The following is a 53,355-nucleotide window of genomic DNA, read 5'->3' on the forward strand; positions in this document are numbered from 1 at the left end:
AAGGACGGGCTCGGGCATTCTTGAAAGTAGGAAAATGGAGAGATTTGGAAGAATGGGGAGAGAGGAAGAGACGAGGTTGGATCAGATCAGAACTGGAACCGAGCAGCATGGGGTTGAGAGGCCCAGTGATAATGCATGGCCCAGAATGCTTTGGACTTCTGGGGCGGTGACAGGGACGAACAGAAGAGTGAGACACGGTGGGTTAGTGCAGCTGACGAGAGAGGATCTTCGACGTCTGACATCTGAGAGGACTGCTCAGCCTCAGCCACTTTGCCCCCTCCTCCAGCTCACAACGATGTTGATCAAATCACCACTGCACCCTGAAATGACAATGACAAAACCAAATGAGCCATTGTCTTATTATTATTTTTTAAGATTTTAAGACATCTCTATACCCAACAGAAGGCTCGAACTCACAACCCCGAGATCAAGGGCCACATGCCCCATTAACTGAGCCAGCCAAACCCCTCTGTACTGTTGTTTTCTTTCTTTCTTTCTTTTTTAAAAAGACTTTATTTATTTATTTGACAGAGATCACAGGTAGGCAGAGAGGCAGGCAGAGAGGGAGAGGGAGAAGCAGGTTCCCCGCTGAGCAAAGAGCCCGATGTGGGGCTCGATCCCAGGACCTCGGGATCACAACCTGAGCCGAAGGCAGCAGCTTAACCCACTGAGCCACCCAGGCACCTGTCCTGTTGTTTTCGATTTAAAAGTGAGATGAGCCTTTACTAGGCATGTCCACGAGCTTTGGATGATACTGAGGTTTCACTGGTAAACCCAGGATGGCCTTCAGGATGGCAGGAATGCTGGCTCTGTGCGTGTGAAGGCGGGAGAGAGGGGCCCTTGAACAAATTCACAGCGGGACATGCACGGAGCCTTCTCCTATGACTTCACTGACATTCTCCCTCAGCTGTACAGGCCAATAGCAAACTCTGGAAGCTCCCCCTGCCCCTAACTCCTTTAGCAGTTTCTGCTACTACTCCTGAGTAACTAGCCATCTCAAAACTTGGTGGCATGAAACCGATTTTTGTTTCCTCCCAGGGTCTGTGGCTCATGACAGCTTATCTCTGCTCCAGGCTGTCTGGGACTGCAGGCTGGGAAGAAGAGCCAGGGCGGGGGATGGGGGGGACTTGAGGGCTGGGGGCTAGACTCATTTAGAGGCTCCTTCACTCACCCGTCTGGTGGTGGACGGTGGCTGTCAGCCAGAACACCTACACCAGTCTGTGTACTTGCGGGGTTCAAAAAGTGAGCATCCCAAGGGCACAATACGGAAGCTGCATGGTGTTTTATGATCTCGTTCCGGAAGTCACATAGTGTCACTTCTGTGAGACTCATTTAGTCAAAGCAATCACAAAGGCCCTTCCAGGTTTATCGAAAGGGCTATTTTGTCACAATGCCGTGGAAACCTGTGAGTGACCTTACTGCCTCTGAAGTCCACTCCATTACCTCCCATCTACAGCACCTTGACCTTCAATCCCACACGCACGGTCTCAGCTGTAGGTCCTCTACTGGGAAGAGTTCTGTTCTAGTCCATCTTCCCACTTTTCCATTGAGTCAAGCTCAGAAAGGGGAGGGCATCCCCCAGACTGAAGTAGTAGGAATGGCCCAGGGTGCTGGTATGTTTAATAAAATTGCCTTTGAGGCTGGTGATTCCTAGGAAAGACTCTGTTTCTATTATTTATTACGGCATCACAGACCACTCCCAAACTTAAAGGCTGAAAAAACCCAACAATTCATTATTTATCACGCTCCTTCTGGTTACCTGGGCCCTTCTTCTGCCATGGGTGTTAAGTGGGGGCCTAGGGATGGCAGCAAACTTCAGTGTTGAGCCTGAGGCCTTCCGTTCCACTTGCTCGTTTTTGGAGCATCTGTCATGCATCCCAAGAGAAGGTTGGGTCCTGCCAGCGTCCTTCAGTAGAGTCTGTTTGTCACAGACCATCTACATGGGTATTCGCCTGATGCCCTTGCAAGTCCTGCCAGTCTCCACTGTAGCCGGGTCCCATCTGGGGTTGGAGTGCCAAGACCCGATTACCAATCCCAGGGAAAGGCACTCCCCATGTAAGCAGACAGTTCTGACCTAGACACACCGTGAAGGGGACAGTAGTCCCCAAGGGCACTAGACCACTCTTTGGCGCCAAGGCTGAGCCCATCTGGTCTGCACTGTGCAGGCTTGGCCTTTCTCTGACAATCTGAGAAAGTCAGTCCTTTGATTCAACAAATGGCAACCACCACCATCACCAAGGCCATCACCCTAATAACAGCCACTTACTGAGCACTTACTGTGTGCTGGGTACTGTGCTGAGTACTCACAACCACCTTCATGCAAGCATGGTCACTCCCCCTTCCCATTACACAGATGAGGCTACTGAGGCTCTGAGAAGCTAAGTTCCCACTGCCCTACAGTGTGCAGGTGGCAGCGCTGGGGTTCTTCCTAGGGCAGTGACACTCTGAAGTGGGTGCCCTGCTGTCAAGGAAGAACCCCCCAAACAGACACGTGATATCATCGTGAGGTCTACATTGGTATAGCATCTAATCTATCATCCAAACTGGGGCAGTTTTTTTTTTTAAGATTTTATTTATTTATTTGAGAGAGAGAGAGAGCTAACATGTGCATGAGTGCGGGGAGGGGAAAAGGGACCAGGAGAGGCACACTCCATGGAGCACGGAGCACGGAGCCTGATGCAAGGCTCGATCCCAGGACTCCGGGATCATGACTTGAGCTGAAGTCCAAAGCTTAAGCAACGGAGCCACCTAAGCACCCCTCAGACTGGGACAGTTTTGTGAGTGGAAAGGGGCACAGTAATACTTACCTTGGACAGCAGGTGTAAGCTGGGACTATTCTTTGCAGAAGGAACGTAAGATCATCCTAGTAAACACACACCAACTGGATACCAGGTTCTGAGCCAGGTGTAGAGAAGATGTTCATTTAACCTATAGCTTGTCACTCCCCAACATGACCAGAATCCCCCATCAGCCAGCCACCTCCTTCCACCCCATCACGAGTCTTGACTTAGGGGAAAAGCGTGTCAACATTGGTTCTAGGTCACTGATCAGGTGTATAATGGGAAGAATTATTCTGAGTTATAAGGACCTTTTGTTAATTGAACATGATTTCTGTATGATCTGCCAAAATTAGAGATGTTGGACACCCCGAGGCAAGATGATATTTGGATTTTATCACAATCAGATGAATTTACAGATCCCTGGGAGACAGAAACCAACCAGGGATATTTATGGACTTTATTCCCCTTTAAATATGGTGCCAGGAACTCAGGTGTTAGTTACAAGACTGCTGCCTTTTGCCTAAAGCCAGCATCCTCAGATTTTGAGATGTCCAGGCCCCAGAACCGACTCAGTTCACCTGGTACTGGGAGATGAGAGCTGCTATCGGCCATTGCACTTGGCCTCAGCCAGCTGGACGGAGCGAGGAGGTGCTCTGATCCCATCAGCGGAGCTCCTCAGAGCAGAGCCCGTGGCCTATGGTGATAGCCCATCCACCTCTCTGAACTCATTTGGACCTGAGAGGCACAGTGAGGTTCCTGGTCTTCGTTAGAGATGTTGAAACCTGGCAAGCAAAACTCCCGGACAAATAAACATGTTCTGTTGGGCACGTGTGCAGGTCCCACATTCTCGTTCCTTGTCTTGGACACAGAGAGGTGTTTATCACACGGGGGCGGCGTGTCCTAGAGCAAGGCTGCCTGGTCTAATGCTGCCATCCCCCACTGCAGGACCCAGGCATGTGCCTTAAACTCTCCACGGCACGGTAAGGGTTAAGTGAGTGACTGCCGAGAATGCTAAGTGTCACATGAGTTTTGCTGATTTATTATTATCGGGGAGAGGGGTGCCTGGACGATTGCAGGAGTGCCTTAAGGACAGGAGGCAATCCCCTGCTCCCACGGCTTCCCGGTGCTTCCAGCTGTTGGTGTGTGGATGGGAGACACCTGGGGTAGCCGTGGTGGTGGTGGTCTTATGAGGGGTGACAAGCAGTTGGCACAGCAACAAAAAGGCTCAAAGGGACCGGGGAGGGAGATTGAGAGAGAGACCTCGTGCATGCTTTTCTGTGTGTTGGCTTTGCCTGGAGGTGGTGGTCATCTCTGTTGTCCCACAGTCCATTTGGTGGGACACCCACGTTGGGTCCCCTGGAAGGGCTGCTCGCAAGACGATGACATCATCTGAAAACCAACAAACCGTGTGGTGAGCCATATTCCCTGGCCAGTGGCCCATGGCTCCCATACTCCCCACTGCAGGTGCCTTTGTGCTCTCAGCGTGACCCTTCCCTGTGCCAGCACCATCCCCGCTGAGAGAGCCTCTTCCCTTTTTTTTTTTTAAGATTTTATTTATTTATTTGATAGAGAAATAGAGCACAAGTAGGCAGATCGAGAGGCGGAGGGAGAGGGAGAAGCAGGCTCTCCGCTGAGCAGGGAGCCCGATATGGGGCTGGATCACAGGACCCTAGGATCATGACCTGAGCCAAAGGCAACCACTTAACCGACTGAGCCACCCAGGTGCCCCGAGAGCTTCTTCTTTGGATACAAACTCCCAAGACCCCATCTGCCCTGTCTATCCCCACACTTCCGGTCCTGGTCTTCTCAAAGCCATTGGGGAATCTTCGAGAAAGCAGCCCCCAGAGCCCACATTGTTCCTTCTGGTGTTATTGGGTTGGTCTTTGGGTCAGTCAAAGCACGGGGGTGTAAGTTTACACCCAGTAAGACAGGTCAAGTTTAACAAAGAGAGAAGGATGGAATGGAAAGGAGCCACCACTTATTAAATGTCTAGCAAGTTCCAGGAGCAGGGGCAGGCATTTCCTACCCACTATCTTGTAAAAATCCTTGAAACCATTCTCGGAGGGGAAGGGTATTATCTTCACTTCACAGGTAAGAATGTGATACTCAGAGAGGTTAAGTGACTTGCCCAAGTTCACAGAGCAAATGAGCAGAGGAACAGGAAATGGCCCAGGTTTGACTTCAGAACCTGCTCTCTTTCACTTCACCAAAGAGAGGAGAGGCACAGAAGGAGGAAAGCCCAGAGGATGTGGGGAATAGAGAAAAGACTGGTTCAATCAAAGCAGATGGGGATGGGGCTGGTGAGTGGGCACCAGATTGCAGAGGCCTCGAAGTTTTGCTGAAGAGTTCAGATTTCCTCCTGTGTGTGGAAGGGAGCTATGGAAGGTTCTTGAGGAGGAGAGGAACCTGATATTGATGTTGACTAAGCTGAGGTGGACAAGATAGACCATAGCAGGAAAGTCTGGAGTCTCAGTGAGGGCGTTGGAGGAAAACAGGAGACCACTGGCATAGGTCTGGTTAACTGGACATTGGTACTTCATTTTCCTTGGACCTCCCTGTGTGAAAAAGATGCCCACCCAGTCTGAGGTCTGGATCCCTGAGGCGTCCCTACTGCCAAGCCCTGAGGTCTGAACTTAGGCACAATGGCTGTCCCATGCCCCCAGCTACAGCTGCCACGCTGAGGCTCTCTGCCTGGACACCGGACTCCCACCAATGTCACTAAAGCTTGCTCTCAAATGATTCATCCTTTCACTTTGCACACAATCCTGGGATAGAGACAATGTCTGCAATTCAGTGGCAGGTCAGCCTAAAAGCCCCAGCGTGGGTTTCTGGGCACCTGGCAGGTGCTTGAGAAATGCAAGCCCCCCACCCTTTTACAGATCATTAAGTGTAGCCTTTTTTATTTTGGAGATGGGGAAACTGAGGCCCAGAGAGGCAAAGAGCCACCTGCTGGTCGTATGGCAGGGTCAGCACCAAGTCTCCTGAGTTCACATCAAAGGTCCTCCCATTTCATCACTGTGAAAAATCACTGTCTCAGACCCTGGCGAATGTGGGATCCCCACGGCAGCATGGGAAAGTGTGGGTCCCTGAGCCCCCCACTCCTCGGCGCTGCTGACTCAGCAGCTTCAAGATGGGGAACTAGAGTCTGAGTTTAATAAGCTTCACGGGAGGATTGGGGGGAAAGGCCTGGAGAAACACTGTTTTAGTCGGTTCTCTCAATTGTGCAATCAGGGAAACTGAGGCTGGGAGCGAGCAAGGGGCACATAGCAAGCAGGTGACAGGGTTGATTTCAGGCCCCAGGTATTCATGCCCAGCCCTGAACCCAGCTGGGCCTGACTTATTGGAGGGCGTTTCGAGCCATCTCCCAAACCCCATGAGTCTGCCCCTCTGCGCTGCGCGGAGGTGACTGTGACCAAGAGTCTGCTCAGCTGTCAGCTCCTGGCCCCAGTCGCTTTCCAGGCAAGAGGTAACTCGGTAAAGGGCAAATGCAGAAACTGGCATGGCCTGGGCTTGATTTTACAAGTCAACTTGTTTTTACAAGTCAGGCTGTTGCCCTTGGGGCCGCAGGGCTCAGCTCTAAGGAGCCCTTGTTCTCAGAGCTTAGGTGACCTTCCCAGGCCCTGCCACCCATGCCCCATCTCCCCTGTGGGCCAGCGCCATTCACCACCCCCATGGGGAATTCTGCATCTCCCCCACCCAGTCTGGCAGGCTGCACCCTCAGAGCACCCTCTGTCCTCTCTCTACGCACCCTCCTCACTCCTCCCAGACTTGCCACTGTCCCCCTCTCCAAGTTGCCCAGATCATTCAAATAGCTCGTTGTCCCTGTCCTGGTTCAGGACCTCTTTTCCTGGTTTCTGTGCCAGAAAAGTCTCCTGGCTCCGGTCCCTGCCCAGATCTGCCTTAGCGTGGGCCACACATTTGATTCTTCATCTAACGATCATTCATTGAACGACTACTATGTTCTGGGACGCAGGGTGAATAAGACAGCCTCCCTTCCCTACTGTGCTTTGAATTTCTGTACTGTTTGGGGGGCCATGTTTGAACTTGGAAAGTTTTGCCAGGGCTGTGAGTGCTGGGACATTGGCCCCTACACAGCCTCCAACTGCCGGGGTCCTATTGTCTCTCCACTACACCACCAAGAGCCGGGTGCCGGCCCCAGTGTCCCTTCCCAGACTTGAGCACACCCTCTCCGACTGGAGGGTTACAAAGCGGGCTGTCATTGTGGTTTTATTTGACCCTCATCTGGGCGCTATAAGGCAAAGCAGGGGTTAGGATTCCCATTTCACAGATGGGGGACTGAGGCACAGGAATGGTGGGATTTACCAAGGCCCCCTGGAGAGGAAAAGACAGGGCTCAGCGACAGCCCAGTTCTCTTGATGTCACCTACAAGGCTCCTGCTCACCCTCAACCTCCCAGCAGCCATGGCTCAGACTCACTTGGTGCCTGGTGTCACGAGGAGCTCTTGGCGGGCGATTCGCCCAGCCATCACAATAGCCCTTCACAGCAGGGACACACCGTGACTCCCCCTGATAAGGACATGGGGACTCAGTGATGTAGCTGGAGGTTACCCCATGCGTGAAGAGCAAAGTGAAGATTCAACCGCAGCTTCTCCTGATTTCGGAGCACGTGCTTCTAACCTAAGCCACAGAGATTATGGGGTGACATTTAAACCCAGCCAAACACGGGGTCATGCAGAGTGCCCAGAGGAGGGGGCTGTGAGGCTGGGAGTCAGCAGCTCACATCTTACCAGAGGGTTTAGACTGAGCTCTTTGACCAAATGAGAATTTCCCAGCAGCTTTTGGGGTGAGGGGATGTTCGGTTGGGCTTCGGAGGCCCTGCCCCTCCAGCCCCTCTCCCTTCCGAGATGGCCTCTAACGGATGAGGACACAGCATTAACAATAGTGGGCAAGAACTACTATTCCCACGAAAGCAGTGAAGATTCTATGAGCACCCGCCCTGTGTGGCCTGCCCTTTGCCCAAACCATTCATTACTTCTTTATTCTCATTCCATTTGCAGACGAGGAAAGTGAGGCTAAGCTGAGTCAGTTGACCCAGTGTGAGAACACACTGATCATTGAAGGTAAGATTCGAGATTTAAGCCCAGAGCCCACAGATGCACTTCCACACCGAGTCCGGTGGGACGGAGCAGGGACACAACAGAACTTTCCATGGGTTCATCTGTAGGACTCTTTATGGAACTCCTTCTCCTCATTTCCTGATTCCCAGTGTTTGTGTGTTCTCTATCCCAAGAACCGTCCTCTCGAGTGGCTTCTCTCACAAAGCCTCCCACCTTCCCTTTCCAAATACTCCTTCTCCCTTTATGATAGTTCCCTCTTTGTCCCCAGTCCCTACTCAAAGGCATCGGCTGGCCACGCGAGCCTCGAGCCTCGCCACCAGGGCTCTGAACAAAGAGGAACACAGAGGCTGTGATGGCCCACCAATGTCTGGGAAGCCAGCCAGGTGGTTTTCAGCTGGCTTGCAACAGAAGAGTGTTATTGCTGCTACCAGACTTAATCTACTTAGAGTTATTGAGAAACAATCTTTGATCACATACCGTCTCATGATTTTTGGCATAAATGTTGGAAGCAGTTCCAAGAATTGAGCAACACTGCCTTAATAAAAACTCCCATGTCCACCCATTTCCCAAACAAATAAACAGCGATTTTTTTGTAGTGCTTAGTTCTCAAAAATTGAAAATTAGGGCTCTGCTGGGTTGCTGAATCCTGCCTCCTTCACAGTGACTAAATTAATTCACAGATGAAAAAACAAATGGAGAAAAAGCTCTGTTTATTGCTTTAAAACATCCATGTCCAAATCAATATTACTTTGTGTGGAATTATTATTAGTTTAAAAGACTATACATGGATAGTAGTTAGAATGATAACAAATGTAAAAGATTATTTTAAATACTTAGTGCTTTATGGTAAAAAAAATCTGAAAAACTTTTAATCAAGATACATATTTTTGATGCAGAGAAGTGCACTTCCTTCTTTTCCTAAAACCCCATCCCCTATTCTTTTCCCATTTGCTAGCTTCACAACAGCTTTGCTGACCTCCTAACTATTTGTCCAACACACTAGTACCCCAGGGCCTTTGCACATTTTGTCCCCTCTGCCCAGATTGCTCATCCCCTAGGTATAATTTCGGCCTCCTTTCTCACCTCCTGCAGTCTTTGCTCTCAGTCACCCTCTCAGTGAGGCCTTTTCTGACCTCTGTATCAAAAGTATCTCCCCCTTTCTCTCAACCCTTTATCTTGCCTTCCCCTTTCCCCTCTCAGTACCAATCTCCTTATAATGACACCAGTCATATTGATTAGGGCTGACCCTCATGACCCCATTTTAACTAAGTTACCTCTTTAAAAGTTGTCTCTCCAAATGCAGTCCTGGGAGTTGGGACTTGAACATATCGATTTGGGAGGTAGACACAAGTCAGCCCACAACACATGGGAAGTTTCCCTTTATACTAATTCCTCTGGCTCTAGGCTTATGATTTGTGTGTTTTATGTTTTTATGTTCTGCTTCAATTAGGAAGATATGAGAGCCTCATTGTTTTTAAAAAAATTCTGTTCGTACATACAAAATGATTTGGAGTCTGCTCGGGGAGGTTGCTCTGACTAAAAATCATAGTGAGTCTTCCAAGGTTCTAGGGTGACACCCCACATAAATCCCCAGAGAAAGGGACAGCCCACCAGGTTCCACATCCGGACTCTGGAGAAGGCCCACCTGCAGGGATAGGGGGAGACTGGTCCTGCTGGTCTGCCCCATCTTCAGCAGATAAATCCCCTCCCAACCCTCCCAGATGGAGGTCTCCAGGGCCCTTATATGCCCATTTTACAGATGGTACAAACTGCAGCTTCAAAACAAAGGACTTTCCCAAGGGCCACCCTGGCCCTTTGGCTCTGAGAGCCCTCAGCCCTGATTGAGCCTGGCCATGCTGTGCTGTCCCTCAGGCCTGGCATTGTCCCACTATTATCTTCCTCCTGCTGAGCGAGCTGTGAAATGGGCAAAGAGCCTGCAGGCAGGGAAGGAGGCCAGCCAGCTCTTGCCCGGCATCCTACCCAACCCAGGCGTCCTTTGGCCTGGCTACCTTGTGACTGACTCCAGATTCCCACACCAGTGGCACCCTAAGGACACCGGGGCCAGCCTGGGTGCCTCAGAGGGATGAGGAAGTGGGATTAGGAGAGGCCTGTGAGGATCGGGGGACCTGGGTCCCTTCTTGTGCAACACTGACTTACTGTGTGTCCTTGCTGAGCTCCTTAGCCTCTCTGGGCCGCGGCTTCCTCTCCTCTGACATTCCTCTCACCCCAGGAGGGGCCCAGGAGAAATACACCAAGGAGGAGGGAATGGCAAGAGCAAGACCCACGCGTCCTCATGGCCCAAACAGCCCTTCAATGGCACCACCGTTGTCCAAGTGTCCAAGTCCCCCTTCCTGACTGTCTGGGAAGCACAGCTAAGGCCAGTGCCTAGGGGGACTCTGAGACCCAGGGATGCCCCAGCTTTCACAACCGGCCAATGGCAGAGCTGGGACTCGCCCCTAAAGCCTCTGTGGGGACTCCGGGTCCAGCCTGGGGGCTTCAACGCTCCTTTGGTGACCCTTGGGAGAAGGGAGAATTCTGGCATGAGTCTTGGCATTTCCAGAGAAACTGTTTTACTTCCCTCCGTCAGAAACGGAATTCTCCCAGGAATATCGAGATACTTAGGAATGTTGACGATTCCTTGGAATTCCCACAGGATTAGCGCAGCTTTTGCAGAGACATCATATCCTGAGAGAGCACTCGTGGTTCTGAGGAAATGCTGAACTGTCATTAGAATTCTCTTACAAATAAACAGGGGTGTCTGGGTGGCTCAGTCGGCTAAGCGTGTGACTCTCGGTTTTGGCTCGGGTCATGATCTCGGGGTCCTGAGATTGAGCCCCACGTTGGGCTCTGTGTTCAGCACATAGTCTGCTTATCTTTCTCCCTTGGCTCCTCCCCACACGTGTTCTCTCTCTAGAATAAATAAATAAAAATCTTTACCCCCAAAATAAAAAAAAGAATTTTTTAGAAACCAAGTATCTCAGAAATAGGGAGATTTCATAAGGAAAGGTTAGCATTCCCCAAGAATTCAAGTGTCTTCTCAGAAATGCGAGTTTCCTTGTGAATTCTGAGATTTGTGACACCCCCAGGTGGGCTGACAGTCTTCCCCAAGGCAGGGATTCTCCTCCAGCAAACTAAGACTCCACAGGAAGTTGCCTTAAAATAGGAGCTAACTTCTGGAGCGCTTAGGATACCTCAGGGCATCAGGCGATCAGCTGTGGCCTCCTCCCAGAACGTTGCAGATACACACAGGTCATGGACGCGCGCAGAGAGCACCTCCAGACACGCATGCACACACACAGATACGTACACACTCAGATACACACGCCAGGATTCACAGTGGTTTCAGGAAGTGACAACTCCCTGCCCAGGTGGCCGGCCCAGAGGGCCTCATGGCCTCATCCTCCTCAGGCCACCTGGGCTGAGAGCCTTTGCCCTGCTCTCCAACAACTTCCCAACCCCCTGCTCCCACCACCCCTGTTCTGGTATCAGCCAGAGCCCTGCTCAGGCCCCCAGGGCATCCCCGGCTCCCTTCACCCGCCTGCTACTTAAGCTCCTCTCCACCACAGGCTCTCACTCCAGGGGCCGGTGGCGGAGACCCAAAGGTCCTAGGTGACAGGAGCCATACCCAGGGAAGGGCCCCACATTTCCCTGTTCTCAGAGGCCTGGAGAGCAGCCAGGTAGTGGTGAGAAGGAGCTGGAGCCCTGGGTTCTGGTTCTAGCTCTGACACTGACCTGCAAGGTGACCCTGAGGCCTCAGTTCCAGATCTGCCAAATGGGAGCCCTCTACCTTTGGTATATGATGTCTGTCAGATAGCCAACATCACACCTATGGGGAATCCAAAGCCCACTTGTCCAAAGACCAAAAGCGTGTCGGCTTATGGACACACTGTGTTGACTTTACTCATTGATGGTAAATATTAAGGATTCCGAACACTCCCCACCCAGGGAGGGGGGGACACAGAAATGATGCGAGATGAGTGCTGAGTGCAGGGCCTGGCATCCTGAAGCTGCTGGCACATGGCAGTTGCTGTCATTGTCATTGTTCTGGGGGCCCACGTTTAGCCCAAAGAGAAAAGGTCTCCACATTGGGGACTGTTTTGGCTGCCTCCCCACGGGCCCAGGTGAGAAGGGGGCACAGGCTGGCGTCACAGGACTGAGCTCCTGCAGGGCTCCGAGGGCAGGGTGAGGACTGTTCTCTGGACGTTTGCAAAGATCATAGCTGTAGTTGTTCCATGTCTCTGTCCAATGTATATATTGGGACATAATTCCCACCTCCGCCATCTGCAGAGTGCTCAGAGGGGGATTCCAGAGCCCCACTGACTGCGGGACACCACCCCTTTGTATGTACCAAGAAAGGAGACACACTGTGAATTAAGCCCATTGATTGCAAGATGCCTCTTGATTTCAGAGACAGTCGTGGGAAAAAACTGAAACGTGGCAGTAAAAACTGTGAAGGCATAATAGGACAAGCTTCTCAGCCCTGGAGGGGCAAGGCACTTGCCTCCCACCTGCCCACTGTCCTATGTCTTTCTTTCTGTCCCAGGTTTTAAGTTGAGGCTTAGGTCACATGCAGTAAAGCCTACAGCTTGATGACTGGGCTTGGACACCCATGTGATCAGCGCCCCCATCCAGAGACACAGCATTTCTGTTACCCAAAAGGCTTCCTTAGGCTCCATCCTGGTTAGACCTGTCCCCAGAGGGGACTCCTCTGATCTCTGTCACCATGTGTGAATCTTGTCTTGGCTGTTTATGAGTTTCGTGTAAGCGGAATCACACTGGCTTCCTCTGTTCGAAGAAGGCCTGTGGGGCCCACTCGCTCGTCTTGCTCTGTCTGGCAGCTTCTCAAGCAAACAAAATCTAATTCAGGAACCCTGGCTCCTCCTTTCTCCTGCCCTACCCTCCCTCGGGTGCACTTGGGCCCCAAACTAGTCCTCCCTGTCAAGGTTGGCTGGGCCCGCTGCCCCTCGCCCAGGCTGCAGAGTGGCCCTGGAAGGTCCTGCTGGTGACTTGAACTCTTAGCCTCCTGGTCAGCCTGAGGCCTGGAGGAATGCCACAGGCCATTCTTTCCAGCATTTCTCACTCGTGTGTCAGGCCTTCATGAGAATCCCTCAGGTGAGAGCCCTGACTCAATATTCTGTATCTACCACCACGTCCCCAGGGCAAGTGATGTCTGCCCTACCCCGGTGACCTCCAGTCTCAAGCTCCTTGGGTCTGTTTTCCCTCCATTCAGCTCAGTTAGCTGTACTTTTGGGCTTGAGTTCTCAAACAAGCATTCTCGGGGATGGATCCACAGGGGTACGTGTGTGTGTGTGTGTGTGTGTGTGTGTGTGCGCGCGCGCACGCGCTCATGCGCATGTGTGTGTTCGTTCCACAAAGTATATTTGCATAATTTTAGAAATCTGACTTAGTTACCAGTATCTTAACCTTGAGAGCTTCAATTCACCCTCTTGACAAATTGTTTGGTGTGTCTCTCATGAGCCAGGCCCTACTGTGAAAGCTGGGAATACAGCAGCGAACAAAACCAGGACCTCGTCAAAAAGGACCTGACATTTTACAGGCAGTTGCCTACGAATTAAAAAAAAAAAAAAAAAAAAAAAAAAAGTCCAATCCCTGCTTTTCTTGAAAATTCTAGGTTCTAGCCAGAAGGGGTCTACATTTCCCATGTGGCATACTAGTTGGCTGGTGTCTTGTAAGAGCGGCACATTTTAAAAGGCAATTGCCCTCCAGTGTGTGGCAGCCTCCTTCCTGCATTAGTGAGCTCACCTGGCTCCTGGAGGCATTTGAATTCTTTACCTCCTGGTCTAGACCTCTGGAAGTCAACTACTGCCAATCCTCATCTACAAGAAATGCTGTTAAGGACCCTTCCCCGGGGCACCTGGGTGGCTCAGTCATTAAGCGTCTGCCTTCGGCTCAGGTCATGATCCCAGAGTCCTGGGATCCAGCCCCGCATCAGGCTCTCTGCTCAGCGGGGAGCCTGCTTCTCCCTCTCCCACTCCACCTGCTTGTGTTCCCTATCTCACTGTGTCTCTCTCTGTCAAGTAAATAAGTAAAATCTTTAAAAAATAAAAAGAGGACCCTTTCCTGCCTTCTCCCCTCCCCACTTTGCTCACACTGTCTCCTCCCCACCCCCAACATGCACAGAAAAAGCCCAGGCCTAGGGTTAGGGGGAGAGAATATTCCTTTCCTGTTTCCACAGTATGAAAAATAAATTCCATGTGATTCTCAAGAGGCCACCAGCTCCACTGGATTATTAGGAAATGACTTTTCCATGGTCATTGCCATCCACTGAGGGTTTCTCATGGGCCCAGTGCCATGCCAGGGGCTTTGTGCACCTTATTTCACTCTCTTCCAACCTCGCTCTAATGAAGGACCTGCTCTAAGCCCCATTTTACAGCTGGGGAGGCTAAAGTTCAAAGAGGCAAAGTGACCTCAGCCAAAGCCACCCAGCAATTAGAAGGTGGAGCTGGAATTGGGAGGCAGATCTTCTTGTCCCCCATAACCACCTATAAGCCCGTACTCTGATTAACTCATATCCTTGCCCAAGGGGAGTCCTTGCTGCTTTTCTCTGGAGCTGGGGAGGATAGCACAGCTCACCACCCCTCCTGCCACGGTCTCACTGCCCACCCCCCACGATGGGACTGAGCTGAAGGAAACTGGTAGAGAAGAATATTCCCACTATTAATGCCTACTGCATATACATAGGTCCTGCGCTGAGATCTGGAGATAGCAGATCAAAGCCTTCCTTTAGGAGGTGACACCCAAGGGGCAGTAGGTTGCTGTAATGACTGCGATCAGGGATGTCATTGGGCTTAGCTCTTGTTACCATTTCCTTTGCATCTGACCTGGTTATACATTGCTGCACAGCAAACTGCTCCCAACACTTCGTGATCTCTATCAGGAATTCAGGAGCAGTTCAGCTGGACAGCTCCAGCCTGGTGTCTCATAAGGTTGGAATTAGGTATTGGCTGGGCTTGTAGTCACCTGAAGACATGCTCACTTACATGTCTGGTGGATGATGTTGGCAGTTAGCCGGGTCCTTACCTGGGCTCTGCGCTGGAGTGCCTACCTGTGAACAGTGTGTGGCCTGGACTGCCTCCCAAAACAGTGACTGAAGTCCAGTCTAGAAGCTGTGTTCTTTTAATGACCTAGCTTCAGAAGTCACATAGCATCACTACGGTCATGCTGCATTCTTTGGAGCAATCACCAGCTTCCCCCCAACTTGAAGAGAAGGAATACAGACCCCCCCCTCCATGGGGGAAATATCAGTGATACTGTATAAAGAACATGTGGGACAGGATAAACATACAGTCGTGGTCATCTTTGGAAAATGCAGTCTAGCATAATGTCCTCATCCACTAGCCCAAATATTAGAGTGAATTCAAACAATAACCATCTCTCATACTTCTGGCTCTGTCATTACCACCGAGTGACCTTGGGCAAAATCATTTACTTCCATTTCTTAGTCTGTAACTTGGAGTTAATAGTGCGTGCCTCTCAGGGCTGTTAAGAAGTTTGGACGAAGTGAAATGGTAAATGGAGAGCCCTTGGCAGGGGGACTGGCACAGCGTAGGCCCTCAGTAAATGGTGACTCCCACTTCAAGCACGTCTACCAACGGAAGCACCATACCATAGGGTACGCTCCGAGGCCAGTCTGCCTGGCTCTGAGTTCTAACTGCCACTTTCCAGCTGTCCTCCTTTCTCTACCCATAAAACAGGCAGGATAAAAGCACTTGTTTCATAAGGTTCTTAGGAAGATGGAATGGGGTAATGCAGACAAAGTGCTGTGAAAGCACAATGTCAGGCACATAACACGCTTACTAAGTGCTGGCCACCATGAGGACTCCAGGCGCAGGGGAACCTGCCGCACGTTTCTGAAATGCTTCTGTGCTGTTGTGTTTTCCTATCAAGAGGTGGGGCAAGGAAAGATGGGCAGGTTTTACAGATAAAGAAACTGAGCCTCCGAGAAACAGAGTGGCTTAGATTAAGCCACATAGAAAGTGAGGGTGAAGATTGGATAAGACGCCAGGGCTCCTGGGCCCCAGAACAGTGTTTCCCTGTTGATTGATTCTTGTCTCTGCAGGTACTTGGAGTCAACATGGGGTTGTTTTTGTGGGCTCTCCTCCTCCCCTGGTACCTGCTTAGCACAAGCCGTGCTCAGCTCGGAGGTTCCAGCTCCCAAACAGGTGAGTTGTTCCATCCTTCCTGGAAGCCCCAAGAAGATTCCAGAAACAAACTCCTTTCTGCTGGAGAAGCTGACACCTGTCACCAAGGCTAACTCATTATTAGTGCTTAGATATGCAGAGGAAATAGAAGGCACTTTGCCTTTCCCAGAAGTTCCTAATACTTTTCAGATCCCACTTGGTATCTAGATCACATGTTTAATACAAACCCCTTGTCGCCTCTCTGCCCTCTGATTGTGGTCTTCCCTGCTTACACTGAGTTCCCAAGGCAAATCTTTCCAGCCTTAGTCTCTGATGACCTAAGTCCAATGAAATGGCAGGTGAGTACTTAACCAGCTTCTTTGGAACCACATATTGCAGACTTATAGTTTGCAATCTTTTGATAAAAGACTTTGGAAACCACTCATATGCCTTAAGTCCAAAGTTTGGACCATATTTTTTTCTGAAGTTTTCTTATCTGGAACCCCACTCCTGATACCAATTTCTGTCTTAGATATTGTTTGTTTGCAAGGAACAGAAACTTTCCCTACAAAGTAGTTGAGTAAAAAAATCAATTTATAAAAAGAGGAGAGGTGTTATCCCAGTGATTTTGAAGTTCAGAATTCCCTGGGCCTCCCAGGGCACTAACACCAAGATCTGGGAAGCTGTCAACAACTAAGTGGTTACCCACTACCTCCCATGAAGCCACAGTGCTTATTTCTCAGAGCATAACTGTATCATCATTCTCTCTGTTCCACCACAGATGGTCCCAATGTGACCTTCTATATGACTTGTCATTGCCCCCTGGGTCAAATGCTGAAAAAAAAAATGTAGTAAGAAATTGAGTCTCAGTTCTAAATCTCTAAGGGTAATCCTTATCTTGGTTCATGGCCATGGTCACAGAGCTGGTGTGGAGCTGAGCTCCTCATTCTTGTGGATCTAGTGGGAGGGTGTGGCCTAGGACTCACCTATGTGCCTTTGTCCCAGCAGGTAGTAGGAGTGGAGGTCTCCTGGGCAGTGGCGGTCTGTTGGGCACAGGCCTTCTCAAGACTGGCCAGGTGCTTGGCAATGGTGGTGTGCTTGGCACAGGCCTTCTCAGTGGGAGCAACCAGCAGGTTTGGACCACCAGCAGTTCTTCAAGTAGCAGAGGAAATGCCCAATTCTTTGAACAGAACTCCCCGAAGAATGACCAGTACATTTCCCTGAAGGACCCTGATACCGAAGAAGTCACTGAGTACAGTGTCCAGCCTAAGAAATCCAGTGTGCTCCCAGACCTCCCCCTGAAAAAAAATCTGGTGACCACATCTCCAGAAAAAAAGGCTGGGCCCAGTCTTATTCCACCCATGAGAATCTATGTGGCCAATCAGGTCACCATGGGTTACCCTGGTCAAAGTGAGATGAAGGGTCAAGGTTCCGCTGACAAAAGTGATGTGATTAGCCAAGGATCTTTAGACCACAAAGGAGTGACTCCCCCCGGACAGTTTGGTCAAGAGGTTGTGAAGAGCCCTGGCTACTCTGACCATATGTCACCAGCCCACCTTGGCATTCCAGGTGTGAGAAGTCTGAGTGTCTCAGGCAGTGGTCTTCCCACAGGTGCATGACCAGGAAGTGCTGTCATGTCTAGGGCATCTGTGCCTGGCAGTTATGGTCAGTCTGGGCCTGGGTCATCTAGTGGTTTTGGTCAATCTATGGAAGAGCCAATAAATGCTCAGCTTGGGTCAGGGAAACCAGGTGGTTTTGGTCAGTCTGGGATGGGGTTAATGAGCGGTCAGTCTGATGATAGATCATCTAGTGATTATAGTCAAACTGGGGATAGGTCATCTGATGATTATAGTCAAAGTGAGGATAGGCTCTCTGATGGCTCTAGTCAACTAGGGAGTGTGTCATCTGGAAGGTCTGGTCAGTATGGGGCAGAGCCAATAAATGGTCAGCCTGAGTCTGGGTCATCTGGGGTTTTGGATCGATCTGGAACAGAGCCAATGAGTGGTCCAACTGGAGATAAGTCATCTAATGGTTATGGTCTATCTGGGGCAGGGGCACTAAATGGTCAGCCTGGGCCTGGGTCATCTGGTGGTTTTGGTCAATCTGGGGAAAGGCCAGTGAATGGTCAACCTGTGTCAGGGAAAACTGGTGGTTTTGGTCAGTCTGGCATGGGGTTAATGAGTAGGCAGACTGGGGATCAGTCAGCTAGTGGTCATATTGGGGATAGGTCATCTGGTGGTTATAGTCAAAGTAGGGATAGATCATCTGATGGCTATGATCAGCTAAGGGCTGGATCATCAGAAGGATATAGTCAAACTGAGGTTGGGTCATCCAGTGGTCTTGGTCAGTTTGGGACAGTGTCATTTGGACAGTATGGTCAGTCTGAACCTGAATCATCTGGTGGTTTGGGTCAACCTGGAGCAGGGTCAATGAGTAGTCCAATAGGGGATAGGTCGTCTGGTGGTTATGGTCTATTTGAGGCAGGGGCACTAAATAGTCAGTCTGGGGCTGGGTTATCTGGTCGTTACAGTCAAACTGTAAGAGAGTTAAGGAATGATCATCTTGGATCAGGGAAAACTGGTCATTTTGGTCAGTCTGGGGTGGGGTTAATGAGTGGTCAGAGTGAGGATAGGTCATTTAACAGGTACAATCAAATTAGGACAGAGACATCTGGAGAGAATAGTCAATCTGGGGCAAGGTCAATGAATGGTCCTCTTGGGCACAGAACATCTGCTGGTGACAGTCAGTTTGAGGCGAGATCACATGGAGGATATGGCCAACCTGGGTATGGGTCATTTAGTCATTTTAGTCAATCTGAGACTAGATCAATGAATGGACTGGATCAGCTTAAAGTCGGATCATCTGGTGTGGGTCAGTCTGGGGCTTGGTCAATGAATGGTCAGCTCAAGCCTGGACCATCTGATGGTTATATTCAATCTGGGCCCAGGTCACCAGGAGGAAATGTTCAGCTTGGAGAAAGGATATCTAATCATACTCATTCTGGTGCTGCATCATCTCTAGATTCTGGTCAATTTGGGGCTGGGGTATCTTTTGGCTATGGTCGGTTTGGAGTTAAGTCACCTAGTGGTCATGGTCAGCCTGGAGCTGGGTCATCTGGAGGTTATAATCAATTTGGGGCTGGAGTATCTTTTGGCTATGGCTATTTTGGAGCTAAGACACATAATGATTATGGCAAGTCTGAGGCTGGGTCATCCTTAGGTCATGACCAGTTTGGATATGGCATCCCTGGCCCCTCTGGTCCCACTATAGAGGTGCAATCTGGAAATCCTGGCCACATGGGAACTCCAGTGAATGGCAGGGCTCCCCAACACAGGAGTCCAACCAGTGGTGGTGGGATGCCTCCCCTGGTTCATTACAGTCAAGGAAAAGGTATTGAAATGGAATCTGGAGACCCTCTTGTCCAAACAAATGTCCTCAACAAAGATCTCCTGGCTCAGGAAGGGCTGCTGGGAGTCATCATTCTCAACAGTCAGAATCTGGTGGGGGAGAGGGAAATGCTACTTAAGATCCTCCTGAGCAGCAGGACCTTACCTTCCAGCAAAGATCACCTCCTGGAGGCAGCTGGGTCCTTGGCTCTGGAAGGCCTGCTCTGCAAGGGTTCTCTTCGGGGCCTCTGTGGCCATGGGAGCCTTGCTGGCATCAACGATGTTCTGAAGAGCACGATTCCTTTGGGGAAACTCAAAAGCTGGTGAGTTTGAGTCCTTTAACAATAAAATAATTCTCCAAAGCATTGCTTAGCGAAGGTTGCAGGTATCTGAAAGATACCACCCTGCACTATAAGCATCAGAGTTTCACTCACCTGCTTGGAAAGTAGATATTGAGAAGGCAGCATCAGACACTGCTTCCTCATCCAAACTGTCAACCCACCACCCAAAACTCCGCCATATGGCTTCATCTCTTGGATTTATGTAGGCTTGTCCATGCCCCAACTGAATTACAAATGGCTCTGGAAGAGGGTACAGAGGAAGCCCTTCTCAGCTGATATCCTAGGTATCACTTAATACCCCCAGAAATTAAAAAAGCATCTTTGTATATAAGCTAAGACCATAATTCCCAGGGATGCTTTGAATCTGAGGTCTTCATTTTCCTTTAGTATTTTAACGAACTGAGAAACATCTCAGTTGATGACTAATGCTTTCCTTGGAGGGGTGGGATTCAGAATGGAAACCCAGGTTAAGAAAGGAAGGACCCAGGATGGAGGAAAGGCTGCGTTGCAGTTTGGGTGTTGAGTTGAGAAGATCGGGAATTCCTGTTGGTTCACTTTCCTTCATGCTTCCCATTCAGCAGGCTCACAATCACTGACTTTGACATCGTCCAGGTATCATGGAAGGTCCATCCTTTCTCCAACCTCCAACTGCAGTTTCAGACAAGACTGACTATCGCTTTCCCAAGGTTAAGTAACCATTCCTAGCTAGAGAAGGGGGCGTAGAAGGGAATCCCTGGATTAGGGCAATTTTTAAACAACTGGAAAAATGTGCTTTGGCTACTTAAATTACCCACCTGAGGCTCTTGACAGTATCTTTCTAAACATACAAGCTACTTAGGGATGGTGTTAAGAGGAAGATAGGTGTGAGAGTAAGTCTATTCTTTTTCTGCCACTTTTGCATGGTTTGTTGTAATAAACGTGGAGAAAAAATTGAAGTATAAACCTAAGTTCACAGCCCAAGGACAATGGCCATTAACATTTCAGTTTGCTCCTTTTCAGACTTCGTTCAGCCATTTTGAATGGCAATAAATATCCCATCGCATAGATGTACCGTGATACATTTTCACCATTCTTCTATTGTTAGGCACTTAAGGTGTTCCCAATTTTCATTCTTTTTTTAAAAAAATATTTATTTAATTATTTCAGAGAGAGAGAGAGAAGAGAGTGAGTTAGGGGTAGAGGGAGAGAGAACATTTCAAACAGACTCCCTGCTGAGTACAGAGTCCAACATGGGGTTCAATCTCATGACCCCAAGATCACGACCTGAGCCAAAATCAAGAGTCAGATGTCTAACTGATTGAGCCACCCAGACACCATCCCCCAATTTTCATTCTGATATATAATTCTGTGACTACTATCTTGCCTTATAAATCTTTGTTCATTGGGCACCTGGGTGGCTCAGTTGGTTAAGCATCTGTCTTCAGCTAGGTCATGATCTTGGAGTCCTGAGATCAAGTTCCACACTGGGCTCCCTGCTCAACAGAAAGTCTGCTTCTCCCACTCCCTCTGCCCCTCCCCGTGCTCATGCACATTCTCTCTTTCTCTTACTTGTTCACTCTCTGTCTCCCAAATAAAATCTTTAAAAATAAATAAATAAATTGATCTTTCGGATCTCTGATTATTTACTTAGAAATTCTTATAAGCATTAATTTATAGCTTTTGGTGAGTATTGCCAAATTGTCCTCCAAAGAGATGACTGTGATGATAAGACATAACTAACATTATTGAGTGCTTAATATATTCCAGGCACCATGCTGAGTTTTATGAATTATATTTACATAATATATTAATTACTTATGAAATTTATATAAAATATATTATTCACCATACCCTTAGGAGGAAAGTACTGCTATTTGACCCATTTTATAGAACAGGAAACAAAAGCAAGCATTTCTTTAACTAACTTTCAAATATATATTCAAAAACAAATTAAGTTAAAAATATATACTGAAGACCAGGCATGATTATTTATTTTTAATTTATTTGAGAACGAGAGAGAGAACGAGCAGGGGAAGGGGCAGAGGGGGAGGGAGAAGCCAATTCCCACTGAGAAGGAAGCTAGATGTGGGACTTGATCCCAGGACCCTGGGATCATGACCTGAGCCAAAAGCAAACATTTAACTGATTGAGCCACCCAGGTGCCCAAGAGCAGATATCATTTAAAAATATAAATGTGTGTAGGTCACCTTTCAAGCCCACAAATGCCAGTGGTTATTTCCAAGCTTGAGGGACATCTTTAGATCAGCCCCAAACATTTGCTCTGGAAGGGGAGACTTTCCTGCACCGCTTGGAGGAAACAAGCCCAGTGACTTGCCCCTAGGACAGTCCTGGGACCCAGGGAGTATCTTGGCTATGATGTCCCAGGCCACCCTCCCTTCAGCCCCCATCTGCAGCTTCCCCAGCAACTCAGCTCACACTGCCCTCTGCTGGGTGTCCAGGCTGCTGAGCTTCCTGAGCGGCTCCACACTGGATGTGACCATCAAGGCTCCCTTAGCACTGTCCCAGACCACATCCAGCCAAGTCTCACTCGCTCTACAGAGCTGCCAGCCCATCTTCACCAGGATCCACACGCGAACACGGTAGGTGCCGTGCAGGGAGAGCTGAGTGCTGTGCAGGAGTAGTGGAGGGAGATCCTGTGCATAGTGGCAACTACCGGGCTCACTGGGGACCACAGCCAGGGTGCAGCAAGCCACACCACCAGAGCATTTCTCCTCTCATTTCAACCACCAGGGAACCTAGATTTCTAAACAAGAGAGGTTAGCTTCTCACTGGAAGCACATGTCTTCCCTGAAAGTGGCCATGAGTGTTGCTTGGTCCCTTGTCTGTGCAGGATCCTGGACAGAGAGATCCTGGGCAGGATCTCTGTCATATCACTTCTCACATTATGTTGTAACTGAGTGCATATCCCTACAGGAGCTCTGTGAGAGCAGAAGCTGCCTTATATTTATTATTCATTTGTTCATTTATTTACTCGACAAATATTGAGCCAGTCACTACAGTGTTGTTCCTGGAGATACACTGGAGAAAAGACAGAGAAGAATGAGTAGATGGTTGGCTGGGCAGATGAATGAATGAGTGAGAGAGGATGGGTGGCTGGGAGGATGGATGGATGGATGGATAGATGGATGGATGGATGGATACAGTATGGATGGATGGATGGATGGATGGATACAGTATGGATGGATGGATGGATGGATGGATACAGTATGGATGGATGGATGGATGGATGGATGGATGGTTGGATGGATGGATGGAGGAGGTATATGGATGGAGGGATGGACTGAAGGGTAAAAAATAAACTGATGACTCAAAAACACTTTTGTGGTCTCTCCTAAAAACCTAAGCTAGATTCACTAGATGAGGCCTAAAAATGCATGCTCACTTAGTTTAAGAGCAATAGGCTAAGGGTTAATCAGATCCCATACCACTATATTCCAGATAGACCAGTCCTTAAAAAGGTGTCCTTCCAGAGGCTGGGCTGGGAACCCAATCATCCCCTAATGGATGATCTCTAGGGTCATTATTTCATGGTTGAGAAAGACATTGTAAATCATGGATGGGCACTATAACTTGGGGTTTAAAAAGACAGTCAGCCTAGCCTGAGAACCCAACCACCTGCTGTCTGTGATCCTTTCTAGCTCCCGGACTCTGAATTCAATGCCTTAGAATAAAGATCAGAAACTTATATGCCCATTAGGGGTAGGAAATTGGCAGAAATGAGTACAAGTTAAGAGAAATACAACATACAAGTTCAATTTCAATTTTATGGCTGTAATAGAGAATGGTGGGCTGTGCAAACCAAACATTATATGCCTCATCTGAAGAGGGCAGTCCCTCTTTGACTCTAGCTCACTGGCCGTCTGGGAAGGTGGACCCAGCTGGATGTGATTTCTGTATCTTAAGTAGAAACTGGACATATGGATTTTTATGCAAAGTTACTTAATTTTTAAATTCTGAAAACTCACGCTCTAATTTTAAAAGACTGTCCTTGCAAAAGGAAACATGCTCATGGGCCTCTTTTGGCCTGCGACCTACTACTTAGCAACCATTATTTTAGAAGCTTGTTTCTAAGAAGAAATGCCTTCTATGCACCTTTAATCAAGTCACAAAGAGTTTGGTAAAAGCTATCACCTGTTTAGGAGGCACCAGAGGCCCTACTGACGACAGGTTGTCCTCCAGCCCATCTGTTTCTTTCACTTATCGAATCTTCACCACAACTCTATTTTACATATTACACATGAGAGGCACAGAGATGTTATGTAAATTGAACAAGGTCACACAGCCAGGAAGTAGTGCCCTGGGAAGCAAAGAATCTGTGTTTTTAACTATTATGGTCATTTGAGTTAGTAGATACCAAAGGGCTTAGACTCGCCTCTGGAGGGGAGAAAAACATTTTGTTAACTATTAGCTATAATTGCTGTTCTTTTAAATGTCCCTGTTTCCCTTCCCAGCCTGCTCTCATCAGTGACGAAAGTCATGCTGAAGCGGGTCCTGCAGAACTCCTTACCCAACATGGTAAGTTTGACAGGGTGGGCCCGGCAGACCCTGGAGGTCAGCTGGGGGTACAGAGGAACAGCCAAGGTAGGGAGGGGCGGCCCATGCAGGAAGTTTTATCCCTGGACCCTCTGACCTCCCAGAACTTTGCTGCCCTGTCCTTTGTCCAGGTCCCCGATGCTGGGGGAAAGTAGTTTTCACCTGTGGAAGAGGGAGATCTGTGTTGTGTTTACAGAAGACTGATAAAATCACTCCACTGTATGTGGCCAGTCAGAGGCTGGGCTGGGCCAGGCTGGGAGGGTGGCCCAAGTCCCCTGTCACAGAGGTCTCTGCTCATCTGCATTTCAGCTGTGCCCAGTGGTCCGATTCTGGTTCTACGTCATCAATCAACAGTTGAACGTCCTGAAAAGTAAGTGTTACCAGCCTGAACATTATTCTCTTGCTGAGACATTGTAGGAGCGGCCCTGGCCACTCCTGTCTTCTCCCTTTCAGGGCTTCCAGAGAGACTTTTCTGCATCACACCTCTGATTAGAACCTCCGGTAGCTTCCCATTACCAGGACGATCAAATTCAAAGCCCCCAAAGCTGGCAGTCAAGGTCTTTCCTGCAACTGCTCTAGCCTCATTCTCCTCTCTCCCCCTCCTGCTGCTCCAGCCAGCTGATGTCCAGATAGCCCATATACTCCAGGCCCTTTTGACACATCACAGCTTTGCTCTGAATGACTTCTGAGGCCCTCCTTCTGCCTGGAAAAAAATCCCACACTCTTTTAAGGTGTGACTCCAATGGTTTGTCCTCCCCAAAGCCTTTCCAGATGTCTCCAGGTAGACTGACTCTGGCTCAGGACTTCCGTGATATTTGCACACCTATCCATCAGACTTATTGTAAGGTGTAGTGATTGTTGGTTTCCTTCATTAGAATGGAAGCTCCTTGAGGGGGAGGAACTCTCTTGTAGTCTTATATTTGTCTCATAGCTGGGCAGAGTAGGCACTCCATATATACTCTGTCGGAATATCAACTGGAGATGAAAGGGAGGCGGAATGGATGAATGGAACAAAGGACGGAAGTATGAATGAATGGTAAAATAGAAAAGTGAAAATATGTATGGAGGAATGGGTGGAGAGAAGAATGAATGAGTGGATAGATAATTACAAGGAGGTACAGACAGAATATGATGGAAAAAGAATGGAAGGAAGGGAGCATGGAGGAAAGGGAATTTAGGTGGAGGAAGGAATAGAGGGAAGATAGAAAAATGAGATGGATATAAGAGAAGCAGGAAAGATGAAGGAGGATGGATAGATGAAAAGAAGGAAAGGGAAGAAGAATGGATAAAATAATGAAAGTAGAGAAGGGAGTAATAGATGGTTGAATAAAAGGATGAGTGCATGAAAGGGAACATGTATGGATGGATGAGTGACAGGATGGATGGAAAGAAAGGAGGGTCTGTTACTAGGTGAGTGGAAGATGGATGATGGATGGATGTGTGGAGAGAGAATATGTGGATTAATTGAAAGAGTGATGGAAGAAGAAAGGAAACAATAGAGATGGATACAGGAGAGATGGATGAAAGGAAGAGAAGGGGAGAAAGAGAGGGAGGGAACACCAGGTGGTTGGATGGGTGGATAGACAGGAAGACAGTGGAAAGATGATGGTAAGGCAGGCAAGACGGACAGGGGATGGATGGGTGGATGGATGAATGGATGGATGGATGGATGGACAGATGGATGGACAGACCACTACGTTCCAAGTTGAGAATGTTCTCTTGTGCCAGAAGACTTAGGGCACTGGGGCTACAGTGTATTTTCCAGAAGTTTGGGAATTATCCACCCCCCCTTGTTGGTAAGTCTGTATATGGCAGGGACATAGGAAGGAGTTTTATGAGTCTGTATTTCAGTCATCTTGACTCTTGGATCTCCTCTTGTCCTCCCTCCCACTGTCACCTCTGTCCCTCTCTCTCCTTCAGATGTCCACTCCCTCGCATTATTTAGGAGCCTTTACTCTGCTTTCACCCAAGTACCCCCACCGTCAGAGCCTCATTACCACCTGGACTTTCAGGTACGAGCAGTGGGTTCTCTCCTCAGGAATCTTCTGAGATTAGCCATACCTTCGCAACTGAGACTAGCTCGGTAGTGGCCTCATCACTCACGGGGTCCCTTTGGCCAGGCAAATGTGCCACAGCTGCCCTGTTAAGAGAGGTGCACATGTCATGGTTTTGGAGGCAGGGGGCTTGGCTGCTCCTGACTGTGTGACTTTGGACAGGTCCCCTTGCCTCCCCATGCCTCGACTTTCTCATCTCTCAGACCCGTTATGAAGTGATTGTTGATCATCAGTTCTAAGACACACATTTCCCCCACACTGTAACACTGTAACATCTGAAACTGGTGTGTGTCTTATATTCAGTGCTATGCCATAGTGTAGCTGGCAATTTAAAAAAAATTTTCAGTGGCACATTAAATAATGTGTATCTTAGTCAATGGTATTTTGAGATGCGTGAAATACAGTAAAATGATTAGATGAGAAGATGTCCGGTTATTGGCCCAGCAAAGAGTAGGGACTCAAAATTAGTGGTTTGTTCCCCTTTTCCCTTGACTTAAATAATATTTAAAAAAAAAACAGTCAAATTGGTTATTTGACATCACAATATGTGAGGGTCCATGCTGGAGGAGAGGTCCATGTTAGACCATGTTGGAGGACAGGTCCATGCTGGAGGACTGGTCCATGCTGGAGGAGTGGTCCATGGTGGCCTCTCTTGCATCCCTCCCAGTCTGGGCTGCTTCTAAGCATGATCATCCTACCAGCACCTCAATTCATGGGAAGTTCTGGTTATGAAAAGGGTGTTTTGTTCCACAAAGTAGGACCTTCAGGGATCTTGGAACCAATAGCCCACATGACTTCTGGCACTCAGCTGTCCAGAGTCAGAGGTGGGAGGTCCAGATTTTAGGAACAGCTCTGCCGCCAGCTCGCTGTAAGACCTGGGCAAAGCTGTTCACATCTCTAAGTCTCCTCTTCCCTGTCTATAATCCCCATGTTGCAAGTTTGTTGTGAGGATCAAATGAGAGGCGTGGGCCCTGGCATGCAGATGATGCTCAGTTAATGGAGGCTTTCTGGTTTTCCCCAGGACAAACACTTCCCGGCCTCTTTCATTAACTGGCTGATTGAAAGTAAGTTTTTCCTCTTATATCCATCCCCATTGTCCCCCAACCTCAATGCCGTCTTCAGTGTTGAGCAATCCTTTCTCAAGTTTCTGAAAACCGGTGTAAAGTCCTGCAGCCATGGACAGCCCACCTGACACACAATCCGTATTTTGATCCAAGTGAGCACTGAAGCTGGGTTTTTGGGTAACAACGTCACAGTGACCAGTGTTACGACAGGGCTCCTGAGCTAGCCCTCCCCATAGTGATTAGTGTTACACTGGAATTCTAGGGTCTCCTATTCCTTGTGATTCTTTTTTTTTCTTTTTTTTCCAAAGATGTTATTTATTTATTTGTCAGAGAGAGAGAGAGCAAGCACAGGCAGACAGAATGGCAGGCAGAGGCAGAGGAAGAAGCAGGCTCCCCGCCAAGCAAGGAGCCCAATATGGGATTCGATCCCAGGGTGCTGGGATCATGACCTGAGCTGAAGGAAGCCACTTAACCAACTGAACCACCCAGGCATCCCACCATTGTGATTCTTGTTGTAGATTTTTCTAAAGTAGCCCATTCCATAGTGATCAGTGTCTGAGCCGAGTTCTTGGGATAGCCCACTCCATCGTCTCCAGCATTAAGGTGGAGCTCCTGAACTAACCTAGTCCACGGTGAAGAGTTTGGGCAAGAGATTCACTCACTCTAGAATAATTAACCGTTCAATAAAATTGCTGAAATTTTCTACTCTTGATGATCAGTTTTGTGGGATTCCTGGGATATCCTACCCAAAAGCGAAGACTATTGTAATGGTGTCCCTAAAATACTTTAATATTGTGATCTGTTACTGGGATATCTCATTCCATAATGAAGGTATTACCATTGGGTTTCTGGGCTAGCTCCTTCTCTTGGTGTTGAAGTGAAGCTGTTCTTAGTATTACGGTTAAGCTTCCAGGCCATCCCATGTTATTGTGAAGAGCATTGTGGTGAGATTCCTGGGACATTCCACAACTCTAGTGTGAGAAGTTTCCCAATAAAGCCAACTGATGACTGAGTCTTGGCAGAATTCTTCTTCTTTCTTTCTTTTTTAAAAGATTTTATTTATTTATTTGACAGACAGAGACCACAAGTAGGCAGAGAGGCAGGCAGAGAGAGAGGAGGAAGCAGGCTCCCCACTGAGCAGAGATCCCAATTCAGGACTCGATCCCAGGACCCTGAGATCATGACCTGAGTTAAAGGCAGAGGCTTAATCCTCTGAGCCACCCAGGCACCCCCATTCTTCTTCTTTTTTTTAAATCATGTCACTATGTTCCCAGTCTATTTCCCAAATCCCCTATGCTCTATGTGTGCGGGGGAGGGGGCTCTGGACAAAGGACAGCTGTCCTGGCCAGACTTCAGAACTATCATCACAGCTTGCCTCAGGCCACCTCTGCCCCCTCTAGGTCTCTCAGGGGAGGAGACGAGACAACCCCCCACCCCCAAGCAGGAGGAGCAGCCTAGAGTCTCCCCAGGGGAGCCAGGGATGGCCTGACTCATCGGAGAGCCCTCTAGCTGCTTCCCTGGCTGTTCTCCATGAATGTGGTGAAAGCCAGGGAAGATGGCCAGAAAAAGCTGTGCCCCGGGCACTCTGACCCCAGAGTCCGAGGCACAGTGCCCCTCCCAGCTCTCCAGTAGACCTCATACCAGTCGCATCCTCTCCCTGGGCCTCTCCTCTCCCACCTGTAAAATATGCACCATCTCTAAAGGCCTTTCCATCAATGATGAGTGTTGGGGACACGGGAGAGGACAAGACCAGAGGCCAGAGGGGGTCTCTGGAAAATCCATGGCCACTATCGACCTGTCTCATGGTGGTCTTTCTTTGTTGCCAGTTGCAGAGACCCAGTGGTCACCCTATCTGTAGGATCAGTGGACACCCCTGCCGGGACTATGGTAAGGAGGTTTAAACCCTGGAGGGTCCCTGTGGAACTCTCTGACCCCCATCTTGAGGGACTGTCATCTTCATTCACTGCAGATAGTCCCTTTGTTAGAGCTTGGCTTCGGATGTGCTCAGGGCTGGTAAGATGTAATACCTCTCCAGAAAGGTGTTTCAGTGTGGGGCCGCTTAAGGCAGAAGAGCCTCTAAGACCTGAACCAAAGGAATGGGGCGGTCATGGGGGAAGGCCAGGCGGTGAGCATCGCGCCCCCATCCGGTGGTACGTCTGCGGCACAGCGGAGGGTTTGAGCATTCCTGCTGGTCGCAGGAGCTGAGGCCATGTTCTGCCCAGCAGGATGATGGCATTCCAGTAAGATGTGAAAAAGTCAGCCTGCTGGCTAGCTGTGAGCCGCTCAGGGCTCAGAGGCAATGGCGCTACCCCAGTGAGGTTGCCTGGGACCCTCTGACCCCACACCCTCAGCTCCTGCTTGCCTGTCCTCTGCCTTCCCCTCCCATAGAAGAAATCTGCTCCAAAGCCACTTTTTCAGTGTTTAAGATACACTTCAGGATCTGCCTGGAGAAAAAAAAAAAAAAAAAAAAAACAACTGAGGAATAAGATACACATAGAAAATCCCAGAAGGACAGAATCCGACCGGCAGAGGCCCTGGAAACCCCAGGATCTTCCTGATGGGCAGGTGGCAATGAGCAGGGAACCCTTTGTGTGCAGGAGGCTCTCTCGGGACATGGCTGCATATTTCAGGGAGGGGGTGGTCCCTGTCGCAGGTCTTTGGTGCAACAGTGAAGAGCACAGGCTTTGGAGTCAGGTAGACTCGAGTTCAAATCCTGCTCTCCCACTGACTCTCTGAACCTCCGCTTTCCTCTTCTGCAAAATGGGAGTGAGAATAGCCCCTAGCTTAGAGAGTAATCCTGAGAAATGCATGAAGAAAGCTTATGTGCAGAGCCTGCACCGTGAACTGCCTCCCAGGAACCGTGTACAAATGAGGAGGCAGAGGGAGCAACTGGTCAAAGATCTGGATGGGAACTTCAAGGGTGTGAGAACCCACAGTCAGACCCTCCGCGTCATCCCTGCTCCCTACGGACGAGTCCCTACAATGACAGGGGTGGAAACTGCTCAAACGTCAGCCGCCCCCTCCGCTCATCCCTCTGGGCATCCGCTACGTGCCCTGCAGAAAGAATGACCAGAACAGACTGGCAGGACCTCTGGGTGAAGGGGTGCAGTTCCGAGAATACACCACGAGGTGGAGCCATGCCCCTGCTAATCCACGTTCCTTACACCCAGACTGAAGCCACTTGGGTAAAGCCGCCTTTTTAATGTCAGGCACTGTGCTGGGCACTTGGCTTTCATGATCTTGCTTGATTTTCTTTTCTTTTTTTAAGATTTTATTTACTTATTTGACAGAGACAGAGAGAAAGAGAGCACAAGCAAGGGGAGCTGCTGGCAGAGGGAGAAGCAGGTTTCCCACTGAGCAGGGAGCTGGATACCGGACTCAATCCCAGGACCCTGGGATCATGACCTGAGCCGAAGGCATCCAGAAGCCCTGTTCTTGCTTGATTTTCAAAGCCATCCCTTAAGATCAATATCATCAGCTTCATTTTAAATGTAGAAAAACAGAGGCTCAGAGAAGTGATATGACTAAATATGGAGGCTAGGAGTCAGAATTCATGGGCTCAAATCCCAGTTCTTCAGCCTACTAGGATAGTTAACCTGTCTTGCCTCAGTCTCCCCATTTGAAAAATGGGACTAATATTAGTAGTAACATTATGGTAGTTAATAGACTTTAACTATTTGTTTGGTTTTTTGGTAGGCTCTACACCCGGTGTGGAGCCCAATGCAGGGCTTGAACTCATGACCCTGAAATCAAAACCTGAGCTGAGATCAAGAGTCAGATGCTTAACCCACTGAGCCACCGAGGTGCCCCTTGAGCTGCTTGTTTTGTTCTGTGTCTGGCCCTGTGCTGTGCACCTCACGTGAATCACTCATGTGGTCCTCACAGCCACCTTAGGAGGTGGCTGTTAATGTCCCTGGTTTGCAGATAAGGAAACTGAGGCTCAGAGAGGCTAGCTGCCTGTCCCCTTTTCACATAGATGGAGTGAAATTCCAACCCAGGTCTTCTGGCAGAGAGCAGTAGGAGGTGCCGTTGACTAAAGGCTCAGGGAAGAGACCCCCCAGGTTCTTGTCCTGGCCCACAACTGTCCATTAAGTCCCCCACGCTGCTCTGGCCTCAGTTTCCCCACTGGTACTACAAGAAACAGGGTGTAGGAAGCCAAACCCTTTTGCAATGCCCTGGTTCTATGACTCACAGTATGGCAGCCAAGAGACCCATCCTGGAGGTGCCAGAGCTTGGGGTAGAGGGAACGCACAGTGAGGGAAGGACCCCAAGTCCAGGGCTCTCCCTGCACCCTGCACAAACCCACCCCTGAGCTCCAGCCTCTCTAGGTTTCCTCATGTCCCATGAGCCCATGGCCTGAGGACACACCGCGGTGGCTCACAAGGCCATCCTGGCCCAGTGACACACATAACAACATCGATTCCCCCAACCTCCTTTTCCAGCACCAGCTTTGCGAACAACGCGAGGGATCCTGTGGGCCTGGAGCAGAGCTGCGTGGAACCAGATGGGGAGACAAAGAAGGGAGACGGAGGGAAGCGGAGTGGCCTTTGGTGTTCTCCCCAAAGTCTCTGTGGTGCCCCCCACACCTGGTGTCCTTGTCCCGCAATGAACAGCCCTGGGAAGCGGCCCATTGCCAAAGAATCTGGAGTGGGAGGGCTGGTGGTTCTTTCAGACAACAAATAGTCAGGTCACGTTTGATGTGAATCTGATTTATGCAAATATGAAACAATGTCCTGAGAAACATTAATGAAGTTTCACTTTGTGACCAGAAAGTTAATTTTTTTCATTGTTAAGAGCGTACAACTAAACACACTTCAGTCTCTCCCTCCTTAGGAAGAGTCAAGGTCCTTTTCTTTGGTACCACACTCCCTCCAGCTCCCTCCCTCCATCTCTATTCCTCTTCTCAGCCAAGGTCGCAGGAGCTGAGATTTTCAGCCTTGAACTCGCACAAGAACCACCTGGGACTCTGATGAAATGCAGGTCCTGGTATGGTTAGAGTGGGCAGAGACATGAGGTTCTGCCTTCCCAACATGCTCCCTGCAGAGACCGATGCTACGAGTCCCTGGGCCGCCCTTTGGGCTGCAGGCTTGTCTTGGGCACGTCCAGCCCTCTGCCCACCCGCTTTCCATCAGTCATCCCACAACCCAGCCCCCACACCAGGTCCTCAACAACTTCCATGTGGAGCATGCGGACCCTTATTGGCCTCAACTTACTTGGCCCCAGTACAGACACTTACTTCCTCCTCCTTGAAACCAGCTCCTCCTTTGGCTCTGCTCCCTTGACTGTCCTCCTGTCCCTCTGCGCATGGCACCTTGCCTTCTCTCGTGAGTACATATATCCATGCTGGCCTGTCTATTCCTTCACCCCAGGCACTGTGATCTCTTCAGAGCTCAGTGTGCAGCCCCAGCTAGGCCAGTGAGGGTCAGCCTAGACTTTGAAGAAATATTAGGGAAGAAATACCCTCTTTCTGCTAAGGTTGTTAAGAAAGGGTGTGGACCCAGAGCTGCCAGGGGCTGTTTCTGCCACCTCTTGGGTATAGTCAGTCTGAGAACGAAGCCAATGAAAAAGAAAGCAGAGCCACATCATGAAGAGAAGTACAGTCCTGAAGATTTCCTTTGAGCACTTGGATTCAGCCGTGCCTGAAGCCCACGGACCTTCAAGTTATGGGAGCAAGGAGTCCCTTTCACACTTAAGGCAGTTTCAGTTGTATTTCCCATTACAAGCAACCCAAAGAACTCTGATGGAAGCAATTAAACACATGGCAGTTCCCTCTGTGTCAGCCACAGTGGGCAGTGAAGTTCATCCCAGACAGACTTTGGCCTTCCCGAGTTGACCATCATGTATGTGTGTGCACGTGCGCGTGTGTGCTCACGCAAGGAAGAGCCCTGTTCAAAACCTACCGGGCAGAGAGTGAGCAGGGCCTGCTGAGTGAGCCAGTGAGGGCTTCATGGAAGAGGCCCCCTGAAGGATGGGGAGACCTGTAGGGTGTGACATCCTCAGGCCTGGCTCGGGGCACTGGGAGGAGGTGAGGCAAAGAGGTCCAGGAGGCCAGAGAGGAGGCCCTAGGGGCGCTCCAGAAGGGACAGAGAGCCTGAGAATGGGGGCACATGGAGAACTCACGAGACCACAGTCCCAGGAGGAAAGGCAGGCAGCTCTTCTGGTTTCTCCAGACTTTGTCCTCCCTGTTTACTGGACCAGCCACCCCCTATTGCTCCTGAACTCTGCCTTCTTCTTTCACTTAATGTCCCCCCAGGCCCTCCTCCATGGGATCAGCACCTGATTTTAGAGTGGGGCTTCAGAGAACTGAATTGCCCTGGATAAAATCACACAGCTGGTGAGAAGCAGGGTCGGGATAGAGACCTTGCCCCATTGCCCACCCTCCGCCCTCCCCCTGATCGGAGGGCACTGTGGAGCTATCTTTACTGAGCACTTACTATGTGCCAGGTCTGGGAACTTAAACTTCACCGAATTCTCACATCACTCTGAGCAAATTGGCCTTCCTGATCTCTATATTGCAAATGAGGACTGGAGACTCGAGAGGTGATGTAACTTGCCTAGGGCCACACAGTAAAAAGTAGGAAGGTTAGGACTTGAACTGAGGTCTTGTTAATTACTAAGTCCCAGCAAGACAAACATACTCAAAGCAACCCCAGATTTGGACATGACGCCAACATCTGTGTTCTGTCTTACCCATCGCCACCTATATCATAATGTCTTATCATTTCCTCTTTCAAGTCCCCAAGTGCTCAGTTCAACCCAATCTGGTGTTTATGAAGGGCCTTCATCAGGATGGGGCTGTGTGCCAGAGACAGAGTGAAGCCTCTAGAGGAAAATTCTGACCATTTGTAGGGTTTTCAAAGGGCAGAACATTTTCAAGTATATTACCCCCACAGCGCGTACCTGTGTCTCGGGTGTACTGAGGCTAGATGCACATATGAGTGCTCTCTGGGGCTCAGAGCCTGGCACGGGGCAGGGCCAGAATGGAAGCTCCATAAATACATGATCGATGAATGGATGGTGGGTGAGTGGATGGGAGGATGGATGGGAAAAGGCAGGAAGGGAGAGAGGGATAGGATTCTAGAATCTTCTCACTGGACTTTGGGATCTCATCCCCTACACTTATCTATTCAGCCAGTTGGTCAGCCTGTCAATTAACTTGTCTTTGTGCTTTAACTCAATATAGTGCTTATAGGAACCCCCCACGAGCCAGGACCTTGGCACAAGAATGTGAGACACAAAGATGGCAGAGCCATGAGCCCTGACACTAAGGAATTCAATCCAACAGAGGAGAAAGAGGGAGCACACATTCCTTCCACTAATGCACTTTTATGGAGAGCCTCCTCTGACACTGACCTTGGCTGGGTGGTGCTAGGGAGGCAGAGATGGATCACAGGTCTTCCTACCCCCAAAGGGCTCTCACAGGTTAAAGGGGTGCCGGTTATCAGGATATAAATGAGTGTGCAGTGCGAGAGACTCTGAGCACAGACTCTGGGACCAGGAGACCGGGGCTCAGATCCCCAGCGCTCGCTACGTCTGTGACCCTGAGCAATTCACTTTGCCTCCCTGTGCCTCGGTTTCCTTGTCTATGAAATGGGAACAAAGTAGCACCTGCCTCTGGTGGTTTGGGAGAGTGAGCAAGCGTGAGACTATGCTCTCCTACACTCGTGAGCTGTTGGCTGTGGCTTAGCCACCGCCCTGGGGGGCGGCCATCGCTGGGACAAGTTCGCCTCAGGATCTAACATAGGGCGTGTCACTTGGCGCGTGCCCCATAAATGGTGATCAGATGGAATGGCGGTCCCAGCTCACAACAATTTATATTTGTTAAATGAATGAACAAATGGGTAAAGAAGAGGAATGAGGAAAATGAAAGGTGAAAAAGCAAAGCACATTGTATCTAAAATCGGAAAACTAGCAATGTCAAAACTGCAGCATGTATCATTAAAGGTCTTCAGACGGCGTTGTGACTTGATTCACTGTCACGTGTAGCAGTCACGAAAATGACAGCGTGTTGGAAAACATTTGTTACTCGGATCTTTCTTCTTTGCCAAGAGTTCCTGGGTGGGCAGTCCAAGTGTGGGAAACTGGGGCCTCTTATAAATCGGATGAATTATCCGTACCTGACTGATTTCAGAGGAAAAAGTGACAATCCTTTTAGCCTTTGTATAGTAAATAAAGGACTTTCACTCAGTGGGTGAGCGTGATCCCTCGTCGCCTGGGGAAAGGGGGCGGGGCGGGGGGATGGAGGACAGAGCCTCAGCCCAGCCACACCGCCCCCCACTCTTGGTCTCAGTGGGCTGGATGACCTTCTAGGACCTTTCTTGCCAGGAAATTGAGCCATGTTTGGAAAAAGATACCAGCTCAGAGGTTAAGGGCTTGGTCAGTGGGACCAGGAAGCTGCCACAGTGGGGATTAGTAGTCACACCGAGCTAGAGCTAGCGTGTCCCACTGAGACAGCTAATCCGTAATGCCTCGCTGGAGATTCTCAATGAGAAATTCATCCCACGACCCTCAAGGCTGGGGCCCTTGTCCCCAGGAGATAAATACCTGCTACGCAAGGAGAACCCGTACCCTGGGTGGGGGGGGGCGGATGGCACCTCTTCTCTTTCCGGGATGACTCGGACGCCTGGGCCTGGACCTCAGATGACTTCTGAGAGAAGCGACCTCCCCAACCACCACCGAAGACCCTTCCCATGCCCCCTCGCACTCACGGCCTGGGGGGCTTGGAAGGTGTCTGCGGTGACACAGTGCCCCAGCATCGTGCCAGCCCCGCACTGACATCCTGTCATGGTGCGTTGCAGCAGATGGGAGCTGCACTGAGTCCCATACCTGCGCCCAGAGCAGAGAAACGGGCTCAGAGGGGCCAGGGATGCCCGAGGCCACAGCCGAGGGGCGAAGTCTTGGCCTGGCCAGCCAAGCCCACGCTCCAGGCAACCTCCCAGACCCAGGGTCACCAGAAGCAAGCAGGGGCCAGAGAGAGAAAGAAGAGGTGGGTTGTACCATAACATCTGGGGAGAGGTGGCTACGTGTGGAAAGTACTGGAAACAGAGCACCATGGTTCTCCCTTGAGGAGCCACCTGGGAACAAAGTCCCTGACCCGTGTGTAGAAATCCTAACAGCAACTCAACGAACATTTCTTCAACAAGGGGTTGTTATGGCACTGAGGACATGGCAGGGAACAGAACAGAATCCCCACCTCCTAGAGCTTCCTCGGAAGCTTCTCCCATTAGAAAGCACCCTTGGGATATATACGTGATAACGGTCTGCTCTTTAGACCGGGCTGACACTCATGGTGTCCACTTTACAGATGAGTAAGCTGAGTCTCTGAGAGGGTAAGGCCGCAGGGCTAGAGAACGGCAGAGCAAGGATTTGAACCCAGGCCTGTTGTGTCCCAGTGTCCCTGTTTATTGCAGTAATGATGGTGACGATGGTAACAGGGATCCATGGGGCACCTTCTCCAGCAGGAGCCCAGCTGGGCTCTCCACCCCCATCTCCACATTTAGTCCCCGCCAGCGGCTCTTCTGAGGTAGAGACCATTCTAATTCTCATTCTGTGGTAAAAACAAACGAACAACAACAACAACAACAAAAAAAAACAACGGAGGCTCAGGGGCGCCTGGGTGGCTCAGTCGTTAAGCCTCTGCCTTTGGCTCAGGTCATGATCCCAGGGTCCTAGGATCGAGCCCTGCATTGGGCTCCCTGCTCAGCGGGAAGCCTGTTTCTCCTTCTCCCACTCCTTCTGCTTGTGTTCCCTTTGTCTCTCTCTCTGTCAAATAAGTAAATAAAATCTTTAGGAAAAAAAAAATACAGAGGCTCAGAGAGGTGAAGGCACCCGTCTGCTGTCACACAGTCACCCAGGGGAAGGACGGAGACACACAGGCGCTTCGGCTCATCAGGACTTCCCTGCACATGAGGGTCAGAAGCACTTTCGGTGAGCAGTGAGCATCCTGGGTGCGCCATCTTGGTTCATCTTCTCCGTGATGCCAGGGTGGTACAGCCCCGCGCAGGTGGGGAAACTGAGGTTGGGAGCAGCAGAGTGACCAGAAACTATCAGTACCTATAATCCTCATGTGTCAAGGGCCTGCGGCATGCTAACCCTTCCTCGCGGGTTGTCCTCAGGAACCTGGGGTTCAGGGAAATGACGCCCTTCATCCAGGCTATTCAGCCAACAACAGGTGAGGGAGAGGATTCGAACCCAGGCCTACCCAAGCCCGGAGCCAGGCTCTGAGTATCACCCTCAGGGCCCCCTCAGTACCCTTTTGATTTCCATGGGCCAATGCTAGGCCTGAGCCATGTTCCCCTGGGAAAAACTCTCCTCAGAGATTTCGGCCCTGTCCTCAGCTCCATGTCCCATGGCTGGAGGAAGAGAAGATAGAGCTTTGCAGAACTTGGTGCCGGACAGCAGGGCCGGGGTTGGGGGGGTGGTGGCCAATGACTGGTCCAAGGCCACCCCAGCAAGGCCCTACTGGAGGGTTCTCCCGGACCCGGACTGCCACCTTCTCCCTGCTCTGTGCTCTCATGGCGGAGCCTGGGTTGATGTGAACAGAGCTAGCTCCCCAGCCACCAGTCCTCTCCCACCCTTACCCAGGCCAAGTTCGTGTGAAGGACAGGCCCGCTGGGAACAGAGGAGCCCTCTGTCAGGGCCCCCCAGCCTCACGCCAAGTGGCACACTGGGGTTGCCCGTGGCCTGTTCCGGGTTGACACGGGCCCAATACAGCAGGCATTACAACCAACTCAAACAGCAGAGGCCAAGGAATAAACAGGATATTCGAGCTCAAACACGCTCCTGACCCGCCAGCTGGCCTCAGTGCGACAGGGGTGAAAGGACCTTCCTCGGGGACCCAAACACCCAGTTCCTGTTTGCGAAAGGCCTGGCTGAGCCATCCCCTTTCCCTGGGCCTCGGTCTCCTCCACAGGTAAGGAGGCTCTCAGGGTCTCCTTGGGGCTTGGGGTTACTGTCTCCTAGCCCTGCCCCGTCCTGTCTGCAGCATGGTCCTTCCTTTCCAAGCCCCACGTTCCTCACCTGAAAAACAGGGCAGTAACATGCCCCACGGGGTTGCTGAGGGGCTGAACCCAGATGAAGCGGAAGCGCCCGGTACAGAGCAGGAGCCGAGTAAATGGCAGTTGTTCTTCTCAATGGTCTGCTCTTACCGGTCTCGGCTTCAGCAGGATGGTCAGGCCACACTGTAGAGTGCTATGCACTTGAGTTGCAGCATTACAAGGGTCATGTCTAGGCTGAGCTAGGGCTCCGGAGGTTGGGGTGGGGTCACCACTCATAGGACTCAAGGCACAGCACACCTCTGGGTCATCCAGTGCAATGGTTTCCATTTCTAGTCAACCGCACCCCACCCCGCGTAGCTGGGACACAGACTGCCCCTGGGGGTCCCAGAGCCCCTTGTCCAAACTAGCCGGGGAGGGACGGGAACTCAAGGGCTCCTATGGTACATATGCTTCCTAAGTCATTTTGTTTAATATTTTTTGTACAGCTATTGCCCAAAGTCAAAAATTCCAATAAGACTAAAAGACATACAATAAAAGAGGAAGAGAAGCAGGGTCCAAGGTCACTGTGTGGCCTTGGACGAGTCCTTCTCCTTTTCTGGGCCACAGGCTCCCCAGACTTCCCGGCAAGGAGGTTAAACTGATGCACTCTAATCTCGCTCTGGCTTCGGGCCCTGCAATGGTTCAAGTGTAGTGTGTGACCCTCAAGCAGCCATCAGAAGGGAGGAAGCCAACGTGACCCTATGAATGCCTGAGTCGGAACTGCTGTGGGAATGAGTGGCAGGAGACCCACTCACATGGGCCTAAGCAAAGAAAGAGGGAAGAAGAAATTTATTTGAACTGAAAAGTCCTGGGATATAAATGACTTCAGGCACAGTTGGATCTAGGTGCTCAAATGACATTTTCTCATTTCCTTAATATTGGCTTCACTCTCCAGTGGGCTTTGCCAGATCACTGTATCTAAAATTGTTAAAGAGCAAAACAGACCCAAGTGATCTATGGAGACCCAAATCCCTCTTTGTGGGGTGTGAGCTCTTGCATCCAAAGCAGCGGTAACATGATCTCTGGGCTTCTGTAAGAAGTTCTTTTTGTAGGCAGGGAAACATATCCGTGTTCTTCATAGAAGTCTAGCTTGTGCCGTCTTGTTCTTGCACGGGCACATACATACACGTGTATATGTGTGAACACGTGTGTATATGTGCTTGTTCAGGAATCCCACACCACTGTCGGGAGTAGGATCTGGAGAGCCTCAGGAAGAAGGAGTCCTGGTTTCTCCCCACTTTGGCAGAGTTACACCAGACTTGGGGGATCCCCTAGATGCTTCAGCAGAAGGGGGCCCTGGAGGGGCGAGGTCCTGTCGTCATGTGAAGCGGGCCAGGGAAGCAGCAAAGGAGTTAATGACCTGGAGCATATGGCTCCTTAGGCAGCAGGACCCTTGAGCTGCTCAGGTGAGGACAGGGCCCACTACTCACTGACCTGCCTCCGTGCCACCCCAGGCCCACCCCAAGGGACAGAAGCTTCTCGTCAACATCACCTCAGAGCTCAGCTGTGAGTGCCAGCTGGAGGGGCAGTAGCCATGGTGGCTTCCGGAGGCCACAGCGGGGCAAGGCTGGGGGCGGAGGGGGCGGATTGGGGAGTGAAAAGGAAAGAGGCGAGAAGCCTGAGCGAACCACATCCCTGCAAGGTGGCTGGGCTCAGGCAGAAAGGAAACCTGAGGGGAGAAATCATAAACATGTAGATCACCATTTAAGCACTAGGCCAAGGAGATCTAGACTCATGGCTCCAGCTATGTGAAGCCACACGGGACCCCAGCAGTCACCTAGTCCAATTTCTGAGCATCTCTGGTGATGGGGACCTCACCACCTGCCCAGGTGGTGGCTGCTCTACAGGGTCCTCCAGGGAGAGGCTTGGAGCTTTCCAAGGACCGGTCAGGGTCCCAGGGACCCATGCGATAGGAAGGGCCCAGAGCACAGGGCAATAACTACTTGCTGGGGACGGGGAACCAGTTAAAACAAAAAAATCCAATTGTGGTGATTTGTTGTGAAAAAAGCCAGCAAGTTGCTGAGGGGGAATAGCAGGGAGCATCCAGCTGTCTCAGCTAGACCCTCGGGAAGGTTCTGTGGAGGCAGCGTCAAGGGGTGGGGACAGCTGGGGAGGAGAGCTCTGGGTCGAGAGCACAGCCTATGCAAGGGTCCAAGGCAGGAAAGAGGGGGGCATCTTTCTGGAACAGAAGGAAGGCTGGTAGGGGCTGGGAGAGGCAGAAGGTGAGTTTTGAAAGGCAGAGAGCAGATGACACAGGCTACGTGGGCCACCGTGGAGACTCTGGGGGTGGGCTGAGTGACGCCTCTCCGGCTGCTGTGTTGACAGAGGAGCAAATGGGAGCAAGTGGGGGCGCCTGGGTGGCTCAGTGGGTTAGGCCGCCGCCTTTGGCTCAGGTCATGATCTCAGGGTCCTGGGATCGAGTCCCGCATCGGGCTCTCTGCTCAGCAGGAGCCTGCTTCCCTCTCTCTCTCTCTGCCTGCCTCTCTGTCTACTTGTGATCTCTCTCTGTCAAATAAATAAATAAAATCTTAAAAAAAAAATGGGAGCAAGTGGGCAGAGGGAGACCGGGGATAAGGCTGTTGGGACGTGTCTTCTGACGCTGGCTGTGCAGCCTCAGTCAAGGCTCTTCACTTTTCTGGGCCTCACTATGCCCACATATGTGGCGGTAATGGGGGGGGGGGCAAATTTTGTTTACTCTCAGAAGGAACTCTTGACCAACTAGATGGAACCACAGGCAGGCTTCAGGGGGCTAGGAAGCTCTCTGTTGTCACAAACATTCACACTGAGGCTGGCTCCAGTGAGCATGGTGCTGTGAGGGCACTCAGACCCCGGAGGAGGGTTAGGCAGAATGACCTCCCTGGTCACTGACCCTGACTCTCCATGTGCCACAGTTACAGCCCCACCTCTGAAACTGTCCTACTGGGTGACCGCAGACTGGTTGCTTCCCCTCTCTGTACCCCAGTTCCCAAGTGAGGACAGAATTAGCCGCATGATCGCTATGGGTCCTCTTACCAGAATGTTCTCCTGTTCATCCATTCTCAGTCTTTACTCCCACCCCCACTCAAGATGGCCACTGTCTTGGCTGGCCACTGGAGGCTCCATGAGAATCTTGTCTTAGCCTTGGCGAAAAGGTCTCTGCATGTCCATCCACTTCAGTTCAAGCATCCTGGGTGACCTTTCAATTGGAAATCTCTCTTCTCATCCTGAACTGGGTTTATTTACTTTGGAATCTCTCTGGATGGCCCTGGAACCAGCACTAGCTTCTGTGGGCAGTCTCCCATCCTGTCACCACCATATAAAGGCCACCAACACTCAGCAGAATCCCAGGGGACCATACAGAGGAGCAAGGATTTACGACCATCCTCCTCCAAACCTGTGAGTGGTGGGCTTTCCCCCGATGGCACCCCATATGGTGATCTTCAGAATGTTTTGGGGGCAAGAGGCAGAAGTATGGGGCTACTTGGATTAGCTAATATTTTGAATATAGCATATTGAGATAGATTTTATTAGAAGAAGCATCAAACCAATGAGCAATGCAGGGTCATCACATGGTGTCCCTTTATTTGTTCATACTTTTATTCAGCAAATATATATTTCTCATTCCAAACTAAGTCCAGGTTTTTTACTGCGGGCTGGAGAGTGAATAGTAAAGTGGATTCTGATCTCTCCCCTCAGGAGGTCACAGCCTGGTGGGAAAGGCAAACAAGTCATCACTAAATGGCACCAGAACTCTGATCAGAAAACAAAAACAGCAGGATGATGTGGTGGGACCCCCTAATCTCGACTCTGGGAAGGGAAGGGGCTTCACAGAGGGCATGGTTGTCTTACTGAAGCTGGAGAGTCAGTAGAAAGTGACTTAGGTAAAACTGCAAAGATGAGGAAAGATGTTCCAGGCAGAGGAGCCAGCATGTACAAAGGACTTTTGTGTAAAGAGCACAGACTTGGAGTTAAGTGTGACTTTTCAAATTTCAGCTCCTCCACTCACTGGCTGTGCATCTCTGGACAAGTTGCTCTAGGTTTCTGAACTGACTGCCTATCTGTAAAACAGAAGCGAACCACATCTATCTTACAGGAATGTGAAGTTAAAAGTGATAGGTGCTTATCAAGGGTGCTTATCTGGGTAATTCTCACTCCTGTCCCTCCTATGACTGTTCAGGTGTCAAGACAAGATGCTTCAGTTTGGAAACTTGTTCTCGTATGCGGCCTGCTCACTGGGACCTCAGCATCTCTTCTTGGAAATCTTGGCGACGATCTGAGTAATACCGTGAACAAGCTGAAACCTGCTGTTGAGAAAGGACTCGAGACCATTGACAATACACTTGATTGTGAGTCATGACACAAGTGATGATCCGCGGCACTTAGGAGCATGCCTCCTAAATGCTATCCCTGCATTACCAGAGGCTGCCACCAGGGGATGCTATTTATGGGTGGTTTACGGAGAAAGGGGGCTGTTCAGTTCTTGGTTCATTCCCTTATTTTTCTGGGAACAGGCAATCTCAAATGAATATCCTCTTATTATTATATCATGGCAAATTTTTCCTAATATATCCATAGGATAAATTCCTAAAGTGGAGTTTCAAAAGTTCGAAAGGTGTGCACAATTTAAATTGTAGGAGGTGTTGACAAATAATCCTCTACATTAATATTCTCTCCAAAAGTCTTGGGAGAGTGCCTTTTTCTCTACTCCCTTGACAGCACTGGTATGGACAACTTAACAGTTTTGCTAATATCATAGATAAAAGAGTATAGCTCATTTCACTTTGCATTTCTCCAATTATGAAAGAATTCACTCATTTTTAAATATTTTATTAGCTATTTATATATTTTAGCATAAATATTTTATTCATATTTATAGCATATTCTTCTGCTAGGCTGTTCAGTTTTCTTACTGACATGTATTACTTCATTGGAAATTAGCCATAACTCAGCCTAGGTAGCTTTAAAGCCACCTAGCTTTACATTTAATCATGTCTCTTTTTTATTCTTATTTCTTAAAAGAATTTGGCTTTCTTTTCATTTTCAACATTAGCACACTCATAAACATTACAGGAGGAAGTAAATGCTATAAATGTCTACCTTTCAAACATTGTCAGGGCTTAGGTCTTGTTAGGGCTTAGAGCTTCAAAGATAAGAAGGGATCACTCTCCAATTTTACTGTTGGGAAAACTGAGTTCAGAAACAGAAGTGTCTGGATCAAGGTCACCTAATGAGTTACAGGACCAAAAAGAGTTTTATTGAAATGAACTCCATTTGTTATACCATTATAACTAGGTAGATACCATCCATTGCAGAGCCAAGTTGGAGAACCATAGTTAACATTTCTTCTCTTGTACAGCCTTTGTTTTTCCTTGAGTTAATAATTGCCTTGTTTTTCACTTGAATTATTTGCTACATACATATCCTTAATTCTTTGCATATGCACTATCCGACAACTGTCATGTCTATCTAATCCCTCTTTTCTCTGGAGCCCTTCCATTAAGACACTTTGTTCTCATACTCCTATATGAATTATTGCTCTCTGGGCTTGCTGCAAAGCTGTCATTCTGGGACCCCCATTTGCCACTTTTATGAGTTGGACCATACTTTTTCCTTGATTCTAGATTCTCTATTTCTTATTCTCTCATTTTGTTTGGCCTAGTTTTTCAAACTTGCATGAACATCTCAGAGCAATAGACATTCTCCCCTGTTTCGAGTCACAAATAGAAGCTGGTGTACAAGCAATATGAATTACCTGGTTAATTGATTACTTCGTTTATTAATGACAAGTATATATTAGTATGAAGGCAGCATGGAAGGAACAAAGGCTCCCCAGCTGCATGAATTTAGGCACATTTCTTAACCTTTTGATCCTTTATTTTCTCACCTGAAAATGCAGATAATAACTGTATCTGCCTCATCTGGGTTATTATGAAGAGTAAATGAAATAACATAGGCAAATAGTCTTACTTACTGCATCCATAAGTGATGCACAACACTAAATGGTGATTGTTTTTGTTAGCTGTCGTTCAGAAACTGACCACCGACTTGAAGAAGCTTCAGGAATCCAAGGTTTGGCACCTGGCCCAGGAGAAGGTGCAGGAAGTGAAGAACTTGGTGAACGATGCTCTTTCTAAGATCACACCAGTTAAGGATAAGACTCTGGGGTGAGTTGATGCTTCAAGGTGGAGATCTTTGCTCTAAGAAAAAGGAACACACGTCTTTGGGGAGGTGAGTTTAAGGTCAAAGACCGAAAGGTTGATAAACCTTGTACCCCCAGTGTCAAGGTGGTCTGAGGCCAGGTTCATCAGAGCTTGAGCAAATTAGAGGCAGGGCTGCAGGGCCAGTATGGGCATCTCATGGGTTCGGGCTTCTGTGTTATATAATTTTAGGATCAGGGTGAAGATCCTCCAAATCCTTACCTCCACCTCTTTGGTGGTGCCTGAGGTCCCCTTTCCAAGGAGTAAGATGTTCTTCAAATATAGCTGAGGATGAAAGTCCCAATCCCCCTCAGGAGAGAGAACACAAGTTCATACCACATTGCTGGCTTCATGTGTGGAGTATGGGAGTCAAACAGTTCTGGGTTCGAATTCTGATTCTGGCACTTATTCCTCCATGAATCTCTGTGGGCAATTACATCTGTCTGAGCATCCGTATGCCAAGCCATAACGGGGAGAGGGTCAAACCTCTGAATAGGACTATTGCGAAGGCCAAAGTGGTGAGGCCCAAATGCTCAGCCTGATGCTGGTGTAGAGAAGCATTTGGACCATGGCTGGCCTGAGGAATGACAAAGAGAAATTGCGGCTTTCACACAGGTTGAACATCATTAACTCCCGCATCCTGAAAATCAAAGCGGAACTGATTCCTGATGGTGAAGGCATTAACATAAGGGTCCCCATTGTCGCTAACGTCACCCTGGCCCTGTGAGTATGCATTAGAATCTGGGATTTGGGAGAGGCCGTGCAGCATGGCCAATGCTCCACACTGGAATCGGGCTCTTTCCCATGCTACCATGTGACCTTGGGTCTCAGTCTCCTGATCTGTACATGAAGGGGACTTTCCCTGCTCTAAAATCTGAAGCTTTGAAATGTTCTAATGAACTTTGGCCATAACCAAGTCTCTTTGAAAAGAATCCTCCATTAAATATTTCTGAAATCATCACATTTCTCGAATTGTAAAATCTGAAAAACTGAGAAGACATGAGCACTTATAACTCTTTGGCAAAATTTCCACCAGCATTATTTCGTCTCTTGAGATTCTCTTTAAGTAACAGTGACCAATATGGCTCAACATCTATAGTAGTGTACAGTATATAATGAAGGGCATGGGTGAAAAAGATAATTTTAAAGCATTTTGATTACTTTAAAAGAGAGAGATAGGAAAATGAGCACGAGTGGAAGAAGATAAATTGAGGACCCGGGGATTCCATCCTTCATTTGCTATGAGATCTCGGGATGGTTACTTAACCTCTCTATACCAATGTTTTCCCATTTTGAAAATAAAGATAATAATAGTACTTTTACCTGATGGTATTGCTGTAATGACATGGGTTAATCCAGGAAAGTTTTTTTTCTTTGACAGATTCATTTATTTTAGAGAGACAGAGAGAGGGGATGGGGAGGACGGAGAAAATCTCAAGCAGACTCCCCGCTGAGTGGGGAGCCCCACATGGGGCTCGATCTCATGACCCTGAGATCATAACCTGAGCCGAAATCAAGAGTCAGATGCTTAGCCCACTGAGCCACCCAGGTGTACCGAAAAAATGCTTTTTAGAAATGCCTACCATATCATTTGCCCTCAGTAAATGTTAACTGTTATTATTTTCATTATTAGGGTGGTGTTATATAAAACTGTTATATGGACCAAATCCATGTGGAAGGGTAAAGAAGCCCTTAACGTCAATGTCCATTAAGAGTCCAGACGATGCTGACGTTTCCCACAGACAAGCTGGAGGGTTAAATATCCACACAGGTGGAGGGTCTTGGAGACCTAGGAGGTCTTGGAGACCTCTGTTCACTGGGAATCTTATCTCCTGCAGGCCTGTCATTGGCAAGGTCAACCTGAAGGCCTCGCTAGACCTCCTGACTCCTGTCAAAGTTGCAATCGATCCCCAGACCGGCACCCCCCGAGTGATCATAGGGAAATGCAGCAGTGACCCCGACAGCATCTCGCTCACCATGCTGGACAGGTGAGGCCCGTCCATTTCAGTGGAGCGGGGCACTCGGAGGAGCTGAGGACCCCTAGCTTCCGCCCTATCCTTGTACCCGTAAGGTGGCACAATGTGGCAAAAGAGCGTAGGCTCTGGAGTCAGATCTTGGTTCAGGTATCAGCTACAGACTTACAACTTTGTGAACAGCTTAGCCCCTCCGAGCCTCAGTTTTTCCATCTGTCACCTGAAGGTGACAATAATGTCTCCTCCCCGGCTGCTGACCGGACCATCTGGGAAACTAAAGTGTTGAGCCCAGAGCCTGGTGCATGCTTAGCCCTCAGGGATAGTGACACCCATGCTGACCGAGTCTTCTTCTTTTCGCCATTTTCCCGAGACAGGAGTGTTGGCCACCAACCCCTTGGCAGCTCTGTCAAACCCACTTCCTGCTTTCGGAGGCTCTGTTGTTCCCCGCAGCACATTGCGGGTTGTTATTGCTTCTTGAAAACTTGACCCCTTTATCATTATGTTATATCCCTCAACAACCATAACTAATAATAAATTGTATTTTCCTTCCTGTCTCCATGTGGGAGAGGGAGGAGAAGTAAATGCTTATCAGGGGCTCTAATTTCAGATTGTTCCCAGAGTCCTCCATTCATTTGGAAAATTCCCCAAATCAGAGATCTTACAAACGGAATCCTCTCCATTGAAATCACGAATCAGATATGGTTAATCCATATCTACTCTTTTTTTTTTAAGATTTTATTTATTTGACAGAGAGAGAGAGAAATCACAAGTAAGCAGAACAGCAGGCAGAGAGTGGGGTGGGGGGGAAAGCAGGCTCCCTGCTGAGCAGAAAGCCTGATGCAGGGCTTGATCCCAGGACCCTGAGATCATGACCTGAGCCGAAGGCAGAGGCTTAACCAACTGAGCCACCCAGGCACCCCTCCATATCTACTTATTAAACTGTGCATGCAAGGGGAGGTTTGGTGGAGGAAGAGGGTGGTGGGGAGGCAGGGTGACCCTGAAGGCAGCTGTTGGAGAATGGTCTAGAAGTCAAAACCGGGGGCAGGTTGGCTGTGGCAGAAACAAGGCTGGGTTCTCGGCTCTCAGCCCTGAGGGCCATGAGCAGAAGTCACTCCACCCTACCCCCTCAAGGGATCTGATCAAGGGATCTCAACCCCATGAACCATAGAAAGGCTCTCCTGTCTGATGTTATTGGGGAAGGCTGGGATGTAAATGGAAACCCTGAGCCCTGCTGGATACTGCCTTGTCTGCAGCCCCAGGGACTTCATCCTGCTGCTCTGGGTCTCAGTGTCCGCATCTGTGAAATGGTTTTCTACTCTGCGGCCCAAGACCACTCAGCCCAAGCACTCCCACAGCCATCCAGGCTCAACCCTCCTACCACTGCCTCTCATCCTCGCTCACTCCACTGCAGACACACAGGCCTTTGCTCGCCTCAGACAAGTTCCTGCCCACCTCCAGACCCGTACACATGCTCTTCTGGCCTCCTAGAACACCCTTCCCCTCACTTCCTCATACTTCTCAAACTTCAGGTTCTAAAAAGGGTTCTTCCTCTTCTCCCTCAAAATCATCTACTCTTGGCGTCCACAGTAATTGTCACAAGCTGTCATTCTACTTTTTTCCAAAGATTTTATTTGAGAGAGAGAGAGAGAGAGAGAGAATGAGTGGGGGTGGGAGGAGCAGAGGGAGAGGGAGAAGCAGACTCCCCGCTGAGCAGGCAGCCCAGTATGGGGCTCGATCCCAGGACTCCAGGATCATGACCCGAGTCAAAGGCAGACACTTACCCAACCGAGCCACCCAGGACTCCCATCATTCTACATTTACTTCTACGTTTACTTCAGTCCTTCTTTCAGCCAAAAATATTTGAGCATCTGCTATGTTCCAGATAGACTCTGAGCTCTGGAGAATTTATTGGTGACAACAGACAAGGACCCAGCTTTCCCGGAGTTTATTGTCCTGAGGCAAAAGCAGACAGACGAGTGTCCAGTCCCTCAGTAAAGAGCCCTCAAGGAAAGTGTCCGATCACGATGAGCTCTAAGCAGAGCAGTACATGTAATGGGACTGTCTGACACAAAGCCCTCCCTGAGGCAAGCAGTCAGGGAGGGCTGCCCTAAGGAGGTGTCAGTCAAGCTGAGAGCTGAAGGTGGGCAGGAACCAGCCTTAGCAAGACCTGTTTGGTGTCTAGGTACCCGCTGAGGAGCTATTGGTGCTTTGCTCGTCCCCACGTCCTCAGCGTAGTCAACGTCTGGCATGCAGGTGGTGATCCGTAGATGTGTTAAAATCAAAGAGTGGGATCTTAACGTTGTGATGAGACTGTCACAGGTTGAGGTGAGCCTCTGATCAGAAGTGGGGAGCCCCTGAATAGAGGCTCAGGCTGTGGTTAGAAAGGCATTGCAGCACTCCTGGGTTTACCTGATTTCCGGGTGCTCGGCTACCTCCCCCTACCCCACGCCCACCCCCACTGTGGGGCCACTCTGCCCACGGTTTTACCAGTTGCTACTCTTTTCCAGCCAAAATACTAGGATTGGGCAGGCCGTGAACACCCTGAGCAGCTTCCTGACAGAGACTGTGTCCCACCTGGTAGAGAAGAATGTGAGTCCTCCACTCCGTGGGGCCCAGAGCCATGCCTGGGGCAGGGGTGGGGGGACAGGTGTGCCATTCACAGGTCCTACTGTACTCTCTGGGTGCCTTTTCTTCTGGGGGGCAAACTCCTCATCGGGCTGTCAGCTGGAACCTGTGCCCCTCTACTCAGCCTGGGGAGAGGGAGAGACAACCAGCAGGGGACCGACATTAGCTGAAATCACTGGGTCCCAAGTTTAGGCCATTCGCTGTACTTACCTACTCCCAATATGCCTTTTTAGCTAGTGTGGTCCTCCTTTAGACAACACAGTTTTACTCAAGCTTGTTTAAATACATGCATTTTAAAAAGAAAACTATCTCTACCATAATTAGAAATGCATATCATTTAGATAATTAATTTAAAACATAACCACAGACCTATAAAATTGGTATTTTCATCTATGCATCATACAAAACCATTTTTACTACGTGCCCAAAGTTCCAGAGAGTCTGAATCAGTCCTTCTGGAAAGGGGCTGGGAATCTGGGTTTAGGAAAGAAAAATCCTCCAGGTGGCTCCATCACTCATTGGACTGGAGCCTCAGGACTCAAAATACTGTCCTCTGCCCAGCAGCCCCGGTGGCCTCACATGGGAGCTGGTTAGAAACGCAGGCTCTCAGCTCCTCCACCCCTCCCCTGACCCTGCAGCCCCCTAGCCCTGCTGAATCAGAATGGGTATTTTAATGAGATCTTCAGAGAATTGTACAGACACAGAGTGAGAAACTCTCTGCTCTATGGTTCCCAGGACCCAATCTGATTTCTTAAAATTCCAGGGTTCCTAAGTTCAAGTTTTCTAAGAGTGTAGGGTTCTAGGATGTTAACACTCTAGATTCTCAGGGTTCTAGGATTCCAAAGTTCTAAGCATTTAGAATTCTAGCATCCTATGGTTCTCCAGTTTGGGACTTTTAGGTTTCTATTGTTCTAGAATCCTAAGGGTCAAAGTTTCTGAGATCTTGGTGGGTGGGTGGCTGACAGTTGGTCCCTAGCTGATAATGATCTGTTCTCCTGCTCCTACCCATCCCTCCCTCCTTCTCTCTCTCTCTCTCTCTCTCTCTCTCTCTCCCTCCCTCCCTCCCTCACCCTCAGGTGTGCCCACTGATCCACGCCTTACTTTCCACCCTGGATACACTTCTTGTTCAGGACGTCATTGGTAAGTCACAGCCTGGGGACCGGGGGTGCTTTCTCTCTGCAGCCTTCCAAGGGCAAGCATGCACCCTGTGCCCACCCCCACAGCAGGTGTGGTCAGGGGTCCCTGGAGAAGCAGGAGGACCCAGCGTCTGAGCGAGTTGGGAGAGTGTGGCAGGATCGAGGGGGTTCTGTAGGCCTCTGTGAGCTCTCTACCATCATCCCTCTTTAAATCCGCCAAAGCTTCCTGGCAGAACGATGTGAGGAAGAAAGATGGGCCAGATCTGGTTTCAAATCCCGACTCTGCTATTTAGCAACTGTGGGGCCTTATTCAAGTGGCTCTGTCTCTCTGAGCCTTGGTTTCCTCCTGAGTGAACCCAAGATCATAAACACTGGAGGGTGACGAGTGGATGAAAAGAAAAAGCACAGAGTCTAATATCCAGTAGGCAATACTAGTAAACACCTGCCCTTCCCTTTCGCTCTTTATGAAAAGCTGTGGGTTCTTCTCCAGCCATGCGGGAGCTTTCTTTGGCCTTTGAGTTTCTAGGCAAGGCTGGGGTTGCTGGGAACGCTAGAGCAACAGAAATGGGGTAAGTGAAGGTGTCAGGGTCCCAGAGGCAGCCCTTCTATGGAAACAGCCACAAATCAGTTCCTTGGGCAATCACTCTGTGCTTTGCATACCCCCATTCCACTGGATCCAGCAAACCTGTGTGGTGGTTACTGTCATTATACTCATTTTACAGGTGAACAAACTGAGGATCAGAGTGGTGGACTGACGTGCCTGAGGTCCCATGGCTGTCAGACTGACCCACTGGAGAGCGGCAGCCATCGGGGTCTGGTTTCTATTGGAGACTGAGACCTGTTATTTATTTTATTCCTTCAGATAAACTTCAAAAGGAAAACCACCCGCAAAACCATGTCTGAAGAGGGAGATGGGGAGGACTGCTGGTGATGCCCACCTGAAGGTAAGGGGTGGATCTGTGCCCCATACAGAGGGCGAGGCTCCTCTTCTTTTTTTAACAGTAGGCTGAACCCTAATCTTAGTCATAGACTGAGCTGTGACCCTGCCCCAGCCTGAGCCCTGATCCTGGTCATACCCTGCATCCTGAGCCTTATTCACATATCCAGACTGAGCCTAGATCCTGCTCACAGACTGAAGTTTGACCTCAGTGATTTACTGACCAATGACATCAAGTCATAGACTGAGCCCTGACCTTGATCTCAGACTGATCCATGACCCTGATCCTACACTAAGCCCTGAACCCTAGCTCCAGTCTTGGCCTATGATCAGTCTTTTCACATCTGCATTATTCCTAAGGTGAGAGGAGACGACAATAAGGGGAGGAAACGTTAGGGCTAGGTGCCAGAGACAAACCCCAACCACAGATGCCAGCCGCCTCTTCAAGGCCTTAAACTCTGCAGGGGATTGTAGGAAGGAGTTTGGGCGGCAGTGTCTGATCGCTGTGGTCTCGTTCCAGATCGGTGCCCAGTGGCTCGATGGTGTCCCTTGTAGCATCTCTATCTGGGAAGGTGCTGCCACCCCTAGCCTGAGCACAGCCAGAAGGGACCCTCCCAGAGACGACTCCTTGCAGTCGGGACAGCAGCCTCTGTGCTCACCACCCTCCACCCCTGCAATAAAAGACCATTTCCACACCCTCCTGTGTGGCCCATTTTATCCCTCCTTTGGGATTAAGGGGGAGAGGGCAACTATGGTGGTAGAGACCTGGGTGGGAGCTGGAAAGAACCTCTGGGACTATTCAGCTTGTTTTATAAATGGGGCCACTGATGCACAGAGAGGGGAGGGCAAGAGACGGACCCAGGGTCACATAGCCAGTTGGTGGCAGTGGCAGACTTGCTTCATCCATTCACAAGCTCAGCAGGCATTTAGTGCGGGCCTACCCTGGGCCAGGCAGGCAGTGAGAACGGGACAGTCACATTTTGGGTAAGCCCACCCAAGGCCTTCCTCCCTTCCCCTCCAGAGACATCTGAGAGGCCTTATGGAGGATGGGGCACACCGGGTCTGTGGGCTCAGGAGTGCAGGGCAGAGTGACACAGGCTCAGGGGCCTGAGCCATATCTCAGCCTGCCCCTCCATGCCCTCCGAAGGGCTAGACTTCCCCTGCAATGGAGATCAATTCAAGCAGCACCTGAGAATACCCATGGTCTCTCAACGCCATGGCTCACCTGCCTCCTACCACCAGCCCTGAGAGCCTGTGCACCTACCAGCCAAGCTGCACAGGTCCCTGCTTGCTTGGCAAAGCCAAGCACCTTGAGGGTGCTCAGCCATCCCATGGAGACCAGCTCCTCTCTGTGGCCAAGACCCCTTCACCCACACCCTAGAATTCAGCTCACCCCAGGCTGTGCCTGGCCGTGGTCAAGACAGCATCACTCTGGGATGCTAATACCACCACCATCATGGACAGCTGCCTTTGCTGGCACATCTGACCTCACCAATTCCTAAGAATGCCAGGAGACACTATTCTTATCCCCATTTAACAGATGAGGAAACTAAGGCTCACAGAGGCAAAGTGACTCATTAAGGTCACACAGTGAGCAAGTGGCAAAGTCAGGATTTGAACACATGATTATGAGAGCCATTGCTCAGAGAGCTTACATCCCACCACCCAGGCACTTTGGCTGTCTCCCCAGCCCCCCACAGGAGCTGCTTTCTTCTGCCCAGGACAGATGAGAACCTCCTGAGGCTCTTCCGCCTACACGCAGGCCCCAGTCTCCCTTTGCCCTGCAGGGAGGAGTCCGCCACCCCTTCCACAAGGGCCTTCCCTCTGAAGAAGTCTGCCTCACAGGGTTGAGTCACCTCAGAGGACCGTTGAGCCCTTGGGGTGGCCTGGAGGGGCCGCAGACCAGCTCTCCTGAGCAATCCTGTGAAGATCAGAGTTCAGATTGTGCTGAGGGGCTGCTGGGCACAGGGCAAGGGCCAGGGGTTCAGGCCCATCTGAGCTCCACAGGGCCCCTGTTACTTTCTAGCCCTGAAATCTTGGGCAAGTTACTTAGCAAACTCTGAGAATCTCGGTTTTCTTACCTGTCAAACGGAATT

At 49.8% G+C, this 53,355-nt stretch overlaps 1 protein-coding gene across 1 annotated transcript; it reads left to right on the forward strand.

Moving 5' to 3' along the window:
• The first annotated feature begins 22,080 nt into the window (after positions 1-22,080).
• Positions 22,081-51,225, forward strand: BPIFA2 (BPI fold containing family A member 2). The gene is made up of 13 exons (XM_045980571.1): positions 22,081-22,304; positions 24,177-24,240; positions 24,568-24,628; positions 26,179-26,270; positions 37,492-37,547; positions 38,171-38,288; positions 42,569-42,737; positions 44,411-44,555; positions 45,204-45,311; positions 46,427-46,576; positions 49,069-49,150; positions 50,263-50,326; positions 51,185-51,225. Exons 1-13 carry the CDS (start codon positions 22,081-22,083, stop codon positions 51,223-51,225), a joined length of 1,374 nt encoding a protein of 457 aa, XP_045836527.1.
• The last annotated feature ends 2,130 nt before the right edge of the window (positions 51,226-53,355 follow it).

This window comes from Meles meles, chromosome 16 (assembly GCF_922984935.1).
Source record: "Meles meles chromosome 16, mMelMel3.1 paternal haplotype, whole genome shotgun sequence".
NCBI classification, from domain to species: Eukaryota; Metazoa; Chordata; class Mammalia; order Carnivora; family Mustelidae; genus Meles; species Meles meles.

What these genes read in the sequence shown, in the direction of transcription:
- BPIFA2 (XM_045980571.1), top strand. Translation starts at nt 22,081, where the DNA reads ATGTCCCAGGCCACCCTCCCTTCAGCCCCCATCTGCAGCTTCCCCAGC. An exon ending in ATTACCACCTGGACTTTCAG is followed by an intron (nt 26,271 to 37,491) that starts GTACGAGCAGTG and finishes GGTTGTCCTCAG; the next exon opens with GAACCTGGGGTTCAGGGAAA. An exon ending in CATTGACAATACACTTGATT is followed by an intron (nt 42,738 to 44,410) that starts GTGAGTCATGAC and finishes TGTTTTTGTTAG; the next exon opens with CTGTCGTTCAGAAACTGACC.